This window comes from Prionailurus viverrinus, chromosome C1 (genome assembly GCF_022837055.1).
Source record: "Prionailurus viverrinus isolate Anna chromosome C1, UM_Priviv_1.0, whole genome shotgun sequence".
Lineage (NCBI taxonomy): Eukaryota > Metazoa > Chordata > Mammalia > Carnivora > Felidae > Prionailurus > Prionailurus viverrinus.
This window is the reverse complement of record NC_062568.1, coordinates 190,481,930-190,537,595: the sequence shown is the minus strand read 5'-3', so window position 1 is coordinate 190,537,595 and position 55,666 is coordinate 190,481,930. Positions and strand designations below refer to the sequence as shown.

Sequence of the window (55,666 nt, the reverse complement as noted above, 5' to 3'; positions counted from 1 at the left end):
GCCTGACTCCTGTACCTCAGTCGTTCTCTACCGAGCCCGTTTTGCTCCCCAATTTTGCCATGTCTGGAGACGTTTTTGGTGGTCGCGAACTTGGGGCCATAGAGGCCATGATGCCGCTGAACATCCTACAAACACGCAGGGCGGAGTCCCTTCGTAATAAGAGAATTATCCGGCCAGATGGTCAGCAGTGCCGAGGTGGAGGACCTCTGCTCTACGCCACGGGGAAAATTCTGCTTCTCAGATTCCCGCGCTCTCTGACCGCCCGCGAACTCTTCGTGCTCTGACCAGGGGTGGGGGCCGTGAGAAGACACCCGCGTTGATCCCGGCTCGGCCTTTAGTGGCGGCAGCTAAGATTTATTGAGCCTTTCTAAAGCTCTGGGTGGCACCAAACGTAGAGAAACTCACCTCAGTCTCACAATCATCCACAGGGGAGGCCCCGGGCACTATTGCGCTGCTCCGTTCTAAGTGTGGGGCGCAGGCAGAGAGCAGTGTGTCATCAAGCTCAAGGTCACATAGCTGGCAAGGGTAGAGATGGATTCAAACTGGTCATTTGGGGACAGACCCAGCAGGACAGAGCCCTCGCTGGGAACACTCCTGGGCAAGTCCTTTTTCCATCTCTGAGCCTCCCCTCCCTTCTTTTCCACCTAGCACGTGGGATCGACTCTCTCACTTAACCCAGCCAGCAGCCGTTGCAGGACGGTAAGGCACCGTCCTTACCTCTTCGTGGGCTAGAAAGCCAAGGGTTCGAGATTGAGTCTCAAGGTCCTAGGGCTGGGAAGTGGTGGGGCAGAGATTTGAATTCAGCTCTGCCCGACCCCAGGGCTCCTGATCCTAATCAGTCACCTGCAATCGCCCCAGGGCTACAAAGCGGGAGGGCAGAGGTCCTCCAGCTTGGAGGACTCGTCAAAGACAGCAGCCCCCCAGGGTTTCTGATTCAGTGGAGTTTGCTTTTTGAGCAAGTTCCCAGGCCATGCAGATGCTGCTGGCCCAGAAACCGTATAGAGAACTCCTGCAGGAGAACCTGGGATTAGATCTCCTGTCCCTGGGTTCAAATCCTGGCTCTGGCTGTTGCTTGCTTCGTAACCAGGGGATGTCGCCGTAACCTCTTCCTCTGCAAGCAGAGATAACGGCAATATCTGTCACTTAGAGTTTGCCGAAAGGATTAAGGGAGATAATGACAAAGAGAAAGGTACTTATATGGTGCCGCTATCTAGTAAATGCACATAGATGTTCACTGGTAAAAGGATCCCCAAGCCAGGCAACTCCCGCCTCCCCAGACAGACTGGAAGCCTCCCGGAAGGTGAAGGACACTTCTGACTACCAGCCACCGCCCCAGGCCTGCGTGGAGGGGACTGTTTAGAACAAGCACGGAAGGGGCGGTAGACGTAGCTTTCATTGATCAGGGCACCCCAGGGGCACCCGGGTGGCTCAGTTGGTTAAGCGTCCGACGTCGGCTCAGGTCGTGGATCTCGCGGCTTGAGGCGCGAGTTCGAGCCCCACGTCGAGCCCCACGTCGAGCACCACGTCGAGCTCTGTGCTGACAGCTCAGAGCCTGGAGCCTGCTTTCCGATTCTGTGCTCTCCCTCTCTCTCTGCCCCTCCCCCACTCGTGCTCTGTCTGCCTCTCGCAAAAATAAACAAACATTAAAAAAATTTTTTTGGGGGGCGCCTGGGTGGCGCAGTCGGTTAAGCGTCCGACTTCAGCCAGGTCACGATCTCGTGGTCCGTGAGTTCGAGCCCGCGTCGGGCTCTGGGCTGATGGCTCAGAGCCTGGAGCCTGTTTCCGATTCTGTGTCCTCCTCTCTCTCTGCCCCCTCCCCCGTTCATGCTCTGTCCTCTCTCTGTCCCAAAAATAAATAAACGTTGAAAAAAAAATTTTTTTTAAACAAGAAAAGGCACCCCAAAGGGCCTCTACCTCCACAGCACAGGGCCTCCAGGAACATGGTGAGGATAGGGCACAGGCAGCATTGAGGAGCCTCCCAGGCCCACCTGGCCCCCAGCCTTCCTCCGAGCTCTGCCCCACCCCCAGTAATCCCCTTTCACGGGAGGGTGGGGGGGGGAGAGCGTTGGCCTCCCAAGACCCTGGTGGGAGACAGTTTGGACCAGTACCCGGAGCCTCCCTTTGGCCATCAACCAAGGCAGAGTCAATCGTGCTGTGCGTGTGTGACTCTTAGCCAATCCCTAGTCCCCTCTGGATCTTAGTTTCTTCACTTAAAAATCAAACAAGAACTCAGCATAGTAGGTGAGGATGGGGTCTCCAGCCCCCAGAATAATTGGGCCTCAAACCCTGCCTCACCACTTACCAGCTTTGTGACTTGTGGCAAATCACCCACCACCTCCTTGCGGGGAGCTTCTGTTTCCTTGTCCGTAAAACAGAATTGTTGGCAGCTCACAAGGGGGCCACTGAAGGCTACGTGAGACGTGAGACGACACTTCGAAAGTGCCGAGCTCGGTTCCCGGACTCTCCGTAGGTGGCCAGCTATTCCGTACACAGACATGGGACAACGGGTAACCCTCACCACCACGACACACGCGAGCTCTTGGCAGGCTCTCCCCCCACCCCTCGCCCCCCAGCCTCTCTACACTCTCTATGAGACTGTCTTCACCTTCTTGCCCACTCTGGGGTGGGGGCCCGTCTTTCAGAAGAGGCACATCTCAACAGAAGCTTGGAAGAGGGTGAGGCGGTGTCATCGGTTACCCGCCACCGATTTATCTGTCTTTGTGCCCTTCGAGACTATAAGCCATACAAAGAGGCTGCTTTGCTACCATTTTATCCCCCAGAGCCTATCGACCAGACTAAGCCGCCTTATAAATATTTGCCGCATGAATAGAAAGATGGGCCCAGCCCCTCTAAAGGACATAACTCCCCGCCCTGGAGGGCAGGCAAGGAGTCTCCTGGGGGAGGTGCGGTGAGGAGAGAGAGCATCCAGGGACTCCCAGATTCTTCCTTTCCGTGCAAAAGCCTCAGACATTTGGACTCGTAAATTCCTTGAATCCTGGAATCTCTGGGTGGAGAGAAGCTTTGCTGTTTTCCCCAGGACCCCGCTACCTCCTTCCAGTGGTGCGCCAGAGGCTGGGCTGGGGTGGGGGGGCCGGGAGGGGGGCGGCGCCTGTCAACCCTGGCAACTGGGCCGGGAAGGGAGCCTAAGGGATTGGGCAGGGGAAGGGGAAGTTCAGGGTGAAAATTCAACTTTTTCATCAAGGCAGAAAATAAAATCAAAGGTTGGAGAGGGTTTGATCCTGACTCTGCTACTTCCTGGCTTTGTTCTCTTAGGCAATTCCTTCACCTCTCTGAGCCCTTGGTTTCCATATTTATGAAATGGGGTTTTAATGAAAACCCTAACCTCATGGAATTGGGGGGGCGGATTAAATACGCGCATGTGAAACTAAGCCAAGCCCATAGTAAACACTCACAAATGTTCATTGTTAACATTATTATTATTGGGGGGGTGTTAATAATTCATATCCTGCCCTGTAGCTCACATCCATGTTTCATATCTGACCCCCACCCTGGCTCCTTCACTATTTACATGGCTGATTTCATGTCATCTTGAGAGGTCCAGTGACATTTCTGACCGCTATAAGTCGGTTCCCCCCCCCCGCCCCCCGCCCCCTCTCCCCCCGCCGCCTCGAAGCGGCCTAAATAACAAGTCATATATAAAGAAATAAAACCGACTGAGGGCTGTCAGCCTTGACCATTCAGAGAAGGCCTGACAAAGAGGACAGGTGGCTGGAAGTAGGTGGATTCTTCCAGAGAGCCTAAGATTGTGGACCAGGGTTCAAGGCCAGGGGCTTCCTCAATGCAGGGTGGGGGGGGAGGGGGGAGGGGCCGGGGGACAGTGTCCCTACCCTTTGGCAACGAGGTAAAACCTGAACTTGGGAACTCTTGAGCCCCGTTCATGCCCACCAAGTCTGCAGGTTTTAAACCTCAACGCCGCCTCCCCTTCCCCCCTCCCCACTCAGAGCCAAGTTTTGCACGTCCATCCCAGCGTCCCTGTGACCATGCCCACACCACCTTAGCTGAGTGGCTCCAAGGAGGGGAGATCACCCACTCATCCGCCTCTGCACATCCAGAGGGGAGAAATATAGGTGCCAGTGATGGCAACGAACTTGCTGGGCTGGGGTTGAACCCAAGTGAAACTCCCAATACGCCTCGGCTGCTTTCTAAAAAGTAATTTTAATCATCAGGACAATCCTACATATCTATCATCTATTCATCCTCAGCTTGAGCACTTTACAGTAAGGAAACAGTGGCTTGCTAAGAGGCAGAACTGGATTTGAATCCAGGGCTCTTACAGTACAGTCTGCTCTGTGATAGACTCCTTCCTCTCTTTGGGACTCAGTTTCCTCATCTGTAGAATGGGGTGGTAGCTCCAGAATCTATAAGATCCACATTGAGACTTTTTGCAGCTCTGAGCTCAGGTCCCCACCCAGAAGCCTAGAACAGCCCAGAGGGCCTGGGCGGGAGAGAAGGGCAGGTGTAGACCTGACTGTCCCGCCAGGGAGGTGGGGGAGCACCGTCGCCAGACGCACAAAAACAACTAAATAAATCAGGGCCGAGAACTTCTAATCCTTCCCGGCTGTGGCTGCTACCGCTACGCCCAGCCTGGCCTGCCATCGCCTGGCCAGTTCCCGGGGCCTGGGAGGGGGACAAGGCACAGCCAAGAGCGCAGAGTGCAGCCAGCAGAGTCGGAGTGATGCCCGGCCATAGAGTTGGCCTCGGCTCCCAGAGATGAGGGGAGGCCCTGCCGGCAGGGTGACTCAGGCATCCCAGACCCCCTCCTGGGTGGGCACGTTAGGCGCCTAGGTCTATTTTTAGAGCCGGCTCCAGGCCTGAGCTCGGAGGGGCAGGAAAGGGGGGCCTCGTAGGGGCGCAGGGGCCTGACCAGCTCCTCCCCGCTCCCGGCTCAAGCCCCAGGCCCTCCAGCGGCCTATCTAGAAAAGAATGGAAACACGGCGTGGGGGGAAGTTGCAGGGATTTCGGGGCAGGCCCGAGAATGCAATCCCCCGTCCACCCTCCTCCCTGCAAGGCCTGGCAGTTCCAGGGAGCTGGGCGCGGCCTCCCGAGAAATGACCTCTGCTAAGCAGGGCCAGGAGCCTCCCGACGGCGGGTCTGTCTGGCTATTGGACTGGGGGCCAGGGCGGGCGGGGCTCCCGGGCGAGCCAAGAGGCTAGGGAAAGAGAGGAAGAAGCTTCCAAGTTCGGGAGATCCCGAACACACCCCCACTCCCGCCCGCCGCGCCTCCGGACCACTCAGGCCACGCCCCTCAGGCCACACCCACGGTCGACTCCACCCTAGGCCCCGCCTCCTATTTGGCTCTGCCTGGCCCTGGCCAACCTTGCATCGCGTCTGCAAGGTCCAGAAAGGCCCAGATGCCGGACATCTGACGGCCTGGGACTGGACGTAGGCCTGCCTCTGGGGGCCGGGACGTAAGTGAGAGGAACGGGTGCCTCCTCCCTCAGCGTGGGGTCGGGGAGAAGGAGAGCGTCGCGGGGTGGGGGTCAACCACGGCGCCCTTGCCAGGAAGGTCTCTAAACTGAAGGCGTATCTGTGGGAGCCCGCCGGTTTTTGAGGCCCCTCGGAACACGGAAACACTGCTGTATTCGCGGGCACACGGCGGTATGCCGAGGAGGCTGGGGCAGAGGTCACTGGGCTGATACCCCCACTACTGGACCGTAGAGGTTGAGGCCACGGTCCTGGGGAGCGGGGGCAGCTGAGGGCCCCAAATACTTGAGCTCTCGTGGCGAGTTCAGGGACGCGGGGTTTGAGGAGGCCCAAGTGAAGGCCCATCCCTCCCAGGGTGAGGTGCAGAGGATGGGGGGGAAGCCGGTCTCTTAGCACCAGTCCTCCATCTAGCGGGAAGTTTGGGAATCGCAGGGGGGATGCCGAGGTGGGGTGGGGGGAGGGGTCCATGGCACCCCAAATCCTTCTTCTCCCTGGGTGTCCTGCTGGCACCTACATCCCAACCCAATCTGCTCCATCTCAGGGACTGGCCCCAGATAGTCATTCGAAAGCCTGTCCTCCCCTAATCCCAACCCCCAGCCCCAGGTCCTGCCCCTTCTTCGTGATGATCTGTGGATGGTGTCTTCTTCCGCCGTCCCTCAAGGCCACTGCCCCAGGTTCAGGCAGCCACTGTCCTTGGATCTCTGCAGCTCCTGCCAGCCGCCACCCCTGCCTCCAATTTTACCCCTTCCCCCATCCATTCTTTACTGCCAGCAACGTGGTGTTTTGTATCAGAAATCTGGTCTTGTCACTCCCTTGGTAAATATCTTTCAAAGGCTTTTTATGGTCAAGAACTCCAAGCCTCGGCTTTTCACCACCTAGCCCCACCTCCTTCACGAAGGCCAACGGTCAGTTCTTCACACACCCCTGCTGGCTCTCACCAAGAGGCCTTCCCACCTGCTGTTCCTTTCTCCTGGAACACTTTTCCTCACCATCTTCAGGGCTCAGTCTGGCAGAAACTCTGCTCCTTGGGAGGAGACCCCCTAGGAATGAGTCCGGTGCCCCTTGTCTGAGCTCCCTCCTGTCCCTGGTGTGTCCCTTCAGTCTCAGAGCTGTCTCAGAGCGTCATTGCTAGGGCCACTAACCCACTCCCGCGACAGGATAATGTATTGATATGTTAATTGTTTTGCTCCCCTCCCCGTTCCAAGCTGGTAGCCCAGCCCTTTGGTTTTCCTAGCCCCAGGGAACAGTGTGGGGCTGCTCACAAAAGCTGTTTGAAGTCTGATGGCTCATCCTGACTTTGGAAAAAGCTAACCTTCTGAAAGTGACTGTGCTAGGTGTTCCCACGTGGAGAGAAGAGGGTGGGAGCCGACGGGGGAGGGGGACGGGGGGAGAGAATGGAGACAGAGCAGCTAGCTGCAGAGTGGGCGGAAGGGGGGTCCTGGGAGTGGTGGGGACATGTGTCCAGCAGCCCCACCCCTGACTGGTGGTGGGAGTTGTGGAAGATGGTGCACCTGGGGAGGCTGGAGTCCAGGTGGGGGAGGGGGGAAGGTCTAGCCTCAGTAACAGAGGAACAGCTAAATAGCCGGAAACTTCAGCGACCACGTAAACTAAGACAACGGGCATCTCTGTGTGATCAAAGACAGGTGACCCCTCCTCCATGCTTAGGTCCAAGTGAGACAGCAGGTCCTTGCACGAGACTCTGGAGAAGGTGGCAGGGGACCCCGGTGATGGTTGAGATTGCATTTTCTGCCAACTCATAGGAAAGGGCTTAGCGTGAGTCAGACTGGAGCTGACTTAACAAGACTAGAGAATTGGAGTATTTCTGGAGTTTGTGCACCAGGATCTCTACCTGCCACACCTGTCTGTTGTCGCACCGCGGGGCCGGACTGGGCGCCTCACTCCAAATTGAATCATCAGGACCTAGCGGGGTGCCTGGCACATAGTAAGTGCTCAAAATGCATACATCGAATTCGCTTTTCCTCTGTAGCTACAGAAATCTTTCCAAAACCCAGGTCTGCTTCCGTGATTCCCCAGCAACCCTCTGAATAAAATCCAAACCCCTAACATGGCCCTTCGAGGCCCACTGTGATCAGAACCTGCCTCCCTCGTGGCCTCATGTCTGCAGCCCAACCCTCTCCTCTCCCCTCCTCTCCTCTCCTCTCCTCTCCCCTCCCCCCTCTCCTCCCCTCTCCTCCCCTCCCCTCCCTTCCCTTCCCCTCCCCTCCAGCCAAACCACACGATTCACAGGGTTTCCCAGACTTGCCAGGTTGTTTCATGCCTCCATGCTTCCTTTGCTTACATGGCACCCTCCTCCTGGAGTGCCCCTTCCCCTTTCTCTGCCTGCTGAGCTTTCAGTTTGTCTTCAAAGCTCAGCACATGTGCTTCCTCTAAGAAGCCTTCCTGGATACCCTCCCCACAAAGGCAGAGGAGACCTCTCCCGCTCTGGAGCCTACTGCTTACGTCCATGTCTGACTCCCTCTTCCCCTAGCCCCAGCTCCCAAATTGCGGCTTCTCTAGCGTGGGGAGTCCCCAGTGTCCCGCACAACGCCAGGTATACCGGAGGTTTTCCATAAATGCTCACTATTCACTCAACATTGGACCCTCCATGGACTCATGATGTGACCTCAAGCAACCTCTCTCCCCTCTGTGGGCCTTGTCCTCTCTGCACAATGCAGAGGAGGGGGGAGGGAGTGGAACGCAATGGTCTCTAAGGGCCCTTCCTTCTCTCGGTTGAGCTTGGAAGGGATGACATGTAAAACGCCATCCACGTGTGTGCACCGCAGGCCAGCCAAGGGCAGGGCACGCTCGGACACGCAGCTGCACACGTAGCACCCATACATGGCCACCTGGGAACAAGCCCCGGCCTATATTGCCACAGGTGACATCCTCGCCCCAAGGTGTGTGTGGTCTTCTGGACATCCATACTCTATCCACCCAAACCCCACCCCCAATCAACCCCGGCCCTGACCGTGAAAAGCTCAGCAGGAGCCAGAGCCGCCGTCCGGCAGCAAGTTAATATGCAAGGAAGGAGCCTCTTGCAATATGCATGCCCTGAGGCTGGTGTCCTGTGGGGCTTTCTCCTTTCCAGGCTTGCGCATACAATACCCTCTCCCCACCCCCAGGTCCAGACACAGACACAGTCAGCCTGTGGCAGAGCAGGAAGGGCCAGAGCTTTAGCTCCAGGTCCCCCACTTCTTGCTGTCCTATGGGAACCTTCAATTCCACATCCATTCAGCAATATCTATTAAGTTCACATCATGTGCCAGGCAATGGTATGTATATCAATGAATCTCACCCTGTGCTGTGCTCAGAGGTTCACAGTCTGCGGGGTGGGGGGGAGGGGTGGAGACAGACAATAAACAGGTGCTGTAATTTCCTACGGGGGGGGGGGGAGGGGGAAGCAGTGCTATGGAAGGATTAGGCTGTAATATAAAATGTCATGCAAAACGTGATGTGATACAAAGGGACTTGGAGGGGCAAAGGGTATGGAAGGAAGGCCTTTCTGAGGAGATGGCTTCAATCAGAAAATGAGGAGCCAGCAAAGCAAATCACCGGGAAAGAGCCTTTCAAGTAGAGGGTATAGCACGCGCAAAGGCCCTCGTCTAGGAGAGAGCGCGAAATGTGTTTGCGGAGCAGAAAGGAGGCCACATAGCTGGAGCTCCATCAGTGAGGAGAGAGTGGCAGGGGACACATTAGAGCTACGGACAGGGACCAGCTCAGTCCCCACCTCGGGCCACAGTGGGAAGGCTTAGCTTTATTCTGAGAGCAAAAGAAGGCCCCTCGGAGGTTTTGGGCAGAGGAAACAAAATCCGTCCTGCTTCCCTCCTCCTCGGTATCCTTCCTAGGGACGTTGTCTTCCTCATCTTCGCACTGTCAATGCCCAGCTTGGGCCTGGCATGAGCTGGCAGTGGACAACGTTTACTGACTATGTGAACGACCACTTCAGGCTCTCCTGACTCCAGGCTTGACTGAGCGGCTCAGAGTGGATGAGCTGGGCCACTGAGCGTCCTCGGGCAGCTCAGGATGGGAGTCACCTGGGCCAGATTAAGATATTCAAGTGCCCTGCCCACTGAGAAGAGTCTGGCATTTTTCATACATAACTCGTAATAGAAATAATGCTATTCTGTGAAGCATAATACTTACGCATATGCTGAAACGGAAACAACTTCTTTTCCAATTTTTCAACCGCGAGATTCTGGATAAGCTTATTGAAGCAGCATTTCTTTCTGAACGTGTATGTGTGTGCGTATGTGTCTTGCTGTCACCTTCTGGTCCCCAAGCCGGACCGTTCGGTCAACCAGTGCTAGAAGGCAGGCCTGGCCCAACTATCCCCTCAGCGATGTGGTCTCAGCTTGCGGGCTCTGGCTAATGAGGAGTGCCAAGGTACCACGGTGGCCCAGGCCTAACTGATAGCAAGTGGCCCGTAGCAGCATTTGCTGGCAGCTTCTCAAGGCTGCACCAGAGTTGGCAGGTGTTTAGCGCGAGAAGGCTGGTAACGCCCCCTGGGCCACTGCGGCTTGCCCCTGCCCATTTCTGACCCTCTGAAAACTGTACAGTGACCAAGGCCCTAAGAGACTTCTCAGAGGAAGAATCTAGGGCTCAGAAAGTTTACTTAACTTGCCCGAGCCCACTGGGCAAGTATCAAGCTGCAATTTAAGCATGAGCCTGGCCCCCAAGCCAACTCCATTCCCCTCCTGAGGGTGGGTAGGCCAGGCTGGGCAAGAGTGCCAAGGGGCACAGCCTATCTGCCTGGATCTGGATCCCCAGAGGTGACAAGAACAAACTGTGGAGCAAAGCCCAGCACAGCCTTGAGGTGAGCCTTGCCCTCCCCTCGGCCTCTTTTGCTGCCCAGCTGAGCTCTAAGCTCAAAGCACTCCCAAGCCCCTCCTTGGGCCTAGAGCTGGATCCTCGTCTCAAGGTCTCCATGTGGGTCCCACAGCATTATACAGGCACAGTGCTAGGCACCCAGAGGGGTTCCAGAAGCTCGAATGGAATAGCCCTTGGGCCCTGGGTCCTAGGATTCCCTTCTCACTTCCCTCCCACAGTGGTGTGCTTCGCAGGTTCTATCTACCATTCAATTCCAACCACATCCGCTCTGCTTGTGGACCCTACAGGGAATTAGACACAGTCCCCACCAGGGAGGAAGGTCGACTTCTCTTCTCTCTTCCCCACCTCAGTGCACTCCCTGGGGCCAGGGCTCAGGAAACTCAAACAAAGCAGATCAGAGATTCTCAGGCAGAACGGGAAGCAAGGTGGCTCAGGGCAGCACCCTCATGTGCAAGCCAGTTTTCTCAAGCCAACCTCAGAGTGAGCTCTGCCTCTTCTGCGCTCCAGCACACTCCACCCCCGCAGCCCCCAGTAGGTGGGAAGTGACAAATGAGGCTGAGGAAGCGGAGAAGGGGAGGCAGCAATCGATAGCATTAACATGATGCCCAAATTAAATATTGACTTTCTTGGTGGACTCTAGGGAGGCCTGGATTGATGGCTGGGGCTGTGCCATGCACCACAGGGGATGGGGACATACCAGCCTGGAGCAGGCCCAGTGGGGAGGATTGTGGGGAGGGCTTGCCCCTGCTCCTGCCTGGTCAGGAGCAGCAGGGGCAACGAATGCTGAGAGCCCAGGGCACGTGCCTTTATCTTGTACCCTGGGAACTTCCCCAGGGAGTCCAAAGCTTCCTCCTCCCAGAGGTCCTAGAGCTGAGGTCTTGTTGCGAGCCCACCTCTACCTTCCATCCCCTCTTCAGGAAGTGTGGCTGGCCTGCAGCCCAGCAGATGAGCAGAATCAATCTCCGTGATGATATCCATTTTTCCAGGTCCCAGGACCCTGCCTCCCAGAATGGCAGAGCTGGTTATTTTTGGTCTGTCGTTATGTAGGATCTTGCGGAGGGGGATAGGATGACCTCTTCCTTGCTGGAAACATTCCATCAATCATCCTTGCCGGCTAATTCACCTTTAGAGCCTACAGTGGGCCCTGAACTTCTCCCTTTTCATAGCCCCACTGCAAGAATTGCCAATACTGTCTTCATTTCATCACCTCCTGCTCACTCTACGAGCAGGCCCACTCCAATACGGCCTCCTGCCACACCAATGACTCTGACCCAGCTTTGTGTTCCAGTCCTGTGCATCTAACCACCTACTTCCTATGTGAAATTCCCCTTTGACCATCTCCAAGGTATTTCCAGGTTAACACACTCAAAGCCAAAGTCATAATCATGTTCCCCAAAGCTGGTTCTCTTCCAGTGCCCCAAATCTAATGGCACAGTCATCCACTGAGGTGCATAAGACGGAAGGCCATGAATCATCCTTGGCCCCTTTCCATACTGTCCATATCAGGGGCTGACAGCTCCACCCACTACACACATATAAATTCCATGCCCCTTCCACTGAAAGTTCCCTTCATGGATGGTCTCTTCACTGGTCTCTCTGTATCCACCCTTACTCTTCATTAATTATCCGCCCCCATCCATTTCCCTCCACCCAGAGCAATCCTGTTAATATATAATCTGATCACACCAGTCCTCCGTTTGACACCCTTCCTGACTTTCCACTGGCCTGAAATGCCAAAGCCCTATTGGAGGCTCCTCTGCCCTGACATTTAACATGTATGTTGAGGGCCTAAGAGGGTAGGGGTCTTCCTGGGGTTGGTGGCCTTGGAGAAGTGCAGGGAGGAATAATGGAGGCTGCTGGGGACTGCCCCTAAAAAAGCCCCAACGGTGGGACCCCATGAACTTCCAGGGTGGGCAAGAAGCCTTGAGGGAAGTAAGTCCAGAGAGGCAGAAGTTGGCAGTATCCTGCACCCAAGGTCTCCCTCAGGCCTCCTTGGTCACCTAATTTCCTTTTAATTGGTGCCTAATGGAAGTGAATTATTGAGTTTTAATGTGTCTGTTCAAGTGCCAGTCTTAACCTGCCTCCCTTTTCCCAGGTGGAAAGAAGGAAGACAGGCTGTTGAGGGTGAGGAGGAGTGTGCACCCTTCCCCTAGCCCTACTGAGGTAGGCCTGATAGTCCACAGGTCTCCCTGGGACCTTCTCTACTTCCCCAACACCCCCTCCCTGTCCACCTGCATCCCCTGAATACCTAGGTTCCAGCATCACTGACTTAGGACCTACTTTGTGCTGGCACTGTGCTGAGAATTTTCCCTGCATCACTTTCTTGAACCCCCATCAGAACCCAGTGAGGCAAGTAATACTTGTACCCCCTTTCCACAAATGACTCTGAACTGACATGTCCAAGGCCACTGCCTTTATTCTATCTAGAGCTGTGCCCTAGATATGGTAGTCTCTAGCCACACTTGACTACTGAGCACTTAGAATGTCACCAGGCTGAACTGAGATGTGCTGTATGTGTAAAACAAACACTAGACTTCAAGACTTAGTAAGAAAAGAGAATGTTGGTAATTTCCTTTACTGATTATGTGTCGAAATGATTTTTTGATATATTGGGCTAAATATATTATTAAAATAAATCTCACCTATTTTTCTTCTTATTGTTTTTAAAGTTTATTTGTTTATTTTGAGAGAGAGCATGTGAGCAGGGGAGAGGCAGAGAGAGAGGGAGAGAGAACCCAAACAGGCTCCGTGCCATCAGCACAGAGCCTGACGCAGGGCTTGAACCCACAAACTGTGAGATCATGACCTGAGCCAAAATCAAGAGTTGGACGCTTAACTGACTGAGCTACCTAGGCACCCTTATTTCCTTTTTAAAAATGGCTACTAGAGAATTTGACATTTAAAATTACATATGTAGTTTTCGTTTTTTTGTTGGGCATTTTCCCAGGGTCTGGTCTTACACACATAGGGCTGGTCTGCTCACCCATGACCCTGCCATGGCCTGGAAGGCAGGGGATGCTGCAACCAAGCTTGGGTGAGCCCCTAAGGCTGTCTGTCTTACCTCTTGGGAGGGCTGCGGGTCCCTTTCAGCACCCTGGACAGCATCCAGGGCTGTCTTCACCTTGGGTCCTTGGATCGCGCCAAGGCCCAGGAAGGAATAACCGAGACAGGGGCAGGTATCACCAGCAAAATGCTCCCCATGAATAATAGTATCAGTGAGGAGGGCTGGGTAAGAATTATCCATATCCCCATTCTGCAGATGAGGAAACCAGTGTTGTTTTGTGCATTCCGTCTGTCCACTCAATAAAGATCCACTGATGCCTGCTCTGTGTGGAGCCAACTGAACATACAAACCTGACCAGATCAACATAAATGACAACAATTCTGTGAGCAGTTTGACAGTGAAAGTGTGTGCCAGGGCTTTGGGAGCCCAGTGGGTGCCAACTCCTGAGACAGGGAGCTCAGGAATGACTTCACAGAGGGGCCACTTGGGCTAGATCTAGAAGGATGAAGGGGGTTGCCAGGAGGGAGTCCCAAACAGAAGAAATGACATGTGCCTAGGCACAGAGGGCAGAGAGACAGGCCAGGAGAGTTAGGCAAGGGTCACATCACCAAGGGCCTAGATTCTAGGCTACTTCTAGGATCCTTAGGAGGCTTCTGAGCAGGGCAGTGGCCAGGCCACGTCTGCATTTTGAAAAGATCACACTTAGGCCAGGTGGACCAAGAACTGGAGATAGGAGGCAGAGAGAATGAGGAAGACAACAAGGTGAGAAATTCAAGTCCAGGAAAGAAATGACGAGTTAGCTATTAGCCCTAATGGAAGAGCTCTCAGGCCTACGGATAAGGAAACCCAAGCCAAGGGCCCAGCAGCCTGTCCAAAGTCACACCCCAAGTCAGGGCTTGGGGGAGTGAGGACTGAGGGGCAGAGGGATGGGGCCCTGAGCCCAGGAAAGCTCTGCCACAGAAGCGGCGAGCCTCCAGCCTGTTTGAGCAGAACCAACAAGGTGAATATTAAACTGCCCCAAACCAGATGCACAGCAAGAAACCACAAGAGGGGAGGGGAAAGCACATGGCAGCTCAGCCCGAGATCCCAGCGGTGGCCAGTGGAGCCCAGGGCCAGGAAGAAAGGAGACAGGAATACAGCAAAGGCACAGAGAAGGCTTTAGGTGGTAGCTCAGAGAAAAGCCTGGCCTGCACCATGGTGGGGGCCCAAGGTCAGGGCCAGAGGCTTTTTTTTTTTTTTGTGCCAATAATGTCCATCACAGCACCCCAACCTCTGCCTGGGGCCAATCACACCCCTCCTTGGGGAGTTTCTGATTAGAATTCAGGAGAAAGTTTCTTCCTCTCTGGGGGCAAAGCAAGTGCTGGGCGCTGGGAGAAGGAAACCCAGTGCAGGGGGTGAGGAAGCTTGCCTGGAAGAATGAAACTAACACAGAGCATCTGTGAGGAGCAGAACGCCCAGTGGCACTCTGACCCTGGGTCCCCTCACCCAAGGCCAGCCACGCATGCCCACCACTGTCCTTGCTGCAGCTTGCAACTCCTGAGTGAACAAAGTTCCCTTTTACCTGGGCTGGCTGGTATCGAGATCCTGCCATTCATAGCCCCAAGTCCCAGTAAAGCCACTGACAAGGTGTGTGAGTTTGGGAAAGTCATGTCCCCTCTCTGAGCCCTGACTTTCTCATCTGTAAAATGGGGGAGTCACAATACCTACCTTGAAGACTCAAATGAAGCCGTGCCTGAGAGAGCACCGTACGCAGTAAGTGGCCGGGGTGCCCAAGGGGAGGCGGCCTGGAAGGTTCAAAGGAACTCAGGGGGCCTGGAAAAGCCCAGGGCCTAGGGGCACAGGCCTGAGGACTCTGCTCCCACTCCCCTGACCAGGCCCACAGCAGGCAGAATTCAGAGAAGACTGAGGGAGCCTGTACCTCCATGGCCATCCCTCTTCCAGCTCCTTCAGGAGGCTGTTAGCTGTCACCCCTGCTGCAGCAGCCAGTCCCTTCCCCCACTCTCTCATCCAGGCTCCCACAGCACCTAACCCCTCCCTCTGATGTGTCAGCCATCCCCGGAGACTGAGTCCCTGGGGAGTGGCCCAGGGGTGCCCACGCTGCTGAATGGCCAGGCCAGCAGCTGCACCTGTGGCCCCCGCTCCCAATGCTGCCTGACCACAGAAGCACACTACTGCACAGACTGCAAGCTATTTTTACATGCTGAGCCTGTGCCCCCTTTTCCTGGGTGCCTGGGAACTGAGCAAGGGTCCATCCACTCAGGCATGTGAAGCATACACCCCAGCAATGAGCCTCCCATCCCGGCCCTCTGGCACCAAGGCAGCCTGGTCCCCCCACTCCACACCCGCACTAAGCCCTGAACCCCGAGGCTCCACTGCCACCCAGCACCCTGTCGCTCCCCTGCAGCCATGAAGCTCAGGTGCCGAGAGGTGAGTTGAAGCTTCCTGTCCTATCAGGGGGAGGCTGATAAAAGGTGTACGAGGGTGGGCTCCACTGTCCACCAAGCCTGGGTTTGAAATCCCAGCTCTGACTCTGACAATGGCCTTGAGCAAGTCACTTCCCATTTCCGGCCTTGTGTTCCTATCCACAAGCCTAAAACCTTCCAGCAAGGTTATTCTGAGGCATCAGTGGTTGTGTGTGCAAAGCTCCTAGCACAGAGCGCAGCATGAGACCAAGTGCCAAGTGATGATAGCTAAGACTTGAGAAGCGGCTTCTGTGCCAGGCACTCGCTAAGCCCTTTGCATATATTAATGTCTCATCCTCTTAGCCACCCTATGAGGTAGGTACTATCACCATCCCTATTTCACAGAAACTGAGGTCACTAAGCACTGCCTTGGCTCCGGCCTAGGCAGCCTGGCCTCTGAGTCCCAGTGAACAGCAGCCATGACCATCATAGCCACGGGGGAAGGCCAGCTGCAAGGGGTCCCATACCACACGCCCAGTCTGTTTACCCACCTAGGCCCTGACGGGAGACAGGATGCGTCCGAGGTCATCCAGGAAATCGGGGGCAAAGATGGAGTCAGAGCCCAGGTGTCCCCTCCCAGTCAGGGCTGGCCTGACCCCATTATGCAATTTGCTGAGACCAAGTGAGGTGAACCAAGGAGACGGGGGAACAAAGCTGGGGTCCCAGGGCTGGGCCTTCACCTGGGGGAAGCAAACAGCTCGGCAGCAAAATCCACAGAGTGAAGTTTATTCCCGACAAAGTTCCCCTCCCCCCTCCCCAGCCCAGGACAGGGACAGACAGCCTGGGGTGAAGATGGGGGGGCCTCTGAGAAACAGGGAAGGGCCCTGGCCCCCCAGGCCATGCCGTGTCTGGCTTCCCCAGCCCGGCCGAGTCCACTGCGCCTCCCTGCCCAGCCCTCGGGAAAGGGGAGGGGGCGCCGGCTCCTGGGTGGTTCCAAAGTGGAGTGTGAAAATAGAGAGATATATATATTTATACGCAGTGGGCAGTCCGGTGTGGCACTCACACCTCTGTCTGGAAGTCGCCATCAGGTGGTTCTGTGGGCTCCCAGGCTGCTGCTCGGTGCAGGGCCAGCCGTTCTCGGGGCTTGGGGGGCAGCGAGCCCAATGTCATAGACTTGAAGGTGCTCCAGCTCTGATGTCTCCGCTGTTGGGACAACCCGGGGTGCTCCCCAGGGCTGGGCTTCTCCTGTGGGGGCAGTGGGAAGGAACCCGTGGAGATGGGCCAATACCCTCTCACTTGTTGTACAGGACAAACCGAGGAGGCCCAGAGAGGGCTGGTGAAGCCCAAAGTCACCCAGCAACCAGGTGCCTGAGCAGAACTGAAACCCAGATCCGCCTGGTTCCGTAGTTGGGTTCCTGAGCCCGATGCTCTGAGAGGCCCCTGGGATCATGTCTTCTGTGTGCCCCCCCCTCTTCAAGACCCTGCTGGAGTCTCTGGCAATGCTCCCCATCCCCAGAGCAGCCTCACAACAGTCACTTATGCCATGGGTGGACCCTCAGTGAGCTAGGCTGAGGTTGCCCAGGAAGGGGAGGAGGGCTGGGAGGGAATGAGCCCCTCGGAGCCCACCTGACCCCAACCCAGCTCAGGGGCACTTACGCCGGTCACGTTCCGTTCGGCCGTCCCACCCGAGGACACACTCCACCGCTTCTCCCTCTGCAACGGGGGCCACGGGTCAGGGTCCGACCCCAGGGGGCCCTGTGTCAGGTTGGGCCCCGAGCTTTGGGCAGGGAAAACCGCGGGAGTAGCCCTCACCTTGGCTGCGGACTGGCTGCGGTAGCGGTCGAAAGTGTGGAATTTCTGGTTGAGCTCGTGGTAGAGTTCCGAGTGCCGTTTCCGGGTGTGCATCACCTTCTGGGAGCCACAGGGTGTGAGAGGAGGTGCTCCGCACTGGGGTGGCACTGTGAGCCACCCCCCACCCCTGTCCCCTGGCTCCCCACATCCCTGCCTGCTGTTGGCCCTCTGGGACAAGGCCTGGGTCTCCCTCTACCCCGGAGTGATGCTTGGGCTGGGATCGGGGGATGGTGGGAAGCCCCCATGGAAACCATGGACTCAGGGTCCTTGGGTCAGACTCTGCAATGGGGCTTTGGCTAATTTTAGGAGTGGGCCCTCCAGGGATAGACACCAACCACGGATGCCCCCCAACACACATGCGCATACATGCACATATGCGTACACACACACACACACACACACACACACACACACCACTTACCTCAAAGTCCAGGTCTGAATATCGTAACTTCTTTCGCTGGGAGGGAGCACCAAGGAAACAGTGAAGGAGAAGAAAGCTTTTTACCACATGCAGTGGCTTTAGAGACAAGAGACCTGGCACCCAACATCTGCACCTACCCCTGTAACCTTCCTACAGCACAGGCCCAGGAGCTAGGAATACTTCAGGGCAGCCCTTGGGGTTGTGGGAACAGGACGGAGGTCTGGGGGATGAGGAGCTGAGGCATGACCCGGCCACAGGGCTGCAGCTCAGGCCCCAGGCCCACACCCCTGCTGCTCCCACACATGACTGAGCCTGCAGGCAGACGCTCACAGGGAGACCGCACACACAGACACACCACAGACGTGCGACCACACACAGACATGGGTTCCCACACGGGATCACAGAGCAGACACTCCTTCCTCTGTGCCCCGGACTCTACCCCTCTGCCCCATCTCGCCCTACTCTCTCTGCCAGCTACAAGCTCCCCTCTCCTTGGAGCTCTCCACTTGTCCTACAAACACGAGGACTCAGGTTTTCAAGTCCTTCCTTTGACCCTGCCTTGCCCCTTTCCCTGGTCTCTGCACCGCTCCAGGCCCTTTCCAGCCCCTCACTTGCCCAAGAGCATTCAAGGCCCCGGTGATCTACCCAGCATCCATAGCTATCCGAGGAGGAGGCCTTAGAATCTTAGAATGTTGGCACCAGGAGCACTCATGAGACCAAAGTCAACTGTCCCAGGTTACACTGGGGAAACTGAGGTCCAGAGAGGAGAAGGGACTTACCCCAAGGCCCTCAGGGATGATGCTAAGACCGCCATCTAAGATTTCCCAAGTCCCAGGCCCAGCAGACATGGTCATCACCACTGGCCTCTATGACACCACTCTCTCCTGGTCCTTCCGCCTCTCTGCCTGTCCCTTCTCCACCGTCCACCCTGGCTTCCCCAACACTGGGCCCTCCGCGCTGTGCCCTGACCTTCTCCTGCCCTTCTCCATGCACATGGGTGACACATGGGTGTCCTCTCTGTTCTGGCCACCTCTCTCTTTCTGGAGGCAGTGGGACATCTCTTTCTGTCCCCAGGCACCACACACACAGCTGTGCCCAACTAAAAAAACTCAGAATTCCCCGCCCCAAACCCGCTCCTCCGCCTCCACTCCATTGCGGTTGCCTGCACCAGAATTCTGGACGTCATCCTTGACCCCTCAAGATACTGCCACATTTATTGCTACCTCCCACACAAGGAGCCTGAAACTGGCCCCGCCTCAGTGGCCCAACCCTGGGCAGGTGTCCACAGAACAAAACCTGCCATGATGCTGAACGCACTCCTCCCCAGTGCCGGTGTCGTTTTGTCTTTGTTATGCCTTCCGGTTTTTGCCATCTGCAGCGGGAGCAGGCACCAAATGTTCAAGAAACATTTTGGGAGAGAAACTCAACTTGCAAACCTCTAGCTGCTAACTTAATTTCCTTTGTGCGGAGGATGGGGAGAGGTTTCTGAGGCCAAACATGAGCAGCCAACAGTGTCTGAGCCGTGACTCCTGTCCCTGTCCTTATCCACATTTCCATCATTCCTCCCAGAGTTCCAGAATGTTCTGGAGTTCTACAGTGGACCATTATCACCTGCTTGTTCTCAGCAATTCCCTGACGTGGCCAGAGGGAGGGTGGAGCCTCCACAGAAAACACACAGGTAGGGAGAGAAAGGGGTTTGTGTTTTCTCAGGAAAAGAGGGCCAATGACCACAGGCCCATGGGCAGTGTCTGAGGCTGATTCCAGGGATGTTAACAGCAGCAACTCCCAATTATCTAGCACTTACTACCTGTTCCACACAGACACCAGCGTTTTATACCACTCAATTCGTCCTCAGAACAACTCTACAAAGAGTCTCCCCACTTTACAAGTGAGGAAACTGAGGCTCAGAGAGAGATTCGCTCAAGATCTCACGGCTGATCAGTAGCGCCCAAATCCAAACTCAGACCTGCCAGACTCAAGAGACCCAGGCTCCCAGGGCCTGGTGTGGCTTCCCTAGCCTGAGCCACAGGCCCCTCAACGGAAGACCCATCCTAACCAGTTACCTCAAAGAGACACTGAAACAAGCAGGAATGCACCGAGAAGTGTGCTCTCAGCACACCAAGTCCAAGCCCATTTCAGGGGTTCAGAGAAGCCAGGGTTCCCTTGTGTCCGTAAGCACAGACGGAGGAAGAAATGCACAGTGTCTACGCTCCCAGCCACTTTATACAAAGGTGCCGCCCTGGGGAGGGGGCAGGTGCGCTGCTGGCTGTCCCTTCCCTGCGGCTGCCCGTGACTCAGACACCGTCTCGGGCACACAGGGGCAGGCCTCCCACGCCCACCCCATGCCCTCCAGCCCCTCACCTCCAGGGAGCCCAGCTTCATGGTGGAGCCCGGCACAGTGCGGGGCATGGTCCGGCTGCGCTCCCCCGGCTCAGATACTTGGCGGGCGCTGGGTGTCGGTGGTGGTGGCTGGAAGGTCATCCCATAGGGGTTCTGTAGAGACCCATAGGCGGGGCCCAGCCCCAGGCCCGAGTGGTCCACAGACAGGAAGCTGGGGTAGCCTTCGGCAGCATGGGGCACTGTCTTGGCAGCCCGTCTAGGGGTGCCCTCGGGCCGGGCCCTAGGGGGATCTTCACCACCTCCGCCCCCACTGCCAGGCTGCAGGCTCAGAGTCCGCCGGGGCAGCACCATGTAGTCCCCCTCGGAGCCCGGCTCGGGTCGCAGCCATGTGAGGTCCAGCTGCCGCAGGCCGCCTTCCCCACACACGTACACGGGGTTGGCCTCCTGTGGGGGCGGTGGCTCCCCCAGGCCTGGCGAGGCTGCCATGGGCACCAGGATATTCCCAGGCAGCGGTGAGAAGCTGAGGCCACCCTCGGGACCCACGAGGCAGGACTTGGGCTCCTCGTCCTCATCCAGGGACAGGCGGGACAGTGTGCCCGTGATGGTAGACGGGTTGCAAGTGTTGACCTCCTTGAACAGAACTGGGGGCGGGAGTGGGAGAGAGGTAAGTCCTGGGGAGGAGGAGGCCCTGATGCCCTTGCCCAGGCTGGGGAGGTATACCAAGCCCCTGGGCTTGGATGGAGGAGGAAACTGAGTCTTGGAGAGGTGGCTACGGGGTAGATACTCTCTCACACACTGGGCATGTTAAGAAGAAGAGTGTTCAGACTGGCCCAGAGGCCCACAGCAAGGCAGGGCAAGGCAGGAGCTCCCATAGGTCAGTTCCCAGTGCAGGTCCTGAGCTCTGACCCCCCACAGCTACGAGGCTGTCAAAATGGCCTTGCTCCTCCCCATTCCCTGGCAGCTCCTCCCCAGGAGCCAGAACTGGAGATTCTGGCAAGAGGCATGGAAATCATATAATAAGGTAACGGCCACTAGATGCCCTGCACCCTGCTAAGCATTTGACGTCCCCTCATTTATTTAAGGCTCAGAGAACTAAGCTGTTCGCCCAAAGTCACACATTAAGTGGTGTTCACAACCTTGACTCCAACTTAGGGCTGTCTGACTCTACAGCTAAACAGCACGACCAGACCACTAGCAGGGCCTCCCACGATGGGGCCGGAGGCCCTCCCTTCTTACCCACCCCTGGGGGCCGTTCTCGGCTCCGCACCCGCAGACTCACCTGTCTGACAAGCCAGATCCACATCCTTTTCAAAGTCTGACTATAGGCAGAGAGGGACAGAGCAGATGGGCAGAGAGAGGATCCATGTATCAGGGTGGGGGGACGGGGCTCAGGCCCCTCCCTAGCCACCCAGAGGGGCTGCCCTTGGCACACTGCCCAACAGAGCCCAGAAGAGCCTGAGACATGGTCTTCTCCAGCCTCGCCAGATAGGTGGGAAAACCGAAAGGGGAAAAGACTTGCCCAATGCCACCAAGCGGTCAGTGGCTGGGCCTGAATCAAACCCAATCTCGGTCCCCTCCCTGTCTCCCATCCCCTCCACGGATGGGGTAGATGAACGTGGGGCAGGGGGACGGGGGAGGGGTGGGGAGCACACTCAGAACCCACCCTCACCCTGCCTAGGCCACCTCACTCACCAGGATCTGCAGCTGTCCATTCTTACATGAGTCGGGCGAGTCTTCACTCTCATCGGCCCGGCACACACCCATCTGGCACTTCACCACGTCCTGGACCTGGGGGCAGCAGGTATCTGCTGGGCCTGAGGCCACCACAGGGCCCCCGGCCACAGCTGGCTGTGCCTCCCACCCCAGGCGCCCAGGCGGGTATGGAAGGAAAGAGGCGCATCCAGTGTAGGGGAAGGTCAGAGGGGAGAAGGAGCCCTGGGAGGCCAGGAGTCCAAGGACAAGGCTGTCCCAGGCTACCAGCTTCTAATACCAAGGGCTGCCCAGCTGGGAGCCCGGTTGGGGCTTGGATCCTCCCAGTCTGCACAGGTGAGGTGGATGGGAGGGGGCAGGAGACGCCCAGCCCCACCTCTCGGCGCAGGAAGCAGTGCACAGCAGTGATGACAAAGCCCTGCGCCGAGTTGAAGACAGCGAAGAGAGCCTGGAAGAGGACTGAGCGGCGGTCTGTCATGGCCAGGACGGCTGACATCCAGGTGAGCGCCAGCAGGGGCAGCACCACGCAGGAGCTCCAGAGCGAGGCCCTGAGGACAGCAGCAGAGGGTCCATCAGGGTGACGCTCCAGGGGCGGTGTGGGGGGCTGAGTCCAGGCCTCCACTCGGCCTGGGGTCCTTAAGCTGCCCAAGACTGGCAGGGCCCCAAACTCTAAGACCTCAGCGATGTCCCCAAGCAGACAGAGGCTGAGGAGCCCGAGGCAGAGAAACAGAGAACAGAGACAGAGGCAGAGAACGGTGGGGGCCAGAGCAGGGACCAGGAGAGGTGGAAGGGGCTGACACAGTGGACCTGAGCCACAGTCAGAGGCAGCATCAGGGGACAGAGACGGGGAAGGTGGAAAGAGCCGGTGGGAGAGAAAAGGAAGAGGGAGGCAGACACAGACGCTGTGAGTTTCAGCCCCAGTCTGCACGGAATCACGGGCCTGGGCTGCACCCCCCAGAGATTCCAGGAGAGGAGGCAGGAGGCTGGACGAGGAGAGACAGCGGCCAGGGAGAGAGAGCGTGGAATAAGCAGACGCACAGAAAGATTCAACAGCGCGAGCGCATGGAGGACGTCAGAGCGCAGATCTTTGGGGATGGGGTCCGGCCCAGTGAAGCACAGGCTCTTCCCTCTCAGGTCCCCAAGGAGGCGGTGCCAGGCTCCCAGAGGCTGCTCAGAGCCCTGGGCAGAAAGATTACAGCTGGGGCTGGCCGTACAAGCCGGGGTCATGACCAAACCCACACATCCGCCACCTCCTTGTCCAGGGTGGGAAAAGGCAGATGGGGTCCTGGCATCCAGGCACAGGAGCCAGCCCGCCCTCCCTGGCTACTGCCCACATGGGCACAGTGGGGCAGGCTTGCCACGCCCAGCCTACTCTGCCTCGTGAACACCTGGGTTGGAGAGTCAGGCAGCGGTGGGAACAGCTCTGCACCAGGCAGAAAGATGGGCAGGGGGCCAAGACCTGTCCTAGGAAGAGAAGTTCAGGGCTATTCAGCCTAGCAGGGGGCGGGCCCAGTGGTCTCCACAGCCCCCGGAGGCAGAGCCAAGACTCCGAAAGGGCCTAATCACAGTCATAAGAGCTACCATTGATTAGCCACCAATCCTCTGCCAGGCCCTACACTGAACAATTTACATACATTAGTTCGCACTGTGATCAAAACAACTCCAATAAACAGGCATGGGGATTATTATCCCAATTTACAGATGAGGAAACTGGAGTGTGCCCAACTAGGAGAGAGAGACAGAGCTGGGATGCAAACCCAGCTTGGCTGCCTCTAGAGCCCCAGCTTTTAACCGCTAGTTCTGAGACTGGGTCAGAGAGGCAGATGGCAGCCTGAGCGGGAGGGAGCTTTCTACGATGCACAGCTTCCCAGAGATGGTGCCAGCCGCCTCCAGAGGCGGTGAGCCTCCTGACCCTAGAGGTGTGTAAGATAAAGCTGGACCCCCACTGGTCAGGGAGGCTCAGATGGATTTCTGGCCCTGGGGGGGAGGCTGGGCCCCAGGCTCCTATGGATTCATTCATTCATCCTACTCGCGCATGGCTGCGATTTTAAGATTGTCACCTTCCAGAGGTATCTCCTCGAAATAATTCTCTAAGATTCTCTGCCCCCCAATTGATTGTGAGATTCAATGCCTCTGAAATTCTAAATCTCAGATTCTATGACAAATGATAAGACTATGATTCACTCATTCTAACATTCTTAGCTTGTGATTGTCTTATTCTAAGATTCTATCGCTCTAAGGTTCTATGGGCTCACAAATTCTAAGGGCCTCACATTCTAAGAGCCTCTGTAGGTTGGGAGTGTAAGGAGGGCTCCGCAGCTGTGCCTGGATAAAACATAAGCTGGGAGTGGGGGCAGGGGTGGGAGCAAGGGGTGGGCACAGGAACCCAGCATTTTCCCAGAGGCACAGACATTCACTCCCCGTTGCCCTTTGCCAACGTCGATGCCAAGCCCTTGAGAGTGTGTGGAAGTCGGCAGGGCAGGGCAAGCTTTCCAGGGCGCTGGGCTGATTCCCTCCTCCCCCCAACCATGGGCACTGCCCCCCATTCTTTTGCCCCCGCCCGCCCCCACCCCGCCCCCCGGGGGGCACAACTAACATGGCGTTCCTGGCCGAGGCTGAGCTGAGCAGGGGGCTGGGGACCGCTCCGCACGCTGAGCAGGGGAGGAGCAGGCTGGCCCAGGGGCACCGCTCCGACCTCGGGGGCGGCACAGACACGGGAGAGGGGGGGAGACACATGGGAAGCGGGAGGAGACGGGGCAGCATGAGCCCCAAGTGGGGTGGGAGGGGGAGGGCAGACGAGAGAGAAAGAGGTGGGTTAGGGTGGGCGAGGGGCTGCAGCAGAGCACTCCGGGTGCCCACCTTGCCTGCACCCTTGATGCACCAAGGTCAGGGAGCCCCGGTTGGCATCGTCAAGCCCTGAGTCTCCAAGAGGCCCGGCCCTCCCTCCCTGTACCTCTTCCTACAAGGCCAAGTCACAGCCCCCTTACCCGGCCCTCTGCTTCTTGGACTTGTCCGAGATGCCATCACGTGCCATGAGCTTGTTGAAGACGATGATCCCAATGAGCATATTCACCTGGGGGCCCAGCGGGCAGGGGGACACAGGATCAACAGGCGCCCGCCTGGCAGGGAAACCCCCAACTGGGAGCTAGGGTACAGGGAGATGGTAGAGCCCCTGTGGCCACATCCCTCCCAGGATGCTAAAGGGGCACATACCAGGACAATGACGGCTGCGGGGCCCACAAAGGCATAGAGCAGGCCGCCCTCCAGAGAGAGCCAGCAGCTGGGGTGGAGGGAAAAGAGGGGGCATCAGACACCCGGGAGGCCTGCCCCTTGAACACCACCGCTCGGTGTCCCCTGGACTGCCGGTGGGGCAGGGCCTCCAGCTGGGTTACAGTGAGCCCTGGGCTCCTGCTCAGCTTCAGTTTCCCCTCTAACAAAGACCCAGCCCCAGCCCACCATGGGGATCAAAGGCTGATCCGTGAGCTAAATCGTTTTTAGAGATTACCTCCAATCCCAGCACGTGCTTTTACGGTCAGGGAAACAGAGGCTTGGAGACAGGGAAGAATTTGCCCAAAGCACTACAGGCATGGGCCTGAGAAGGCCCAATGGCCAGTCTGATGCCCTAACAGGTCCAGTAACCCCCGTTGCCCACCAAGGGAGGCCAACGTACTAGCTGGATGTACCGTATCCTTTGGTGCGAGTAAAGCCGACAGACACAGCCACCACCAGGGCTGGCAGACCTGGAGGAGGTGGGGGGGGGGGGGGGGGGGAGGTGGCCACAGTGAGACGGCTGTCGGTCCTCAATGTCCCCTCTCCTCCCAGACCCAGCGCAGCTGGCCCCTGGCCCAGACAGTGGGGCCAGGGCCAAAGCTGACCCTATCCTCCTTCCCCTGCCCCCAAAGCCCAGTGACAGAGTCCGGCACGGGCCCTGCTCACCCCAGCCCAGGCAGAGGAAGCGTTTGCGAACGAGGCGGGTCCGCATCCGTCCGATGACAGCCAGGTAGGACTGCCAGGCCTCAGTGAGCACCCAGCAAAAGGAAGAGAGGAAGAAAAAGTGCAAGAAGGCGGCAGTCATGGTGCATACACCCTGCAGAGACAGGGATGGGAGGGAGTGGCCCTGAGCAGGCACCGGGTGGGTGGGGCCAGGCTTCCCACACCCGCTGCTGGGCGCGGCCATGGCCGCCCACCCGAGCTCGGCCCCCCACAGAGCCCTGTCAGGCACCCCCGCCTTTATGCACCCACACACGGCACGACACAGGCCCAGTGACACGCACGCAGAACTCGACATCCGGGAGGCGGGCAGGCAGGCCACCCACATGCAGACGGGGCTGGCGGGGGTGGGGGCTGGGGGAAAGACAGGAGCACCTGCCACATCATGGTCCGGCGGGCCCCACGCCTGGCACTCGCGGTGCTGGCACCACAGAGAAGGCCAAGGGGGCCTAAAGGACAGCCGGCACGGGTCATCCGTAGGCAGGTGGCACAAGAGGCCTCACTTGGGCTCTCACAGACACGGGGAGGCCCAGGCTCCACAGATGCCACCTGCCTGACACGTGTGCCCAGCTCACGTACGTGTTCACAGATGCACACGTTCACCACTCGAGTGCACACACACCCCTCTCCAACGCCGTCACGTCCACTCCACTCACACATGCTACTTCCCCACCCCCCCCAACATACACACCCCCAACGCATGGCTCTGAGGGATACAAACACCCGTCACTTGGGCAGGTATGTGCAAACACGCGCGCTGGCACCTGCAAACGCTCGCTCACTCCACTCTCACCCTGGCGCCCGCCACCTGCACCTGCCTTGCTCAGCACCCGTGACTGGCCCACGAGGATCAGGACATTGGACGCCAGGATGGACAGGCAGAAGTTCAACAAGATGATGGAGCGCTCGGATTTTATGAACCTGAGAGGGCACGGAGGGCGGGAACAGAGGCGCCAGCTGGCCCAACCCAACCCGGGGTGGCCGGCCACCTCCCGCCCCAGCCTGCCCGGCGTCCCACCTACCTCCAGAAGGCCGCGTAGATGGCAAGAAGGGTGAGCAGCGCCATGCAGGACACAGCACAGCCGATCACGAGGGGGACCGAGGGGGAGCCTGCCAGCTCCAGGGTCTAGGGAAGATGAGCCGGTGGTGTACCGGGTCACCAGGAGAGGCAGCTGCAGGGGGGCCCTCCCCCTCCCCACTCCCTGTCTAGCCCAGACTGGCACCTGCACCTTCCTCACACTCACAGGGAAGGAACTCGCTGCTGTATCCACGTGTGCACAGGGCAGACCCAGTCATACACGTGGGTGTGTATTTATGCTCAGTCACCCACGCTTCTCTACACACAAGCACACACGCACGTGTGTGTACACGCACACGACTGCCACCACCACACATCCCCAGGTACGTCATCCCCGCGAGCACCATCCCAGCGGCACAGACTTCCATGGCGCGATCCCACAAGTGCACCTGCTCAGATGCACGTACGGGATCACCCAGCTCTCTGCCAACACCGTCACAGATGGCCACTGGCAACCCGGGAGCAGCCCTCCCTCCCCAGGCCCAGGCGCTTCCCTCCCGCTCACCAGGTCCTTGGGCGGCTGGGCCAGCACAGCAAACGTGGACAGATGCTGGCACTGGCAGCGGGTGTGGGCTGCCTGGGTCTCCAGGGTCTGGCAGCTCTCAGTGTCCCAGTCCCCTGAGCTGGCATCTCTTGGGTGAGGGAAGAGGCGGAGTGATACCCAGCCCAACTCCGTGGCCCCACTCCCAGCGCTGGCCACTGCCCCAGGACGAGTGAAATCAGAGCAAGACCACACCTGAGAGGCAAGTGGCTAGGGCGCCCCGGGATGTGCCCTTGACGCCTCGAGCCCGAGGATGGCCCTGAGGAACGTTTTGGCCTTCCAGGTTAAGACAGCCCTCCTGACAGAGAAGTGCTAGGGCTGTACCCCACCACACTGCGCCCCTGCCCCACTCACGCTCTGGAGTAGTCCCAACTGGCGCAGTGGGGGTCCGTGGTGCCCTGGGGAACAGAAGTCATGAGTGTGGTGTGGGGTGGGGAGGTCACCACCAGGACAGCTACCCATCCTGCCGTGGCAGGCCCACACGGGACCCACTATCAGGGCAGACCGCCTCCCCATCAGACAAGCCTTTGGTTGCTCACGATGGGGTATCCCCAGGGTTCCTGTCTGGGCCCCAACTCACGTTGATGATGTAGGAGAGCTCCACTGTGATAAGGGGCTCAGCTGGTGGCTGGGTGGGGGGCCGCACAGTCACTGTCATCACCCTGGATGTGACGGCCAGCGGGGGCCTGGGGACGGGTACTGAGGTCAGCTCCTACCACCGCTGCCCAGACCCAGTCTGGGACCTCAAAGGTGCTCTGGATCAGTGGTAGGGGGCTACCAGGGAGCCAAGACCAATTAAAGGCCAAGAGTTCCATGGGGCCCAGGACTTCAGGTGAGGTCCACAGCTTAGCCTCTGGGAGCCGCACAGACATCTTTGAGAGGCACCTATGTCCAGGGTCAGACAAGGGTGCCCAAGGCCGCAGGAGGCTGCAGAGGGAGCTCCCTGTGACCAGCACAGCCTCAGTCCTCTTGGTCTCACCTGGGCGGCCCCACGCACCCCTCCTGGGGACTCACCTGGGAGGTGGCAGGATGAGGCCGAGCGTGCGGTAGAGCACAGCACCGATCACAAAGTAGGAGGAGGACTCCTCAGGGTCTGCCGGCAGGAGGCGCTGGTGGGAGTGGCCTGGGCCAGGGGGCACGGTTCCCGGGCCCCTCCCCTTGCCAGGGTTGCCCGAGGTGCCAGATGCCCCTGGCTTCCCCGGGGAGGAGAGGCTGAGCACCTCCTTGGGTAGGAAGAGGCGGTCCTCTGAATGTCGCACCCAGTCCTTCATGCCCCTGCGGCCGCGCATGGGGAATGTGATGTCACTGGACACGGCGGAGACTGGTTCCCGCTGAATGCTGATCACTGCAACCCGTGCCCGAGCCAGAGGGACAGAGGCAGAGGGGAGAGTCACAGGGGAAGAAGCCGATACGGGAGAGACAGACACCAGGACGCAGATATCGAGGTTGGTACAAACACACGGGTGGGGCACACATACACACAGAAACAACACAGAGGTGGAGGAGGAGAAGACACGGAGAGAGATACAAAGAAGGGGTTAAACGAGGGAACTACAGGCCCCAGAGAGAGAGAGAAATAGGAGGAGCCCTCAGAAACCACCCCACTCCCACAGCAGCCTGGGCTCTGCCATGTCCAGCCCCGCCTCCCTAGCCTGCCTCCTGTACCCAGGTTGTCCGTGACAATCAGAGAGCTCTGGAAGGCCTTGAGGGCATCGCCCACCAGGTGAATGAAGTCCTCCACGACACGAAGCAGGTGCACAGAGCCAGGGGACACCTGGAGACAGAGAGTGTATAAGGGTCCGAGGCAGGGGTCGGTCATGGGGGGCAAAGCCTGGAAGCCCAGCCCCTCACCTGCTGAGCATCATCCCACTTGTCCTTGTTCTCCGCATCCACCATGAAGCTCACCACCTGGAAGAAGCGCTGGGGCAAGAGCAGTGGGTGTCAGGAGGTTCCAGCCCCAGGGACGGAAGCTTCCCCATCAGAGCCACAGGTGCTACCCCCAGCAGACTCTGCCACAGGGGCCCAACCTCCTGCTTCAGTCTAGGGTGCCCTCCTTCCTTCTGGCGGGGCAGGGCAGTACCTGCACATCATCAGCCGAGGGCACGTAGGTGGCCCTCTTGAAGGTGTCAGTGACATTCCTTAGAATGTCCACGGAGAAGAGCAGGTCCCCACTGTAGTAAGTGCGCCGGGCCAGCAGCTCCTGCAGGCTGCGCACGACCTGTGACATGCCCTCGCCCGCCAGCATGCGCTGCCCCTTGGCCAGGTGCTCCCGAAGCTGCAGGGGACAGGCAGGCTGCTGTCACCAGAGTGTCAGGAGCTGGGACCGGCCGCTGGCCCATCCCACTCCAGTCCACCCTCTGCTTGCATCCAGAGGGAGAGGGAGGGTGAAAAGGTCAGAGAGAGATGCTCAAAGGGGCTCATAGGAGACAGAGTCCAAGAAAAAGACCTAAAGATACTTTAAAAAGACTGAAATAGAAACAGCTAGAGGAGGAAGGTGCTCAGATGTACATATAAAAGATGACAAGCACGGCACAGGGACAAGGCACCTCCCCATCCCAGAGGGGTCATGCCCACTCTGGAGCGTAACGCACTCTCTCACTCTCCCTTAAAAATACAAGCTCCAAGTGCAAACACGCAAGTACCAATTACAGCCAGACGAACACAGGCCACGTTCACTGCCAACATTCTTACCCCATGACAGGCCCTGCCTGGGTGGGGCACTGGGGTCACAGAAATCAATTCGACTTTGTCCCTGCCTTTAAGGAGCTCATAGTCTTAACAGGACACAGACATCTCGATGAGCATCCACAACACCTAATGACTTTGGGAAGCTCAGGGGACAAGAGGAGCACAGAAATAGGCACCAGGAATAAGGAGAGACACTTGAGAGTCAGGTCTTGAGGTATGAATAGGAGCTTGCCAGACAAAGAGAGGCGCGGCCAGGCAGAAGTGGGCACAGCAGACGTATGCCAAGGCACATGGGCAAGAGCAAGAAACGAGCTCCCCCCACCCCCTCCCAGAGTCTGGGACAGATCCTGGGTCGCCCCAGCCCAGCGGGGCACACTCACTGACAGGTACAGGTAGCGGTACTCGTGGGAGATGCAGCGGGCGAAGCTGGGCAGACCCCAGTATGCCACGCCCTGGGCACTGAGGAGACAGCGGCGGCTGGCAGACCCTGGAGGCAGACAGGACACGGGCTGGGTGTGGGGCCCGGCTCTCATCCACTTCACTCCGCGCCTCAGGCTGGAGGCTCCCACAGGCTGGCGGCCCGGAACGGAGACGGCAAGAATGGCAGGGGTGGGGCCCGAGGGGAGAGCCACCTCCCCCCCTCACCTGAGGCGTTGGGGGGGCACTTGTTGTAGATGATCTCGCCAGCAGCCGCCTTCTTCCACGTCATCAGCATCACGTACTCGTCCCTGCACATCTCATGGAAGGCTGCGGGGGGACAGTGGAGGGGCTCAGCCAGTCCCCACGGGCGTGTCCCTCAACCCCCAGGGTCCTGCCGCCGATACCTGGACACCTCTTCTCGCTGCAAGGCTTCACCTCCTCTCCAGTGCCCTCGCAGGGGTAGCCCTGCGCACCCGTGGCCTGGCACATGCGGAAGCGGCGCTGCCAGCCCGTGTCACACGTCTTGGAGCACAGGCTCCACGCGTTCCACGGCCCCCACTTGCCATCTGTGGCTGCAGGAGAAGCGGGGCGTGAGCGGCCCCGAGTGCCCCCAGGGTCAGGGCTGCCACCTGCCACCCGTGTGCCGAGCACTCACCCGGGCACTCAAGGTTGCTGCACTCGCGGGTGTCCGTGAGGGCACCCGTACACGTGGCCCAGGCCGGCCCCGCCACACTGCACTTCCGGCTGCGCTGCTGGGTCCCATTGGCACAGGATGTGGAACACGGGCCCCAGGGACCCCATTCTAGCCACTGGCCTTCCACTGCATGGGAGACACAAGCAGGGGTGGCCATTGAGCAAGAGGTGTGAGGTCTCGTGGGGGCAGAGCACCGCAGGGAGATGGCAGAGCCTGCCAGGCATTCAGACTTGAGCCAGGCCAGACCCACTGGAGAGGGGTGGATGAAGGGGGGGCTGTAGGGAGCAGGTGGTGCCTGGGCCTGGGCCTGCCTGCCTGCCACCAGCTCCAGGAACACAGGATACCTCTCCACACTCAGCCCCGAGGTGGCACATGCTCTCTTTTGGCTAGGGAAATGGGCCCCAGGGGCACCTTTGGATTTTTGCCCACGCTTAAGCCCAGATCTATGTCCCCTCACAGCCCAGCTGGCCATGAGCACCCAAGGGCAATGGACGGCAAGGGTATCCCAGGGCTTAGGGGAAGGGGCAGTCTTCTTTTGATGGCCCTGCAGTGTGCCAACTCCAAGTCTGGGCGGGGCCACATCACCTCCCACGCCGGCAGGTACACTTTGCCAGTCCCCCCACCCCCCCACGCTTGGTTAAAGTTCGTGGGCCCCCAGGGTCAGGGCACTGGACCTGACTACCTCCCCTGGGTCTCCCAACCCCCACCCGGCTGGGCAGCGCCCGCCTGGAAGCCCACGGGCGCTACTGACCCGGGCAGGCCGCCATACTGCAGAGCTTAGTCTGCAGCTCGGGACCCTCGCAGGCTTTGCCGCCGTGCTGGGGGGGCACGCAGGTCCGCATCCGGCTCCGGGACCCCCGCCCGCAGCTGCGGGAGCACAGGCTCCAGGACCCCCACTCCTCCCACACGCCGTGCACTGCAAGGAAGCACGTGGCCGGTGGCAGGGCGGCACCCTGGCCCCGCCCACTGCCCATCCGCCCACCAATCAGGAGCTCCGGCAGCTCTGCTACCGCTTCTCATTGGCTCTGCACTGGGCCCCAGGACTCCACCCCTTGGGGGAAGACACAGGAGTCTAGTCCCAACTGGCACAGGATGCCTCCTGTGGCCACCAGGATAGGGAGACTAGGACCCACCCGGGAGGGGAGCCAGGGCTCCTCCTCTCCTGGGAGCACAGGGAAAGCCCAGGAAAGGACTCAAGATTTGCCCCAGCCCATCCCCCCTCCCTTCAGCCCTCCCCATCCCCAGACCCGAAGCAAGAATCCAACATGGCAGGCCTGGGGCAGGAGAAGCGCCCCTCCCCACCCCAAGCGCATGGACACACAAAGAGACACGAACCTCTACATGGACACTGACACAGAGAGCTCACACTCTGGAACACAGCTTTGCCCCAGCCCTGTGCAAGCTCTTGCCACACCCCCAGGTACCGAGACCCCTTCCCATGTAGCCTTGCTCTAAATCCACAGCCAGGAGCTGGTTATGGCCTAGGCACCACTTCACTCTCTCAGGGCACGAGGAGCAGGACTGGCTGAAGCTGGCCCCCCACCATGGTGGACCACCTGTCCCAGGCAGGCACATGCACATTCTCAACACTCCATGCTGGACTGAGGAGGCTCTTTGGGGACTGGGATGGGGAGTCAGAGGAGGGAGGGGACGGTCAGGCAAGGTTTCATTTAAAAAAGAAAAAAAAAAAGTGGCATTGGCATTGGTCTTAGACCTTGAAGGTCAGACTGAATTGTAACAGCCAAGGTGGAGGGGCGGCGGGTGGACAGGATAAGAATAAGCAAATGCAGGGAGGTGGGAAACTGCAAGAGGGGCTGGTATGGCCAGAGCAAAGGGAATACGGAGGGCGGTGAGGGTAAAAAGATGAGCCTTGATTACCAGCACGTAGGCAACAGGGGAGTGGTGGGCCCAGAACCGAGCCCGCTGCTGTGGGCCCTGGTCTGATTCGTCTGTGTCCCCAATGCCCTGCGTGGGGCTAGGCACAGTGTGGGGGACAGTCAAGTTTGATGAATGAAAAAAGGAGGCAACCAACCATCTTTGGAAACTGAACCTGCCCGAGTCCCAGGCAGGACCTAACCCTGCAGGCAGACCAGGCGGGAGGGTGGGCATACCTGGGCAGGTGGCTGAATTGTTGCAGGGCCGGGTCTCCCGCAGGGGCCCGCTGCACAGGGTCCCATAGGGGGAGGACACACAGGAGCGGGTCCGCACCTGCAGACCCTGCCCACACGTCAGGGAACACACGCTCCACGGGGACCACTCCTCAGCCGCCGGGTCGCCTACGAGAGAGGGACAGCGTCGGCGGCACGGGGCACCTCCCAAGCACTCAGCCTCATAGGGATCCTCCTACCCTGACCCCAAGTGACAGGCTCTTATTAAGGAGGCCACCCAGCCCTGCCCGCAGGCCTCACGTGGCAGAGATGTGACTGAGCTCTAGGACATAGACACAGACGGGCACACGCCAAGCACACATGCCACCAGACGCCACACAGTCGGGCCCCCGCCACAGAGGAAGGGAGGCGGGCCCGGGTTACCTGTCTGCGCCATGTATAGCCCAGGCTCATCTGCAGACCTTGGCCACTGGGTTTTCACCTTCGGTTCCTCTTCCGGCTCCTCACCTGGAACACGGAGGTGGTGGCAGGGGCTCAGCCAAGGCCAGCTCTGTCCTGCCAGAGTGGCGCAGAGAGGGCAGCCTTGCTCGCCCTCAGCCTGAGGGCCTGGAACCAACTGCAGGCAATGCTGAGCGAGGCTCAAGTCCTTGCCCCTGCCCCACCACCACCATTTCACAGATAAGGAAACTGAGGCTCAGGAGGCCACACAGGACTTGCCCACGGCCTCACAACCGTCTTTTCCTTTTCCTCCTCTTGCCTCAGCCAGCCTGGGGGAGACTGAAGAGGAGTGGCCGCTCACATCAACGAGCTCCGGGAGGCTTCTGTGCCCACATGCTCTCCATACCTATCTCCTTTAATCCTCCTCTGGGAGGTAGGGACCAACGTCTGTGTTTAAAGATGAAGACACTGAGGACCAGAGAGGAAAAGTGACTTGTCCAAGGCCACACAGCTTGGTGAGCCTGAAGCCCAGGCTCTTTGCCTTCACAGGACGGACTCCTAAGGCTGATGAACAGACCACCCCCCAGGCCTGCCTCTGGGACACGATTCATGCCAAGCCAGGGGCTGAGTCTCAGGTCCAGAAATCTGCTCCCCATGCAGCACTAGACTGTGGCCTGGAGGTCAGAATGAGGTGCCTCTGAGACCCAGGGGCCTAGGGTGGGTGCCTACAACCTGCAGACCCTCGTCTCCGCTGCCCCTGCAGCTGGGAGAGCAGCTGATGCTCCCAGAGGCTGCTGCTGCTGCGGCCCCAGCCCCACCGGGCTCTCGGCTCATCACTCTGATTTATGTGTCTGGTCTAGGCCTTGGAAGCACCACCCGTGCTGGAGGAGGGGTGGGGAACGCCCATTCTCCAAAGCTGCTCAGACATGAGCTCAGCCAGGCCCTCTCCCACAGGCTGGGTAGCCTAGATGGGGGCTGACACGAGTGTGAGGGGAAAGACCCAGCCTGTGGAGGGACTGCTGGGCAGGTGGGAATAGCCTCTGGGACACGGCTCAGCCCATGCTGTCCCCGGACTAGAAGGGACTGCTCTCCCCCACGCCCACCCCCCGCCCCAGGCCCTCTCCTATTTCTGATAAGCCAGGTCAGCACCTAGCAGGCACTCTGGGTTTGAAGGAACCGGAGAGGACTGTGCTCTTCCTGCCCCCTGCTGCCCAGTCCGGTCTCTGCGTCCGTCCAAGAGAAACCGCTTTCTGACCAGGCATGAAGACGGCCACCTGGAGCAAACCCGCCAGACAGGGGGCCCCGAAGTGCCACTCAGCCTAGCTTATGGTCTCATCAACTCCGGGGCCCTTCCCTCCACTGCGACCACTGGTCCCAGAGCTCAATCTACGTTCTCCCCCAAATTTCTCCACCGTCTCGCAAACCTGGATCCCCAGGAGAGCGCTGGAGTCCAACAATCCTGGATCCCAACTGGGACACGGCCACTGACCAGCTGTGTGACCTTGGGCAAGTGTCTTTGCCTCTCTGCCCCTGTTTTCGCCTCTGTAGAACAAGACTCGAACACCCCCTACCTTGAGGGCTGACTCTCGGACTCCCCGACAGGAGGCCACGAAGCCCTTGGCACCCTGCTTGGCATGTGGTGAGTGCTCAGAAGGCAGGAACTGTGGGTTTACTTTTACCATCCCCCCTCCCCTCACAACCTGCACCTCTTCCCCACCCTCCCCTGCCACCCTTCAGGCCCCTGGGCCTCCCTTCAAATAGCATCTGCCTCTGTCAGGTCCCTGACTCTATCGGGACCGCAGAGAAGGTGCTGGTGCCGTGCCTGCCGACTCCCGAATCCCCTCACCCAGCCCTCCACCCCACCCGCTCAGCCAGTCCCCAGCCCCGGAGCCTTGTGACAAGCCGCCTTCTCCACGCCCACCCCCAGGCTGCTGAAGAAATCCACAGCTGTGCCAACTGGCACCACTACAGACTCAGGGCTGCGTATCCGCTGGGCGCCCGGGGCTTCTCGGCAGCACTCCCCGGCTCCCCGCCTTCCCCACTCCCCACCTTGGCTGGCTGTGCCAGACCTTGACCTCTCTCCTTGAGCTCATCTCTGCCCCCCTCTCTCTCTGCAATGAGCTCCTCTATAAAGAAAGCAGCGTGGGATCCCCCCCCACACACACACTTCTTGCCCCACCCCTCCAACTCGCAAATTCCCTGCATCTACTCCCAGGCCCAGCCCTGCATCTACTCCCCCCTGCCCCCTGCCACTTCCAGGAGGGCTCCATTTGAGCCATCCGTTAACCCTCTGGCTCAGCATTTGGTCGGCACTGTCTTTTCACGGCAGCCCAAGAATGGACCTCCATTCTGGGGGGAGCCCCTCTTTGAGCCTCCTTCCTCCTCCAGCCACTGCCCTCAGCCTCCTCCTCCCCAGCACTAAGTGGTCCACAGCTGGCACTCTAGTTTCTCACCTGCCACTCACATCCTGGCTCAAATGTCACCTCGCCTGGTAATCCACTGCAGTCTGGCTTCTGACCACATCTTACTGCTGAAACCATTCTCGACAAAGTCATCAACGCCCTCCTTATCACTAAATCCTACGGACACTCTGCAGCTTTGTCCCACTTGACCCCTGGGTAGCACGGGGCCCTGCTGACTGTTCCTACCTTGAAACACTCCCCTCCCTGGCTCTCCAGGTTTCCTCCTACCTGTCTGGCTCCTCTGTCCCAGTCTCCTTGACTGGTCTGTCTTCCTGCCCCTTCCCCTATCGGGCCTCCACGCTTCGCGCCACACTCCCCTCCCCAAGGTTCAAGTAGCCCCTCTGTGGCTGCTCCAGAGTCATTACCCCCAGCGCCCCACTCGGGGCTTCACTCCTGGGTGGCCTCCTGCCTTCTGGACAGGTCTGCTGACGAGGGGCCCTCAAATTCAGCACGCCTAAGACAAGATTACCCCTTCTTCTCGAATCTCCACCTGCTGGTTCATCACCTCCTTCACCTGGGAAACTCCTACCCGATTTTCAAAATCCACCTCACATGGCTTCTCATTTGGGGGGTCTTCCTCATCCCCCACTCCTCAGGCAGAAGTGGCTGTCCCCTCCTCTGTGTGCCCCGTCGTCCCAGAGGATGCCATCTTCCGACCATCTGAACCTCCCCGCGCCCATTGGCCCTTTGAAGGCAGGCTGTGCACGCCATCTCCCCGACCCCAGTGAACACCGGCCCAGAGGAACACCAGCAAACAGCAATGAACACACTGGTCCTAGCTTTCCCTGCCACCCCACGGGGGTCACTGGGAATTAGCACTTGTCATCCTGAGTAGCGGCTCTGCCCAGCAGCCCTCCACCTTACAGCAGCCCCGGGCCTGACACCCATTTCTTAATAAACATTCTGCAGATGCTGTTCGACCTATCACAAATCCAGCTGAGGATCCCGTCATCCGGTTCCTGCTTTGGCGTCTTGACCATCATCGTGTCTGTGGCATCCACCAGCCTGGCGTCCGGTAAGGTCAGGAAACACGGACATGCGAGACAGCAGTCTGACCCCCTCGCTGCTTCCCGTGGTCCCCACATCCTCTACAAACCGTGCACCAGCGCTTTGCGGGCCAGCCCCCACGACACAACCAGAGGTGATGGAGGTGGTTTCTAGGATCCACCCTATTTGAAAATCAGAACGTGTCCCAGGCCCAGCTCTTGAGTCCCTCTCCCGGCCGGCCTCCCGGGCTGGGCCAGAGAGGGGAGGGAACAAGCCTGAGGCTACCCAGCAGGGGCCTGCACTGACTGCCCTCCCTTGTGCCCCCACCCCACTTCCCTCAGAAGGGAGGCTGGCAGTCTGTTTCCCCCACGTGTGAAAGCTAGTTCTACCCGAAAGGGAGGAACACCAGGGGGGTCACCCACTCAAACAATGTTTCAGCTCAGCATATGCCATGAGGCAGGCCACAGCCAGCTCTGGGCCCACAGCTGGGGGAGTCTAAGAGGCAGCTGAGCCAACAGGACAAGAAGGGGTCCAGGAAAAGGCAGCTTGTAGGACCCGGATCCTCACAAGTTCTGCAATCTATAGGCCTTCCCACCTGCGAGCCCGCCCTGGTGTGGACGGACCCGCTTCCCCAGGACACGCTACCCTGCTCTACCCCTGAGGACCTCCTCACTGTTCCGTTTTGTTTTGAATGAGGTAACACTCACTACACAACCCCCTATTGCCAGTCACCGTGCACCTCGTTTAATCCTAACGAGGATGGGTTCTCCCATGTTACTGATGAGGAAGGAGGCTCCAGGGTCGCACGCTGGAGACAGGATGCGTGGCATTCGAAGCTAGGCTTGCCTGACTCCTCTGGAGCCCGTGCTCTTTCTACTGAGCTGCGCTGGCTCTAACAAAATGCAGTTGGAGCCTCCTGAGAGATGGCTTTCTTAATTCCCATAGGACCCTGAGTCACTCCCTCATCCCGCCAAAGCCCCTCACACTTGCTACTGTTATCCTGTTTTCACGCCACCTTCTTATTGTTCCTTCGCACATCCACTCCCCACTGCCCCCCCCCCCCAGGTGAGCCTGATTCTCTCCTGCAGCCTCCAAAGTGATCCTCTGGGAGCCCAGTGCAAAGCGCACGAACTCCCCTGCTGAGGAACCTTCAGTGGCTCCCCACTGCTACCAGTGTAAGCCTCTGAGCCTGGCATGTGCCGGCCTCTGATGCCCTGTCCAGTCGTGTTTTCCTCTCCCCACCAGGCAGCCAAGCACACTGCAAGGTCATGTGGACCGGTGGGAAGGACATGGATTAGAGAACCAGAGACAGAAGCAGATCTGATTCTCAATTCTGCCAGTCTTGCTGTGTGCCCTTGGGCAAGTCGCCTCACCTCTCTGAGCTTAAAAATCTTCAACTGAAAATAAAGAGGACACGTCCTACCACAGGTTCAGAATTAAATGAAACAAGAGATATGGACCGCCTGGAATACAATAAGCTCTCTGTGCAAAGGGACTGCTCCCTCTCTTGTTATCCACCTGCTTTCCTCCCTGAGACTGGTGTTCCCTCCCCCTTGCAATGCCCTCCTCTACCTCCATCGGCCAAAATCTTCTACGTGTCAAATACTGCCTCCTCCAGGAAGCCTTCCCAGGCTGACCACACAGGGGTTTTGGTATGCTGGCCCCTTCTCCTGTGGCTGAGACCCTAGATTGTCTTCCACTGCGGCTGAGAGTAACCTAGGCTCATCCCTCTTGTGGGCACTAAGGGAGGGTATCAATCTCCCTCACTCCTCTTGCACAGAGGGCCCAGCTCTGAGCAGCCAGACACAAGACAGGCATTCAGCAGACATGGGCCAGATATCCCTGAGGGTTCCTCCACCCCAATCACCCAGGGGCCACTCTTGTTCCCCCCTTGCACCGGCAGGCTGGGTGGGCACAGGGGCTCTCTGCCATCTGAGCAGGACGGTAGGCACCTGCTCCAACATGCTCTGCAGACCCTGCCCCCCAGACTCCACACAGTCCAGCCCCCTCAGCCTCTTTTGTCATGAATATGTTAAAAATAACCACGATAATCATCACTTCCACGGGGAGAGCAGTGCAGATTTACAAAGCAGCCAGCCCTCCCAGGGCTCTCTACATCCTCCCTGAAGCTGGCCCTGGAGCCCTGAGTAGGCACCAACAGATCCCCTTGAAACATGGTTCTGTCATGTCCCTCCATGGCTTCCCACCCCCAGCAGTGCTTCATGAACCCTACAGTGCCTTAAAAAAAAAAAAAAAACCGGGGTGGGGGGAGAGGGAGGGCAGGGGCAGAGAGAGAGATGGCTTTTGAAAATTCCAAGCTCTACCTCTGCAGTCCAATGCAACTGGGTATCCCTGTGAGACCAGATACTCAGCCAGAATGCCAGTTCCCCCCCAATGACTCCCTCCCCCGAGCTGCTGGCCTATCTGCCCAGCCTCTCGACAGAGCTAGCTGGGTCCCTGCCACCTCCCCCCACACAGCCAGGAGCTCCTCGAGAGCGGGGACCACAACTGACTCATCCCACCTCCCCCACGATACCCAACTTCTTGCTGGCTTGAGGCCTTTGGTCAATGGAGGCGGGGGTCCCAGTGTCTGGGGATGGCAGTCAGAACCTTGGGCCCATCTCCCACCACCGGGGCTCACACTTCCATGTCCTAGCACAGGCTGCTTCCTCCTGCCAGGTTTCCCAAAGCGTGCAGCAGGAAATGAGTTGGGGTGGCTCACCAATGTGCCCTTAAAAAACCCTGCATCATGGACTGGGGCAGTTACCCCTTCTAGGTCTCTTTTTTTTTTTTTTCGTTTATTTATTTTTGGGACAGAGAGAGACAGAGCATGAACGGGCGAGGGGCAGAGAGAGAGGGAGACACAGAATCGGAAACAGGCTCCAGGCTCCGGGCCATCAGCCCAGAGCCCGACGCGGGGCTCGAACTCACGGACCGCGAGATCGTGACCTGGCTGAAGCCGGATGCTTAACCGACTGCGCCACCCAGGCGCCCCTAGGTCTCTTTTAATTAGGGTGACTTCCTGCCAATATGCCCGGGGTCACCGGGTTTGTGCCTGCTGCCATGACATAATTAATAGGACCCCTTCCTCTGCTTTAAAAACCTCAAAAATGTCCCAGTTTAGATGATAAATTATATGGTGGCCTTACTTTTAATCCTTGCAAATGCATGCAAGATAAAGTCTCCGTGTAGTCTGAGACTTTCACACACCGCCAGCACGTGCTCATTTCTCTTTCTAACAAATCGACAAGAAGGACGAACGTCTCGCTAGAATTTGCTAACATCGCTTTGTTTTCACTGGGGCTATTTCTTCTGTTATCTTTTGCTTCAGATAAATGATACTCTTTTTCCAGGTAGGATGTGAAATTTCTTCCTAATGTATTAAATTTTAGAAGTGATTCGATGTAAACAAAAATTCCATGGGTAGTGAATTCCTATTCACTCCTCAAAACCCAACTCAGAATCACCTTCTTTAGACTGCCTTCCCACCCCTCTGCGGTTGAACCCCGCACTCTTCCTCCTCCCTTGACATCTGGCCCAGGTACATCAAACCTATGGCACTAAATTATGACAACACGCAGCTATTTATTAGGGATTTACCATGTGTCAGGCACTGTACTAAGCACTGACCTATATTCTCTTGTTTCATCTTTATCATCACTCTGTGAATAGCCCAACTATCCCGACTTTACAGGTAATGAAATGGCAGGTGAAGAAACCTGCCCACGGTCGCAGAGCTTAGTCAGTGGTGGGGCTGGGAATTGAATCCAGGGCCGGGAAACTTCAGCCTGTGGCTTTGACCACCACTGTATACCTAGTGGTCGCTCTCCCCGATCAGAGGGCAGGAGGTACATCTGGTGCACCTGGGATCTCATTCACCCAGAGCCAACCCAAGGCCCGGCACAAACTCCGCTCCAATAAAGACGCGGAGATGTGTGTGATGGGTGGGTGGGGACTCAGTCCCTGCTGAGATATCTGGGGGAAACTGGGTCCCACTCCCCATTCTGTGACAGAGCACACAGAGCTCCAGAAGCACAGATCTCGGCTGGAAGGACCTTCTAGGAAATGTACTGAATGTGTGAGGTGCCCCCTCCTGCCACCATGAGAGAGGCCTGGCCTCCCCGGTGTCTGAGCACCAAACAGACAGGTAAGGTTGCACTTCCCACCAGCGGACCAGGCTGGCCGAAAGAGGACAGCAGGGCCTGAGCACCGGGAGGAGAATGACCAATCTAGGACTAGGTTGGGCAGGTACAAGGAGCTTCCTAGAGGAAACGGGTTGAGCAGCCCTGGGAAAAATGGGAAGTTGTGGAAAACCAAGGCCAAAGGGCATTCCAGGTGAGGGAAAGGCCCAAGCAAAAGCAGGGAGTCCAGAAAGCAGGGGCTCAGGGGCCAGTGAGAAGCCCTGGTCAAGGGTAGGATGGAATTAGAGGGAAGGCTGAATAGCAGGTGGCAGCTGGGTCTGGAATGCCAGGCTGAAGAGTCTGTGCCACGATGGAGAGTATGGGGGCTGGATCTGGGAAGTGATGCACAGATTACTGGAGGCCCCGAGGCCCCCGTGGGGCAGCCCATCGTCCAAGTCACCCAGCAGCAGTGGCAGAGTGGGGATTTGAACTCTGGCCTCCGGAATGGGGCCTGGGTGGTGGGGAGGTGGGTGAGCAGCAGCCAGCCAGCCAAGGATGGGACAGCACCTCTGAGGAAGGCAGGGAGTGCGGGAGAGGAGAGAGGAGGTTCCCCCAGGTGTCAGTCTGCACAGCCATCCCCACTGGCCAGTGTCTCGTCAGGACCGGGGAGGGGTCAGCAGGCAGGAAACGCAGGGTGGCAGCACCACGTCTTCACCGCGATTCCTGCTCCCTGCCCCCCACCCCGGCCTCAGCCAGCATCCGCTGGGCTCCTTCCTGCCTGCCTTCCCTTTCTTCCTCTCTCCCCACTTAACAGATTGCGGCAGCAAGATGGCACAAATTTATGGCTCAACTCACCAAAAATAACAAGAGATCTATCAAAGGCAGTTTGCGTGAAATTAACAGGCGCCTGTACCCTCTTGTCAAACGCACTGGGCTCTGAGGCGGGCCCAGGCACTCCACCCAGGCACTGTCCCCCAGTGCCACTCTTCCAGCATGGACCCAGTCCCACTCCACCTGGCCTTGCCTTCGATTGATTCTATGCAGAGTGTCCCAGAGAAGGGGAACACAGCTCCCCTGCCACAGGGCCTGGCAGAGGGGCTAGGACGAGGGTCTTACTCTTCCTGTTCACCGCCTTGCCCACCAATCTCGTTCTCAATCTGGCAGTTCCACATGTGAGCCGGTTCTCCCACAGCTGGTACATGTGTCCAGCTGGCCCAGTGGGGAGGAGGGGGTCCTGCCAACCAGGCACAAAGGGCCCTGAGTCCTGACAGTGCCCTGTCCCTCAGATGCCCACTGCCACGTGGAACAAATTGAGACATACGCCCACTGTCTCTTGCCCCTAAGAGACTGGGCAGAAGGAAGGAGATGGCAGAGAGGAAAAGTAAAAGCCTCTTGCCTGCCAGGGGAGAGGAAGGGGCTCTGGGCACCAGTGTGCTGGACAAGATCACTTAGGATGACCAATGTCACATCACCCCCTGTAACTCCCCACAAGGGCCCTCCCTGCAGGCAACCCCATGGAGCAGCCTGAAAACATGCCAAGCAGGACAAGGAGCATGAGCAGAGGTCAGGTGTGGAACAGCTGGGAGCCTGGGACTCCCAGCTCAGAGATAATACTAGGCCTCATGCCCAGGGACAGTCAGCACCCAATCTCCACCCATGCTCAGTCCCAGAGGCCCCCGCAGAGGCTGTGATGATGGGGACAATGGTGGCCTTCCCATCACCAGCCCTCTCTGACCCCCAAAGTCACTCCCGACTACCAACCAACTCCTGTTTCCGGCTTCACCAAGCCCAGCTGGCTGCTCCTGGCTCTGTGCTCCACATGGCAGCCTGCCCAGATGGTGCCCGCCCATGAGGGCAGAGCCTTGCTCCGTCCACTGGAGACCACTGGGCCAATGGACCGCAGGGAAAGCCAGACAAAAGAGCCTGCCCTCTGCTGAGCGCGATGGGGGAGGCCCCCACAGAGTGACGGGCAGTGGCCGCCAGGCAGGAAGAGTCATAAACCTCCTGATATACGCCTGGCACTCTCCGCCAATGTTCGACAAAGAAGCGAAATTCAATTTCTTCCTGCAGGCACTAAATCCCAGGCCAGCCTCCAGGGCCTGTAACCTGCCCACGGCCTGGCTGTCACTCGGACGGCTTCATCGACCGATGTTAGAGGCCAAGCTGGCCAGGGGGAGAGGCCAGAGCAAGGCCACTGGGCACTTGCCACGGATAGGCACGGTGCCAGATGTCTCACAGGGGAGGTTGAGAAGTGCCTCCCCACTGCATTGGGAGAGGCCACTGTCATGATAACTGGCCCTCTAATTAACTCAGAGATATCTCCCCATTTTACAGATGAAGAAACTGACGCCAAAAAGATGGGATCCACTCAAGGTGATAATAGTCAAAGGCAGTGCTCAACTCCCGGGCTCTAGCCTTCAAAGCAGGGGTGGGGACAGATCATACTCCTCCAATACTCCTAGCAGCCCTCACACAAGACCCCCTGTGTCCCTGTAAATCCTCTCAGGCCGATCTCCATGGCTCTTCTGACTTCCATCCCTGCGTGACATCCTCATGATGGGAGGCCAGCACCTGTTATCCCAAATGGGGAAACTGAGGCCAGGAGAGGGAAGGGAACTCCCTTTTAGTCCCAGAGCTGGGGACCAGATCCCAGCTCTGCCTCCCTCCCACCCCCACCCCCTGGCCAGTCACTGGCCCGGCACTGTTCGGCGGGCACACAGGATCCAGATGAGGGCCTGGGGGCTTTGTAGCTGCAGGAAGGAGGGTCGGCAGAAAGTGGCTGTGGTGAGGGAGCCGGGGTGGGAGCGGGAGCAGGCAGGGCTCAAGGGCTCGCAGAGCTTTTGCCCAGTCAGCAGGAAGCTCTAGCAGCTGTGGCAGCCTCGGTCCCAGAAGACATGGGCCCAGAGGGGGAGACAGGGGATGCTGGGAGCGGAGCCAGCCCAGCCCTCCAAGGCAGCCTCGAAGCCCAGTCCTCTTCACCCAGGCACATTCTTCTGCACCTCCCTCTGCCCTGACCCTGGGGCCACTGCCAGAAATCGCCAACCCGTGTGGGCAGGAACATGTCCCTGCTCCCTGCCTACTCTCCAGCCTCCAGGCAAACTTGTCGACTTGGCACGCACTGCTCCCTCTGCCCGGAGCGCCCTCACCACTTCTTTGGCTTGGCTGGCTTCCACGTGTCCTTCAGATCTCGGCTTGCGCCTATATCACTTCCTTCAGGAAGCCTTCCTTGATTGCCTAGTGGGAGGGTCCTCTCCCTGGGTTCACCACACTGCATTGTCTCATCTCTGCCCCCCATTCACCTACCCAGACTACAAACAAGAGTTTGGGGTTAGTGGGGTCTAACCCCAATCCATTTCGGGGACCCCAGCACCCGGAGAAGGCTGGACACAGAGGGGACACGGGCGAAGAACTACGCAAATGGCCTGAGAATCTGCCAAGACAGGGACCAGAGCGTACCCTCAGCCCTGGGCACGCCCACCCCACCAGGGCCCTGCTCTGACTCACCATATCTCATCTCAGTTGTGAACAGGTCATTGCTGCTCCCTGAATGCAAATCGGCCTCAGCAGGTGGGGCCGGGCCCCCAGGCACCAGGGCATTGGACAGGGTGTGGGCAGCAGGCGGGCCCGGAGGCGCGGTGGTGGCCGAACCAGCCCCCGCCTCCCCGGGGCAGCTGCAGCCTGGCTGGGCGAAGCCACAGGCCCTGCCAGCAGTGCGGCCGCACTCCTCACTCCAGCGGCACAGCACGCCACAGGTGAACTGGCTGGAGTTGTTGTTGTTGATGAGCAAGACCTCGACGAAGCGGAAGGCCAGGGCAGCGGGCGCCAGCAAGCGCGGGGCCTCCGAGGGCTCTGCCGACAGGCACAGCTGCACGAAGTTCTTGTCGAAGTGCAGGAAGGTAAAGGGGCCCGAGCCGCCACACAGTTCCAGCCCCGCTGCCTCCTCCTCCTCTTCTGGCCGCCCCGCCTCTGCCTCCGCCTGGGCCACGGCTTCCTCTGGGCTAGGCCGCAGGCAGGTAAAGTTGACCAGGTAGTGGTCCAGGGGCAGCAGACGGGGGGCAAAGTGGGCGCACACCTGCTCCTGGCGGTTGAAGCGCAGGTAGAGGGAGTACTTGGTGGGGTCAGGGTTCTCCAGGGTCCAGGAGCAGCCTGAGGCGATGGTAGGAAAGAGGTCCTGCAGTGAGAAGGCCCCGTAGAGCACGCCCGAGGCCAGGGCGGAGCAGGCGCTGGGGGCAGGGTCGAAGGCGGCGGCCAGGCGCAGGGACAGAATCACAGATAGTAAGAGGGGACAGGCTGGGGTCATCCTATGTCCCTTGCCCTGTGGAGAGAGACAGTGGTCAGCAGCCCCAGGGGCTGCCAGCGTGGGCTCTGAGTCTCCTGTGGCAAGCTGCAGGAGAGGGCCTGGCGGTTAAGGCTCTGGAGTCGCCCAAGTCCACCTGTGTGATCTTAGACAAGGGACGTGACCTCTCGGAGCCTCAGTCGCCTTACCTGTAAAATGAAGGCACGTGGGAGAGTGTCTGGGAGTCTGTAAGCCCTTAAGAAACATCAGTTGTTGCCTCTGTTATCCTATGATTCCTCAGTCAATCTCATCAGCCACCGGCATCTTGGCCTGACACTTGGATCTCGCCTCATCCCCACCACCCAACTTAAATTCTCCAGAACTGTTGCTCTCAGTCGCAGCGTATCGTGATCAGTTGTGAGCCATGTCACGCATAATCCAGCGGTAATTGTCAAAGGAGCAGTGTTTGACAACGATTTGCTTTTTTATAAATCAGAGCAATTCAAGGTTATTCCCAGAACAATGTCGTTCTCACTCACTTGCTTTGCTGAGTGGGAGAGAAAGGGGAGGAGTTACCACTGGGGTGCCAGGGACTGCGCACAACCCAAGCCATGCCCATGGAGGGCATCACAACTATGAGCGTCATGAGTATCACTGCTGTGGATTTCCTGGTGGAAACAAGGGGAGAGGTATCTGCAAAATGGGTGCAGTATTCCCCTTAACCCCTTTTCCCTTCCTGCCATGGGTTATCCTCCAAGGCCTGGCTCAGGGTCTGCTACCTGCCCCCCCCCCACCCCACCTCCGGAGGCCACCAAGCCATCGCCCAGCTCTCAGCTCCCACAGCCCTTTCCTGAAAGCCCATGCCCCCCAATCATCACCTCTATTCCCTGCTGTCTCCCCAGGGCTAGCTCACTCATCTCAGGAGTGGAGACCAGAGTTTACTGATTTCTCCCTCCCCGCAAAGTGCTACATACACTAAACCAAATTGCCAGCAGGCTGCAAAATTCAGCAGGTATGAATGTACTTTCCATGCGTGGGCAGGCAACCAGGACCCAGGCCATGCCCCGACAGACACTCAGGGCGGTCAGGGCCGAGTGGACAGAAGCTGGCGGGCAGGGCACCTGCAGGTGCCTTCCCACCCACCAAGCCAGGACAGAGCCACTGCCCACAGCCTGTCCACAGCGCTGTCTGGAAACCAGAGCCTGGCACCTGGGCTGGCTCAACCCTGCTCCCGGCCCTGCCCCCTAAGTGGTCCATGCTGCCTCCCTCCTCCATGCCGGCAGCATAGCTCACAGCACTAGATGGGCCCCTAGAGCCCGGTTGCTCCACATTAAAGGAGAAAGGATGAGGCTCCAAGAAGGAAGGCAACCTGCTCAAGATCACACAGAGTGGTCCAGCTGGGACTGGAGCCCGGGACCTGAGGCCCCAGCCTGGGGTTCCCTCTCATCCACCAATAGCCTCTTGCTCTGTCCCCTTCCTTGCTCAGGCTGCACGCCCAATGGAGAAGCCATTGGCTCTGGGAACTGAATCACAAACATAGGATAACTCACAGGTGTGGCTAGATTTTCCCAAGACGTAGCTGCTCCCCAGGCACAGATTTCCCCTTAGCTTTTTAGGAGCCTCAATAGTGGTTGGAGGTGGGGGTGGTGAGAGGGCAGGAATTAGAACCCCAGAATTCCAGCCTCTGTGCAGCAACCATGGAACTCTTCACTCCCCCAGATCCCGCACTTGCCCCTCCCCAGACATAGGGGGAAGGAGGGGTGGGGGCTCAAGCTCCAGGCAGGCTCATTTATTGGGGAGGAGCGGCCCCACCCTCCCCCAAAGACCCGCCTGGAGTTATCCAACAAAAGTCAGAACAGGCTGTGTCTCCACTGCTCCTGCCAGAACTGCAAAAGGGACACAAGACCCCTGGCCTCCCCCGCCCCCACATCATGCCTGTCCCAAACTGTTCAGCCCGCCCAGCCTGCTGCGGCACCAGCGAAGCCAGTGGCTGATGATGACTGACATCCAATCCCCCCGCTGCCCCCAATTATTTTTAAGCAGGCTGCAAAATTCAGGCCATAGCTGTAGCTCAGCAGAGGGGAGGTGGGGGCTCATTATAACTGGCCTCACCTCCCCCACTTAGAGCAAGGTGAGGAACACACACACACACACACACACACACACACACACACACAAGCTTGAACATTGCTGTGCCGTGCGACGTGCACACAAAAGCATGTATGCACAGATGCATGTATAGACAGGTGTTCACAGGCATTCAGCATGCACACAGATCAGTGAAGCCACAGATGAGTGAATTCACGTGCACACTAGGGTACAGGCACTCACGTGTACAAGGTATAAAAGAGCCAGACACTCGTACACATGGAGAGAGATGGAAATATACTCTCTAGTGTGAATATACACAGGCATTTGGTTCTTTGAGGCTTAGCATATGACAGCTAAGTGGCAGGTGGGGTCTGACTTGCTGTTCCCTCCTTTGTGTGTTCCTGAAGCTGGGGGCTCAGACCACCCCCCCCCCCCCAACCCCACCTCCTGGGCCTCAGCTCCTCCCTCCTCCATAGCACCAATCCATCAAGAAGCACTAGGTCCACATCCTCAGAGCCACAGCCTGGCTTCTCCAGAATTGAGCCACCTCTAAACCCTGACCAAGCCCCCTCCTCCAGACAGCCCCTTCACACCAACTTGGGAATTTCACCCTGGGTATGTATTACCCTCGTGGTTCCTGCTGTGACATTAAGACCTTTGGGGGCCCTTTTTAAATCTCACTCCACATCCACAAAATAAGGCAAAAAGCCCAATTCCAAGTCAGAGAGACCCTCTCGTGGGAGGGGACCTGGAAGGATCCTTGCCTCCCAGGCAGCCGAAGCGGTTATTAGCCATGTTCAACCTCCCTGAACGGTGGCAAGTTCCCCGCTCTGTGGAATGGAGACCATGATCCCTGCCCCCAGGATTACACACACTTTCTTGTTCAGCGTCCCAGTGAGTTCCCAGCACAGAGCCTGGCACAGACAGGGTATGCACACCTTCCCTTCCCCCCTCCCACGGAACCTCACAAACTCTCCCGGCTTTCCTGCTGAGCTCGACCGCTATCTCTGGGAAGGCCCTTTGGGTTGAGCCATGTGAATGGCTTGGCCACCTCCAAAGCCAAACAGCAAGATCACGTACGTGCACAAGAGCTAGAGACGATAGGTATGGAGCTCAGCTCTGAGGAAGAACTTCCCGCGTCAGGAGGTTAATGGAGAGGATAATCTAAGAGCCTCCTCCCTCAGGACCTCACTGGGCTGAGATGGGTGAGTTGCCCATTGGCATAATCTCAGTCTTAGGGACCCCCTCCTCCAGCTACCTCCACCGCATGCCTGCCGCCCGCCAGCAAACTTGAGAATGCCACCCACCCTGTGTCCTAGCACACTGAGACCCTCTTCCTCCCAGACCCCGCAGGCCTGCTCAGCCTCGGGCTTCCCTTCTGCACTAATGAGGGAATAGGAGGCTTTCGCAGCAGCTGTAAGGGAAAAGACTGGGGCTAAGGGGGGAGGGGGGCGGGGGGCACCTCAGGGCAAGGCCTGGGTCTCGGGGATCCCGGGGATCGACCCCCTTGCGCCCTGCCGGCTGGGAGCAGCGCGACGCTGGGTGACCGGGCGCTCGGAGCCCAGGGCCGCGGTCGGGGGAGGGGCGGCGGGTGGGGGAGGGGGCGCAGCAGTGCGCACGTCGGTCGCGTTTATCCACCTGGCAGCTCCAATTCGCCCGCCCGTCACTCACCCTCCGCCTCCCGGGCCCTCGCTGCCGGGCCGAGCCCAGGCCGACACGCGGGCGGGGACCCCCCACTCGGGGCCTTCGGGTCCCCTGCCCCTGCACTGGCCGGCTGGCAGGGTCCCCAAGGACCCCTCTCCCGGAGCTCTGGTACCCAGGAGGGCGCACATTTCCATCCAACCTCTGGAGCTGGTGGGCAGGACCGAGGGGAGAGGGGTTCCCCCCCCCCTCCCCCAGTGCGGCCCCGCCTTCTCCACCTGGCGGAGCCGGCCACTCCTCCTCTTTCTCAAGGGCCTTTCGGTCTGGGGAGGGGGCCTTCCGCCCACCAAGAGAAGGGAGACCGGGGTGGGGGTGGGGGCGGTGCCTCGAGGGCGGCGGGGGAGGGGGCGGTGACTCAGCCGCCCTCCGCCCGCCTCCCCGGAACTTTGCAGCAGCTGGAGCCGCCGTTGCTACAGGAACCGAAAGCTTTTGTTCCCCAATGTCAGGGCTACCCGGGCAGACTGGAGGCTGAGAGGCTGCCACTCCCCGGTGGGACCCAGGCCCAGCCACACTGCCCAGAGGACTTCCGGCCCAGCAGAACGCCGTGGATTCAAGCCCTCTCTCTTCTCTCCCTCTTACCTGCCCTTCACCAAGCCACTCACGCCAAAGCCAGGTTTCTTCAAACTCTTGGGCCCTCAGCCTGGGTCGCCCCCTAACTCTAATCTGAAGCACTAACTGTCCTGGATGGCGTCTGACCTCCTGGGGAGAGGTAAGAGGCTCCTCTGTGCACCATGTTCTCCTCTGTGGCTGATTTCCCACGTGCCCTCCCCCCCCCCCCCCATTAGGCAAGCCTGCCTTTGGGGACCTTGACCTGGGTTTCTTCCCTGCATTTTTCCTACCTCCCCAGTCTCCACACTGGAGCCAGGACCTCAGAGACCTTGGCCTGGCTTTCACTGATGCCCCTCTGGCCAGAGCTGATCCCAGAGCAGTCCAGTGGGATGGTGAAAGATGGGTGAGGGAGGGAAGAGACTGATAGTCACAGGCTCCCTGGACCCACTCTGGGGAGCTAAAGGTGTTTTCTGGCTTTATTATCCTGGGGGATAGAATGAAGTCACTAGAACCTGTTCTGCACTTCTCCTCAGGGAATAGTAGAGTGGCAAGGGGCCTGACCTTGGCCTTGAAGGCGAGCGCCCAATAAGCCAATCATTGTTGAGCACCACTAGATGCCAGACACTCTATACAATCTAATTTCATTCTCCCAGAAACTATACGAGGCATTTATCACTGACCCATTTTATAGGGGGCCAACTGAGGCTCAGAAGGGTTATGTAGCCTGCCCAGGTCATACATCTTTTGAACCCAGGTCATCTGACCAAAAGCTGAGTTACTAACTACTTACTCAGCTCCATTACCTGGGGGTTGGGAGGGAGAGAAGAGGGCAGAGACCAGCTGGAAACTTATTTGGGGACACAGAAATGCCTACCACACACAGCCACCCCAGACTAGACCTATCCCTTTCTGAAGAGTGATGGGGGAAGGGAGAAGAGAAGAGAAGAGAAGAGAAGAGAAGAGAAGAGAAGAGGAGAGAAAATCTGTCAATCTTGGTCCAGGGAAGACCCTCCCTCAAGCCTCACCACCACCACCATCAGGGCATACCCAGTACAGAATCCATACTGACCCCTGTGGCAGTGAGGGAGACACTCCCCAGGTGCCTGTTCTGCCCCAGGGCCAGGTGGACTCTCCCCCACCGTCTACACCATGCCCAAAGTAGACCAAGCCCACCTTTGCCCCCACCCTTCACCTAGTGGAGACTGCCATGGGGTACACAGAGGCTCTCTGGGGACACCCGCCCTAGCCCAAACAAACCCATCCAGACCATCTCAAATCCAGGGGCTAGTCTTCCTAGTCTGTCCCTGATAGATCAAAGGGCTCCGGAATTACCGCTGGGATGAGCCCTCCACCCCACCCCACCCTACCCCACCCCACCCCCAGAGCATATGGCCTGACAACTAGGACTGTTCCCGCAAGGCTAGCACGAGGGGGCACCCGGCCTCGCCCGCCAACCTCCTCTTCCCCAGGGACTTCCCACTGCCAGTCCCGCAGCCACCGCTGCTGCTCCGGCTGCGGAAACCTGGGGTTACCCGCGGGAGGAAAAGGAGCGGCGGGTCCAGTGCTGCGGGCAGGGGGCGCCAGAGGACGCCCAGGGGCCCGGCCGGCAGCTGGCGAGGCGGGCAGGCGGGCAGTATCTCTGGCCCGGGAGCCCCTCCCCCCGCGGGCACCAGACCCTTCGCCCGCTCTGCACCCGCCGCGGCGCAGAGGACTTCCCTTGGACCGAGCTGACTGCGGGAGTGGCCGCCAACTTCACAACCTACAACCCGCCCCCCCCCCACCGCCGCCCCAACACGCCAGCCCCCAGGGCTGCAGGAGGGTGCGTGTGGTGCCCGGCTCTATGCCCCAGGGGTGGGAAGAGAGGGATGGGGGATGGACAGACTCTGACCAAAGATGGACACGGGAGTCAGGGATGCAGGGCCAGCCGAGATCCCCGCCGGAGAGGAGGGGGCTCAGATCAGACACGGGGACACGGCCCCAAGTCCTGGGTGAGGGGGAGGAGACTTGCAGCAGAGACTGGCGAGGGATAGAGAGACTCCGGGTAGATATGGGGGAGGAGGCAATCGGGACAGAAATAAGAAGGGAAGCATGGTCGGGGTACTGGCGCGGGGAAAGGCAGTAACTGTGGGCAGACAGGGATAGGGACGGGTAGGACTCTGGGCAGAAATGAAGTGAGTGGAGGAGCAGGGTCCGGCATCCAGCCGAGGTGTGGGGGGGGGGGTGGATTAAGGTGGAAGACACAGTCGAGCTGCAGGTTGGAGAAAGGGGCTCTAATCAAGGTGGGGGGCGCACTGCCAGGATCCAGGCTAAGATACGGAGAGACTCGAGACAGCAATGGGGGTAAGGTCTGGGTCAGGATTGTGGGGGAGGGCTTTAGCAGAAATGGGGAAGGGGATGGGGGTGGAAAAGGGACTCACCAGCGATGAAGGGGGCCTCGGCCCCAGGCTTCGAAGTTCCCAAAGAGACAGGAATGGGTAGATGCTGAACGAACACAGTTCGGGAGGGGGAAGATTCGACCGAGATGAGCTAGGGGAGCGCCCCGAGTCCGGACCGGTGCGGAAACTCGGGACCGCGCCGGGAGGTTCTCGGTGCGGGGCCGGGTCAGGGTCTGGGACCGAACACTCACCTGGGCGCCGTCAGCAGCAGGAGCGGGGACCGGCGCTGGCGGAGGCAGCCACGGGGCGCAAGTTTGCCATCCCTAAGGCGGGGGCCTGGCCGGGCGCGGGGCAGCTCGCGGCAGCGGCGCGGAGGGCCGAGGCTCCCGCTCCGCGGAGCCGCGGGTGCAGAAAAGGCGCCGCGGAGCAGCGCGGGGCGGGCGGGCGCCGGGCCGGGCGCGGGCTCCTGCCGCCGCCTCCTCGCCGCGCCGCCCCCCCCCCCCCGCTCCCCGCTCCCCCGCCCCGAGCACCGCCCGCGCCGCGCGCCGCCTCCTATTCGCGGGTGGCGGCCGCAGCCCCGGGCTCCAAAAGCCGGCGCCGCATCCTCGGTCTCAGAGCGCCGCCGCCGCCGTCACTGCCGCCGCCGCCGCCGCCGCCGCCGAACCCGGTTCCTCCGGCCGTTCCGGCCGCTGCCCGCAGAGCGCGCCGGGCCGAGTGACGGCCGAGGCGGGACGCGGCGCCTGCGCGGGCTGGGCCCGGGAGGGGGCGCGCGCCAGGCCGGGCGCGAGGAGCCGCGGGAGAAGGGGCGGGGGGCGGGGGCGACGCGCGCCGCCTCCTGTTAAAGGGGGAGCAGCGCCAGCCGAGCCGAGCGCACCCTCCTCCTCCCCGCCCTGTGCCCCAGGCGCCGGCGCGGGAGAAGCCCCGGGTAAGCCCCCGCCCCGCCCGCGGCCTCCTGGACCGCAGGATGCGGCGATCCGCGACGCCCCTCCAGAGATCCCCCGGGCCGGAGGCAGCTCTCGCAGCCGGGGTCTCTGGGGCCCTGGGGGCTGAAACATTTGCCCCACCCTCCCCCGTATGCATTGCAAATCGCATATCCCTGTGCATGCAGGTGCCACTCCTGTGCGCTGAACTTTGCATATGCTTATGCACACAGGTGCCCTACGTGTGCACTGCAATGTTGCCTGGCTCCGTGCATGCAGTTGCTACACACATACACAGCGTGTTAACATGTGTTCAGGTCTTGAATGCATGTTGCTTGTTCCTGTGTGTAGAGATGCTGTATGTGTGCAAGCTTATAAGTGCCACATATGTGCTGAGTGCTGTGGGTCACCTGTATGTAGGAGCCACACATGTACGCTGCAGTGTGGCATGTTTGGTGCATACTCTAGTGTGAACTGCAATGTTGCATGTCCCTAGGCACGGGGATGCTACACGTGTGCAGTGTGTTACATGTTTTCCTGAGCGCCTGTCTATTCCCACAAGTGCCTTTTCCTGTGCCAGGGGCGCCCCCATGTTGCATCTGTTTGTGTAGAAGCAGCCGGAATGTACAGACCTGCCCCCTCCCCATCCTGGCACTGTGCAGTTGGGTGGGGCCAGAGCCCACATGGTGAAGGTGGTTCCCAGGGAGATGCCCATGGCTCAGGGCCCTGGTCTGGTGGTTTTGTGGCCTGGGCATGTTGCCACCAGGAAGGTGGGCAGACCGGGGACATGCCACTTCGGCCAGAGACAAGTAGGTTAATCAGATGGCTCTGGTCAGAGGAGGAGCCAGCAGGGGGCAGCTTTGCAGGGAGCATTTGGATGGTTTCAGGAACCCTACTTTTTAAAGGTGCCCTGGCCAGGAGGGGGCTGAGCCTGGGAGGCAAGGAAGTCCCCAGTCCGTCCAACCCCAACCCCACCTCTCCACTGAAGCCCCTTGAGTTGTGTCACCCTGAGGACTAGGACAAGAAGACGCCTCGTCCCCCAGGAACGTCCTGCCAGGAAGAGGCAGAGAGAAAAGCCCCTGATCTCTCCCTCCGTCTCTCTCTCCCCCCTCCAGCAGTCTCGATGACATTTGTTGTGAGTGATTGTGAGAGATTATCGACTTTAATGGAAGGAGGTAATAAGGGGCGATGAAGGAATCTCACCCGTCACCTTAAGGGAATTTATGAGGCTGTGTGAGACAGGGAGGAGGCTGGCACCTTTCCTTTCCCAGCGGGAGCCCAGGGAGGCCTATGCCTTACACTTAGCACTGGCAGGCAGGGCTCCTGGGTTCTTGCCGGGCACTCTCAAACACCCTAGGTCTCTGGGTTTGGAGACTCGGCCGCTACTGTGAAAGCCAAGCCAGGCAGAACTTGCCATCTACAGAGCGTGTCAAGAGCCACCCCAAGGGCAGCGGGAGATCCCAGGTCTCCCTACGTGGGGCATTTCGAAGGGCAATGGCGTGGCCAAAGTGGATGCCTTAAGGAGGTGAGCAAAGGTGGAGAGAGTGAGTGAGTGGTCGGATATGAGGTATGCACAAAGCTAAAAGGACAGGTCCTCAGAAGCTCCCAGGACCCTGTACTCCAGGGCTCCAGCCCCTTCCACTCCCACAGGGAGCCTGCCTCCCTGTTTATGAATATTCACTGAATTAGCATACTAGAGACCCAGAGCCCAAAGAAACACAGGCAGGTCTCTTGCAGATGTAACGCAGCTGGATCCCTGAGGCCCTCCCTTCCCCCCCCCCCCCCCCAGGATCCAGCTGGGTACAGGGTAATGGGAGGGGCTGGAGAGACAGCAGCATTTTGTCTGTTTCGTGTTCCTTGGTAGCCCTCTGACTTCTCAACCCCGTTCTTTCAGGGTGGAAAGTCTTTCAGACTGAGGGAGAGACTGACAGTGATGGTACCCCATACCTGGGGGCTCAAGGCACAGGGTGGCGAGGTCAGCAAGGCAGCAAGGGCTGTGGGAGCTGGGTGGAGAGAACAGACCTCCCAGGGGGTGTGCGGAAGCAGGCTAGATTAGGGCCAACCTCCCGAAGGCTCTCCCGGAGGTGCCTCCCGGCATCGGGGCTTCCCCACCTCCTTTCCCAGGAGCCCCTGCCCTTCCAGACTCACTCTGGTGATAATGCCGCCCGGGAGGACTTGGAGTAATTACAAATCGTTTCCATATTCAAATCCAGCTGGTTGAAGAGAA

The 55,666-nt window shown here is 58.9% G+C and overlaps 1 protein-coding gene across 15 annotated transcripts; it reads right to left on the bottom strand.

Annotated features, from left to right (window-relative positions):
- Positions 1–16,456: 16,456 nt before the first annotated feature.
- On the bottom strand, positions 16,457–52,969 carry ADGRB2 (adhesion G protein-coupled receptor B2). 15 transcript variants are annotated; one of them, XM_047873381.1, is made up of 31 exons: positions 52,771–52,969; positions 45,032–45,842; positions 33,943–34,026; positions 33,523–33,687; positions 32,163–32,327; positions 31,373–31,537; positions 31,122–31,289; positions 30,943–31,044; positions 30,678–30,784; positions 29,690–29,884; positions 29,461–29,529; positions 29,275–29,383; positions 28,624–28,954; positions 28,190–28,295; positions 27,964–28,007; positions 27,574–27,700; positions 27,013–27,116; positions 26,809–26,911; positions 25,937–26,087; positions 25,671–25,740; positions 25,214–25,280; positions 24,988–25,073; positions 24,597–24,695; positions 22,377–22,548; positions 21,983–22,078; positions 21,570–21,609; positions 20,312–20,931; positions 17,951–17,986; positions 17,491–17,589; positions 17,335–17,391; positions 16,457–16,923 (listed from the first exon to the last, which is right to left on the bottom strand). In XM_047873381.1, the coding sequence occupies exons 2-31, from the start codon at positions 45,825–45,827 to the stop codon at positions 16,738–16,740; spliced, it is 4,719 nt and encodes a 1,572-aa protein (XP_047729337.1). In that variant the 5' UTR covers positions 45,828–45,842; positions 52,771–52,969; the 3' UTR covers positions 16,457–16,737. The 15 variants fall into 15 exon arrangements, with proteins under 15 accessions (XP_047729337.1, XP_047729343.1, XP_047729352.1 ...); XM_047873387.1 differs by having other exon boundaries at positions 17,491–17,586; XM_047873396.1 differs by lacking the exon at positions 52,771–52,969 and adding an exon at positions 50,175–50,213 and having other exon boundaries at positions 17,491–17,586.
- Between the last annotated feature and the right edge of the window lie 2,697 nt (positions 52,970–55,666).

Bases quoted from the DNA above. Each gene is read 5' to 3' on its own strand.
- ADGRB2 (XM_047873381.1), bottom strand. From the start codon at position 45,827: ATGACCCCAGCCTGTCCCCTCTTACTATCTGTGATTCTGTCCCTGCGC. The intron at 22,549-24,596 runs GTTAGTTGTGCC...TGCTGTCCTCAG, and splicing joins GCCTCGGCCAGGAACGCCAT to GGCCTCGCTCTGGAGCTCCT. The intron at 21,610-21,982 runs GTGAGTGAGGTG...CTCTGCCTATAG, and splicing joins ATGGACAGCTGCAGATCCTG to TCAGACTTTGAAAAGGATGT.